Source organism: Scyliorhinus torazame, chromosome 15 (genome assembly GCF_047496885.1).
Source record: "Scyliorhinus torazame isolate Kashiwa2021f chromosome 15, sScyTor2.1, whole genome shotgun sequence".
In the NCBI taxonomy this organism is placed as follows: Eukaryota; Metazoa; Chordata; class Chondrichthyes; order Carcharhiniformes; family Scyliorhinidae; genus Scyliorhinus; species Scyliorhinus torazame.
The window spans coordinates 199,092,015-199,164,103 of NC_092721.1; the positions used below are offsets into that span (position 1 = coordinate 199,092,015).

Genomic DNA, 72,089 nt, shown 5'->3' on the forward strand with positions numbered 1-72,089 from the left:
GCTCCTTGACTTCAGTTTTCCTAGAACTTTCTTCTGTCCCATTCCCTGGTTTCTGGGACTTTTCTATTCTTCAGTTTGAGGCCTGCTCTCTGCAAGCTTTCTTCATCCCTGTTCCAGCAGTTTCTGTGGAAAAACTCCTTGATTCTGGATTACTTTGTTCCAACTCAACTCAAACTGCTTCCTGTCCCCTTGTAGCCTGTCTGTCGCTAGGTAACAGTCCAGTTTGCTTTAGGGCTGTAAAACCTCATTACAATGTAAGCTTTAAAGTGAAACTAAACTGCAGTTCTTAACACTTTATTAACAAACAAATACAGAACCACAAATTAAGCTTATTCAAAGCTATATTTTATTCCTAACACTCGCAAAAACAAATGAAAATTAACTGAAACTATATTTCCTAACAACTATTGGTTTCCACATTTAAGGAAGGATGTAACTGTGGTGGAAGCAGTTCAGAGAACTTTTACTAATCTCGGGAATGGAAGAGTTGTCTTATGAGGAAAGGGTGGACAGGCTAGGCTTGTATCCATTGGAGTTTAGAAGAGTAATAGGTGACTTGCTGAGAGGTATTGACAGGGTGGGTGTGGAGAGGATGTTTTCTTTTGTGGAAGAATTTAGAACTAGGGGGTCACTGTTTAAAAATAAAGTGCCACCCATTTAAGACAGAAATGAGGGGGATAAAATCTCTCAGAAGGTTGCGAGTCTTTGGAACTCTCTTCCGCAATAGGTGATGGAAGGTGAGTCTTTGAATATTTTTAAGGCAGAGCTACATAGATTCTAGATAAGTAAGGAGTTTATAGGTTATCGGGGTAGGCGAGAATGTGGAGTTGAGTCTGCAATCAGATCAGCCATGATTTTATTGAATGGTGGAGCATGCTCAAGGAGCCGAGTAGCCTACTCCTGCTCTTAATTTGTATGTTCGTACACATGTATATATGTAAGATACCAGGCTGAACTCCAGGCTACCTGATACTGCAGGACTGTATTGAGGGACCCCAGGTTAACATGTCATCTGAGACAGATAGTGCAGCACTCCCTCAATACTGCACTAGAATATTAGTTAGCCTGAATCATGGGGTCCAGCAGAATATCCAAAACTGTTTAGCTCAGTTGGCTGGACGGCTGGTTTGTGATGCAGGGCGAGGCCAACAAGGGGGGTTCAGGCTCCAGCAGAATACCCAAAAATGTTTAGCTCAGTTGGCTGGTTTGTGATGCAGGGCGAGGCCAGCATGGGGGTTCAATACTGGTGCTGGCTGAGGTCATGAAAGCCCTGCCCTCTCAACTTTGCCCGTTGCCTGAAGTGTGGTGATCCTCAGGTTAAATCACCACCAGTCAGTTCTTACCCTCAGATGGATAAAACAGCCTATGGTCATCTGGGACTATGGCGACTTACTTATACTCACCAGTAACAAAATGTCCCTTAAATTTTCCACCAGGTGTTGCTCACCCTCAAGTACGGCAGCACGGTAGCATAAATGGATAGCACCGTGGCTTCACAGCGCCGGGGTCCCAGGTTCGATTCTCAACTGGGTCACTGTCTGTGCGGAGTCTGCACGTTCTCCCAGTGTCTGCGTGGGTTTTCTCCGGGTGCTCTGGTTTCTTCCCACAGTCCAAAGACGTGCAGGTTAGGTGGATTGGCTATGCAAAATTGCCCTTAAGTGTCCAAAAAGGTTAGGAGGGGTTATTGGGATAGGGTGGAAGTGAGGGCTTAAGTGGGTTGGTGCAGACTCGATGGGCCGAATGGCCTCCTTCTGCACTGTATGTTCTATGAACTGTGGCTGAATTAGATGGCGGCCTTTTCCTCATTGCATCCCTGCATCGGCTGCCCCCAAGCTTTAGTGCATCCCTCAGCTGGATTGCCAACTCCTAATAAATGCATTCCTGGAGGTTACACCGCACGTCTTGCCCCCACTCCAGCCATTAGACGGCAACGCATTCATCCTTGTAACATGCCAACTGTAAAGCAGAAAGATTCACTACCCAATTGGATTATGCTCGACTGTCAGCCAAACAGCCTTCCTCTACCACCTCGCCCCCAATAATTTTCAATATATATCCTCATATACCGTGAGAGGAAATGGTCAAAGAAAATCTTTTTTTTAAAAACTATATTTTTTTATGTCCTGATTATTATTGTTTTTCTCCAGGATTGCAGAACAGTTGCGTCCTGGGGATTCCTGGCGGGTTGGCAATGCAAGTGTGGAGTTGGATGGGAATGATGTGGGAAAAGAAATGGGACAATGAACTGTGTGAGCCGCTTGGCACTGTGGGATAGAGGAGGACCGCTCTTCCGGTGTGCCCGCGTACGGCGTAACCCACCCATGGTGAGGACCGCGTGGCATTGTGGGACAGAGGAGGACCGCTCTTCCGGCGTATAGCGTAACGGCCGTGCCCAGCCACGCCCCCCAATCGCGTGGGAGGACCGGAGGGCCACTCCTCCTGCGTGCCCACGTACGACGTAACGTAGCGGCCGAGCCGCAGAGCTCTGGCCATTTGCAATCGTGCGGCGGCAGCGTGTCATTCTCGGCGAGCCTGGGAAAGAGCGTGCGTTTGCGCGCGCGAGTGGGTGGGAGGGCAGGAAAAACAACAACAGTTAAAAACAAAGGTCATCGAGGGACGATGCCGAACTTCTGCGCGGCGCCCAACTGCAGCAGGAAGAGCACCAGCTGCCCCGACATCCCTTTCTTCAGGTTCCCCAAAGACCCCGAGAGGTGAGGCGGGTTCGTGGCTGTTGCTGGAATGTTCTGCCGCCGGTAACACATTGGGGGAAGGGAGGGGAGACGGAGTTGGATCGTCCCCGCGCTTTGTGTTTAATCTGAAATCCGTGTTGGGTTTCCTTCATCCCGCCCAACCCCCTTCATCTGTACCCACAAACATGGCGGATGGCGCGAACCGCGCATGCGCGGTCCCCTCTCTTAAAGGGACACCCACATATTCCATTCTGCAACCACCACTCTTCTCCCCCCCCCCCCCCCCAAAGCCGGTTTAGCTCAGTTGGCTGGCTCGCGATGCAGAGCGAGGCCTGCAGTGTGGGTTCAATTCCTGTACCAGCTGAGGTACCACCTTGTCACTTGCCTGAGGTAAGGTGACCCTCTGGTTAAACCGCCACCAGTCAGCCCCCCCCCCTTCTCAAAGGGTCACCTGGGACTATGGCGACTTTATGTTTTGCTTTTCCACCCAAGCTTTTCCATTTTGTGACAATTTACTCTGCCCACCCCCTCGCCGATTCAGCTGTGTGGTGGTGATATGGGTGTGCGATATTTTCATTTTACTCAGCTGCCGATCATCTTTTTCCCCACCTCCCTCCTATATTTTTTCATTATTCTTTCATGGGATGTGCGTGTGTCTGGAAACTCCAGCAGCACCGCCTGCCCATCCAGTGAACGGAGTGGATAACTTGGGCATTTCAGAGGCAACCACTGTGGGTGGAATCATGGGCAGGCCATACTGACTAACGATGGCAGATTTGCTTCCCTCAAGGACATAATAAGACATATGAGCAGAATTAGGCCACTTGGCCCATCGAGTCTACTCTACCATTCAATCATGGCTGATGTTTTTCTCATCCCCATATCCCCTTATTAGTCAAGAACCTATCTATCACTATCTTAAAGACACTGAGTGATTTGGCCTCCACAGCCTTCTGCGGCAAAGAGTTCCACATCCTCATCACTTTTTTAAAGGATTCAGCCTGAGGCTGTGCCCTCTGGGTCTAGTTTTTCCCACGAGTGGAAATATCTTCTCCACTCTATCCAGGCCTTGCAGTATCCTGTAAGCTTCAATAAGACTTTAAACTAGCAAGTTGGGGGGGGGGGGGGGGAAGGGAAGTGTAAAGCTATGGACAGTATAATGGTCAATGGAGATCAAGGCAGCAGGTTACATGACAGGTTATTATGTAGAGATATGGGTTCAAAGATAAGGAAAATTAGGAGAAAGGGTAAGAGGAAAAATAAATTGCAGAAAGTTACTGATCAAGGTGTTAGGATTCATAACAAAGACATAAAAAACAGCATAAGTGTACTTTACCTGAATGCTCGTAGTATACAAAATAAGGTAAATGAGTTGATGGCGCAAATCATCGTGAATGACTATGATTCAGTGGCCATTACTGAAACATGGTTAAAAGATGGTCACTGGGAGTTAAATATCCAAGGGTATCAGACTATACAAAAGGATAGAAGGGACGGTAAGGGCGGTGGTGTAGCTTTGTTGTTTAAGCATGGCATCCGGGCAATAGTAAGGGATGATATTGGTGCTATGGAGGACAAGGTTGAATCAATTTGGGTGGAAATCAGGAATAGTAAGGCGAAAAGGTCACTGATAGGAGTAGTCTATAGGCCACCAAATAGTAACAGGATGGTAGGGCAGGCAATAAGCAAAGAAATAACGGATGCATGTAGAAATGGTACAGCGGTTATCATGGGAGATTTTAATCTGCATATCGATTGGTTTAACCAGGTTGGTAAAGGCAGCCTTGAGGAGGAGTTTATAGAATGTGCCCGGGATAATTTCCTGGAACAGTATGCAATGGAACCTACACGGGAACAAGCGGTCCTAGATCTGGTCCTGTGTAATGAGGCAGGATTGATTAATGATCTCATAGTTCGGGATCCTCTTGGAAGGAGCGACTACAATATGGTGGAATTTAAAATACAGTTGGAGGATGACAAGGTAAAATCAAACACTAGTGTTTTGTGCTTAAACAAAGGTGATTACAATGGGATGAGAGAAGAACTAGCTACGGTAGACTGGGAGCAAAGACTTCATGGTGAAGCAGTTGAGGAACAGTGGAGAACCTTCCGAGCGATCTTTTACAGTGTTCAGAAAAGGTTCATACCGACAAAAAAGAAAGACGGTAGAAAGGGGAAAAATCGACCGTGGATATCTAAGGAGGTGAGGGAGAGTATCAAATTGAAGGAAAAAACATACAAAGTGGCAAAAATTAGTGGGAGACTAGAGGACTGGGAAGTCTTTAGGGGACAACAGAAAGCTACTAAAAAAAAACATAAAGAAGAGTAAGGTAGACTATGAAAGTAAACTGGCTCAGAACATAAAAGCAGATAGTAAAAGCTTCTACAAATATAGAAGACAAAAAAGAGTGGCTACGGTAAATATTGGTCCTTTGGAAGATGAGAAGGGAGATTTAATAATGGGAGATGAGGAAATGGCTGAGGAGCTGAACAGGTTTTTTGGGTCAGTCTTCACAGTGGAGGACACAAATAACATGCCAGTGACTGATGGAAATAAGGATATGATAGGTGAGGACCTTGAGATGATTGTAATCACTAAGGAGGCAGTATTGGGCAAGCTAATGGGGCTAAAGGTAGACAGGTCCCCTGGCCCTGATGGGATGCATCTCAGAGTGTTAAAAGAGATGGCTAGGGAAATTGTAAACGCACTAGTGATAATTTATCAAAATTCACTAGACTCTGGGGTGGTCCCAGAGGATTGGAAAGTAGCAAACGTGACACCACTGTTTTAAAAAGGAGGTCGGCAGAAAGCGGGTAATTATAGGCCGGTAAGCTTAACTTCGGTTGTAGGGAAAATGCTGGAATCTATCATTAAGGAGGAAATAGTGGGGCACCTGGAGGGAAATTGTCCCATTGGGCAGACGCAGCATGGGTTCACAAAGGGTAGGTCGTGTCTGACTAATTTGGTAGAATCTTTTGAGGACGTTACCAGTGCAGTAGATAACGGGGAGCCGTATCAAATTAATGGATGTGGTATATCTGGATTTCAAGAAAGCTTTTGACAAGGTGCCACACAAAAGGTTGCTGCATAAACTAAAGATGCATGGCATTGAGGGTAAAGTGGTAGCATGGGTAGAGGATTGGTTAACTAACAGAAAGCAGAGAGTGGAGATAAATGGGTGTTTCTCTGGTTGGCAACCTGTAACTAGTGGGGTCCCTCAAGGATCAGTGTTGGGCCCGCAGTTGTTCACAATTTACATAGACGATTTGGAGTTTGGGACCAAGTGCAATGTGTCAAAATTTGCAGACGACACTAAGATGAGTGGTAAAGGGGCAGAGGATACCGGAAGTCTGCAGAAGGATTTGGATAGGTTAGGTGAATGGGCAGATGAAATTCAATGTTGCCAAGTGTGAGGCTATCCATTTTGGGAGGAATAACAGCAGAATGGATTATTATTTAAACGGTAAGATGTTAAAACATGCTGCTGTGCAGAGGGACCTGGGTGTGCTGGTGCACGAGTCGCGAAAAGTTGGTGTGCAGGTGCAACAGGTGATTAAGAAGGCTAATCATGTTTTGTCTTTCATTGCTAGAGGGATGGAGTTCAAGACTAGTGAGGTTATGCTGCAATTGTATAGGGTGTTGGTGAGGCTGCATCTGGAGTATTGTGTTCAGTTTTGGTCTCCTTACCTGAGAAAGGACATATTGGCACTAGAGGGAGTGCAGAGGAGATTCACTAGGTTGATCACAGAGTTGAGGGGATTAGATTATGACGAGAGGTTGAGTAGACTGGGACTGTACTCATTGGAGTTTAGAAGGATGCGGGGGGATCTTATTGAGACATATAAAATTATGAAGGGAATAGATAGGATAGATGCGGGCAGGTTGTTTCCACTGGTCGGGGAAAGCAGAACTAGGGGGCATAGCCTCAAAATAAGGGGAGGTAGATTTAGGACGGAGTGTAGGAGGAACTTCTTCACCCAAAGGGTTGTGAATCTCTGGAATTCCTTGCCCAGTGAAGCAGTTGAGGCTCCTTCTTTAAACGTTTTTAAGAAAAAGATAGATGCCTTTCTAAAGAATAAAGGGATTCGGTGTTTTGGTGTAAGGGCCAGAGAGTGGAGCTGAGTCCACAAAGATCAGCCATGATCTCATTAAATGGCGGAGCAGGCTCGAGGGGCCAGATGGCCTACTCCTGTTCCTAGTTCTTATGTTCTTAAGATCCCTCCCTCATCCTTCCAAACTCCAATGAGTAGAGTCTCAACCTCTCCTCATGACGAGCTCTTCATTCCAGGGATCATTCTTGTGAACATCCTCCGGACCCTTTCCAAGGCCAGCGCATCCTTCCTTAGATATGGGGCCCAAAGCTATACAAAATACTCCAAATGGGGTCTGACCAGTGCCTTATACTACCTCAGAAGTACATCCTTGCTCTTGTATTCTAGCCCTCTCGACATGCGGCACGGTAGCACAAGTGGATAGCACTGTGGCTTCACGGCGCCAGGGTTTGATTCCCCACTGGGACACTGTCTGCGGACAGTTCTCCCCGTGTCTGCGTGGGTTCCCTCCAGGTGCTCTGGTTTCCTCCCGCAGTCCAAAGACGTGCAGGTTAGGTGGACTGGCCATGAAAAATTGCGCTTTGTGGCCAAAAAGGTTAAGAGTGGTTACGGGGATAGGGTGGAAGTGAGGGCTTAAGTGGGTCAGTGCGGACTCGATGGGCCAAATGGCCTCCTTCTGCACTGTATGTTCAATGTCTATGAATGCTGTAATTGTATTTGCCTTCTTAGTGCCGACTGAACCTGCTCGTTAACCTTAAGAGAATCTTGAACTAGGACTCCCAAGTCCCTTTGTGCTTCAGATTTCCTAAGCATTTCCCCATTTAAAAAATAGTCTGTGCCTCCATTCTTCCTTCCAAAGTGCATAACTTTGATTTGATTTATTATTGTCACATGTATTAGTATACAGTGAAAAGTATTGTTTCTTGCATGCTGTACAAACAATGCATACCGTACATAGGGAAGGAAGGAGAGACTGCAGAATATAATGTGAAAGGTGCAGAAAAAAGATCAACTTAATACGAGGTAGGTCCATTCACACTTATTTAACCTCACGCTTATCCACATTGTATTCCATCTGCCACTTCTTTGCCCACTCTCCTAGCCTATCCAAGTCGTTCTGCAGTCCCCCTGCTTCCTCAATACTACCTGTCCCTCTACATTTTTTTGTATCATCTGCAAACTTAGCAACAGTGCCCTCAGTTCCTTCTTCCAGGTCGTTAATCAATATTGTGAAAAGTTGTGGTCCCAACATTGACCCCTGACGCACGCCACTAGTCACCGGCTGCCATCCTGAAAAAGACCCCGTTATTCCTACTTTCTGCCAATCAGCCAATCCTCTATCCATGCCAGCATCTTTCCGATAAGACCATGGGCTCTTAACCTATTTAACAGCCCCCTTTTCGGCACCTTGTAAAGGCCTTCTGGACATCTAAATAGATCACGGCCACAGGTTCTCCTTTGTCTAACTTCCTCGTTACCTCCCCAGATTTGCCAGACATGATCCCCCTTGACGAAGCCATGCTGACTCTGTCCTATTTTATCATGCACTTCCAAGTACTCCGCAATCTCATCTTTAATAATGGATTCTAAAATCTTACCATTGACCGAAGTCAGGCTAACCAGCCTATAATTTCCGGTCTTCTGCCTCCCTCCCTTCTTAAACAGGGGTGGCATCAGTGAACAAGATGGGTTTCTGCGACAGTCGATGAAAGTAGTCACGGCCACCATCACTGAGATTAGCTTTATGTTCCAGAGATGTCAATTGAGTTTAAATTGCACCAGCTGCCATGGTGGAATTTGATCTTGTATCCCCAGAGTATTAGCCTGGGACTCTGGATTACCAGTCCAGTGACATTATCCCCTTTGCCCCATAATGTTTTCACAGGGCTTGCTTATTGTAGAAGGGAATTGCGGCCACCAACTGTGCGTGCAACAAGGTCCCAAAGGGTTTTAGCATGGAAAGATTTGACGTGTGTTTGCTGTTTTGAATGGAATCTCAGCAAGGTTTGACAAATGGCAATGAGATAATGGCTAGATTGTCTGTTTCATTGAAAGCTATCTCCTCTGCTATTTGTAATAGCGGTGCAGGGACTGTTGCATCCATCTACGAGGGGGGCCTCAGCCTAACATCTCACTGAAAGGTGACATCTTTGACGGTGCCTCAGTCCTTAAGTGAAAGTTATAATTGACTGGCGCTGAGGTCTTTGGAGTGGGTCTAGATCCGCCAACCCTTAAACCTCAATTTGGTTGCAACCTAATCACTATTGAACTCATCTCCAATCTGACTGCTCTCAGGGTAAATTAACTGACCATCTGGGAGTGTTTTCCTACCCCCACCCATCTTGCATTCTGGGCCTTTATGGTTTCTTTACTTAAAAACAATTTCAGCAATATTAAGGGGCAGCACGGTGGCGCAGTGCGTTAGTCCTGTTGCCTCACGGCGCCGAGGTCCCAGGTTCGATCATGGCTCTGGGTCACTGTCCGTGTGGAGTTTGCACATTCTCCCCGTGTTAGAACATAGAACATTACAGCGCAGTACAGGCCCTTCAGCCCTCAATGTTGCGCTGACCTGTGAAACCACTCTAAAGCCCATCTACACTATTCCCTTATCGTCCATATGTCTATCCAATGACCATTTGAATGCCCTTAGTGTTGGCGAGTCCACTACTGTTGCAGGCAGGGCATTCCATGCCCTTACTACTCTCTTGAGTAAAGAACCTACCTCTGCCATCTGTCCTATATCTATCTCCCCTCAATTTAAAGCTATGTCCCCTCGTGCTCGACATCACCATCCGAGGAAAAAGGCTCTCACTGTCCACCCTATCCAATCCTTTGATCATCTTGTATGCCTCAATTAAGTCACCTCTTAACCTTCTTCTAATGAAAACAGCCTCAAGTCCCTCAGCCTTTCCTCATAAGATCTTCCCTCCATACCAGGCAACATTCTGGTAAGTCTCCTCTGCACCCTTTCCAATGCTTCCACATCCATCCTATAATGCGGCGACCAGAATTGCACGCAATACTCCAAATGCGGCTGCACCAGAGTTTTGTACAGCTGCAACATGACCTCATGGCTCCAAAACCCAATCCCTCTACCAATAAAAGCTAACACACCGTATGCCTTCTTAACAACCCTCTCAACCTGGGTAGCAACTTTCAGGGATCTATGCACATGGACACCAAGATCTCTCTGCTCATCCACACTGCCTGTTATTCCTTCCAAAATGAATCACCTCACACTTTTCTGCATTAAACTCCATTTGCCACCTCTCAGCCCAGCGCTGCAGCTTATCTATGTCCCTCTGTAACTTGTGCCATCCTTCCGCACTGTCCACAACTCCACCGACTTTAGTGTCATCTGCAAATTTACTCATCCATCCTTCTACGCCCTCCTCCAGGTCATTTATAAAAATGACAAACCGCAGTGGCCCCAAAACAGATCCTTGTGGTACACCACTAGTAACTGGACTCCAGTCTGAACATTTCCCATCAACCACCACCCTTTGTCTTCCAGCTAGCCAATTTCTGATCCAAACTGCTAATCACCCTGAATCCCATGCCTCCGTAATTTCTGCAGTAGCCTACCGTGGTTTCACCCTCACAACCCAAAGATGTGCAGGGTAGCTGGATTGCCCCTTAATTGGAAGAAAAAAATTAATTGGATACACTAGAAATTTTTTTTTTTTAATGTCAGCAATATTATGGTGAATTTTAACTGGCAGAGTTGGTACTGATGTTGGGAACATTGTTCTCAAGGATTCGTTTCTCACCATTTCTGACTTGGAACAGTTGGCAAGAAAAAATATTTGTCTTTCCTGAATTGGTGAAGTGAAATGCAGATTTTTCTACCACGAGTTATGAACTTTTTAAGGTAATTAAAATGTGGAGCAAAAGAAGTGAAATTCATGGTATACCCCTGCATACTAAACAAGCCAAAATGCACATACAGTTCCAGCAATTTCTATGCAATGAGGTAAGATCTTGAATGCACTGACTGAAAAGATGTTGGAAGCAGATTGAATCATAACTTTCAAATGGAAATTGAATATATATGTAAAAAGGTGAAATTTGCAGGGCTATGAAGAAAGGGTAGGAGAGTAGTCAAATTGGATAGCTCTTTCAATGAGCTGGCATAGACATGATGGGCCAATTGGTGGCCTCCTGTCCTGTATGATTCTCAACTTGCTGGCATTTTACTCTCTATGCTAGCAAGTAGTTAAAATCATAGGGAGGCCCAGGGGGCTGAGTAGTTGAGTAAACAATGGTTTATTCAAGTCAAAGGAAACAGCCACTACTGGGGCATACACACCGTAAGACATAGGAGCAGAATTAGGCCAGTCGGCCCATCGAGTCTGCTCCACCATTCAATCATGGCTGATATTTTTCTCATCCCCATTCTCCTGCCTTCTCCCACACACACACACACACTAATAGTCCCAATTGGGACTACCAGGATGCTGGTCCCTGTCCCGGCTGGCTTTTATACAGTCAAATTACGAGCCCCAGCTGGGCAGGCCTCTGCCCACTAGCAGGGAAGCTTGTGTTCAGCGTGTCCCACGGGGAGATAATTAGGGTATGCCCATGGGCATTGTGAGGGTTATTACCCCCTCCACTTCCCAGTCCAAAAGTTCTCCTCCAGTCGCCAGCTGAGGGGGCCTTCTTTGCCACTTTGCTTCTGCCAGCAGTGGGGCTGGATTGGAGGGCGTGTGGCGACTCATTGATCGCCTTTTTCGTGAAAAACCCCGGCGGGACAATGTCAGGGGTTTGGCTCCGATCGCAACAGCGTCCGTAAAGGCGGATGCTTCCGTGTCCATACCCGAGTTGTCATCGTCCTGACGGCCAGACGTTGGCCCACGATGGGTTGTGCCTCTTGGCTACGTAGTGGTGCCAGATGTAGTGGAGGTACCGATGTGCCTGGCACGGCTTCCTCCGAGGCGGGCTTTCTGCACTTGAGGTTTCCACATGGTCTTCTCTCAGGTTCTGACCTTGTAAGGCACGGGGCCCTGTTTTCTCCAACATGACACCAGGGAACCAATAGGCGTCGTCACCAAAATTCTGGTTATATATGGCATCTTCCGGAATAAAGCTTCTCTCAAGCGCCTTGTGGTTGTCGTCTTTCTTTTGAACATCCTGTTCTGACTCTACCTTCTTGCCAGGACTTGGAAACATCAGTTTCAGAGGCGCCTTAATAGCTCTGCTGATGCTACTGCTGTTGTGACATGAGGCATGGTCTGATAATGGAACAAAAACCATGCCAGCCTCGTATCAAGTGAGTCGGCAGTCTGTTTCCACAAGCCTTGTTTGAACCACACGCTCCACAAAACCATTTGAAGGTGGATGGTACAGGGCAGTCCGGTTGTGCCGTACCCTGTTGACATGCATAAATAATTGGAACACCTCGCTAGTGAATGGCGTCCGTTTTCCTTGACTTCAGGAAGGCCCTGCCTTCTCAACCTTGCCCTTTGCCTGAGATGTGGTGATCCTCAGGTTAAATCACCACCAGTCAGCTCTCCCCTTGAGGAGAAAGCAGCCTATAGTCAGAAAAGGGGGACTTTACTTACTGGTGAGCTTTAAAATACCCAAGAAACAGCAACTATCACTGCTTGATTGCTAGTTTGATAAAATACAGTCTGACTTTTAAAGTTAAAGTAACATTTTTTGAGATTTGATTGCTTGTCTTTTTTTAAAATTTGTTCTTGGGATGTGGGTGTCGCTGGTTGAGCCCATCCCTAATTGCCCTTGACCCTAGTGGTGTGCTGGGCCATTTCTTATTTTTATATATTTGGAGTACCCAATTAGTTTTTTCCAATTAAGCAGCAATTTAGTGTGGCCAATCCACCTAACCTGCACATTTTTGGGTTGTGGGGTTAAACCCCACGCAGACACGGGGAGAATTTGCAAACTCCACACAGACAGTTGCTAGGCCATTTTGGTAGGGTGGGGTGGCAGTTAAGAGTCAACTGGGTCTGGAGTCACATGTAGGCCAGCCCAGGTACGACAGCAGATTTTCTTCCCTGAAGGACATTAGTGAACCAGTTGGGTTTTTACAACAATCAACAAAGGTTTCATGGTCATCAATAGACTTTTGATTCCAGATTTTTATTTAATTTCACCATCTGCCATGGTGGGGTTCGAACCTGGGACCCCAGAGCATTACCCTGAGTATCTGGATTACAAATCATGTGAAAATACCGCTGCGCCAACGTCTCCCCAAACGTCTCCGCTGAGTTGACTGAATGTAGCTGGCTTGGGAGCAACACTACAATTTACTTCCGCACTATTGGTCTAGGGAAGGGAATTTGTTAATGGTTCATGTTCCTGATAGTTATCCAGTTAATTGTTGGAAAGTTCGTGTGTGGGTACCTGGTGAAAATTGGATTAGACTTGGCAGCAGTATTTTCATGGCGAGTAGATACTCAGGCTCTTTCATTCAGGTGAGTTGATGGAGGGAACCCAGTGCCAATGTAGCTACGTTCCAGCAAGAGAAGAACAATTGGCAAAAAAGGGTATATTTTTGGATACAGGTTTGTGCTCATAAATTTAAATGTCAAGATAATGCCTGCTACTTATAATCATGTGAGGTATCATGTTGACAGCCTTTTAACACATTGTCAGAGTAGCTAGTCTTTATTTTTCAGTCTCGAGAGCAAATTATCAGAGAGTAGGTATTTTTAAAGGAAAGGATTACAGCAAAACCCAACACTATCTCGACTAACATATATACAGACAGCTTCCAGTCATAAAACCAGACAGTAGTGGGAACAATGATTGTATTTGGAATTTGGCTAAGGGAAGAGTTGGAGAATATACCCCACTGGCATATATACCCCACTGGCATATTAGCTGAGATCAGTTGACTTGGCCCGGACCTGTGAAGCTGAAGAGCACATCCTGCGATCCTTTATCCATTGAGCCATTTTGAGGACCATCATGTCAGTTTTATTTTGAATACCATTTACTAATCTGGATGTTGCATGGGTTCAGTTGCATCCCTCCTCTTTCTGCCACTGTTTTTGGTAAGAGAAAGAGACAGACTTAAAAAGTAACAATCTGATATTCAACAAGATTTCCACCATGTTTTCTTTCCTCTACCACTATGCTATCTCTTATTTCTTAACATGTTAATTTTGGCCTGTTATTCTCTGCTTATCCCAAATGTGTATTATTCCCAAAAAATCTGCTACCCCTTACAAAAAACATCAGTCCTATCCATGCTATTATTGAAAAGCTATACTTTATCTGAGTTTGCTTTCATTAACTTGTGCATTTTCCATTCATCTTTTTACCTTGTGAAAATCTTTATTGCCAACTGCTATGTTTGTTCTACCCAAACTCTTAAATCTAGGTCTAACCGTTAAAACTTGAGAATAAATAGAGATAAATAAATAAGACAACTCCCTTTGTCTCGAAGATATTAAATTGGGTGCTTAGTTTCCATCCCCTGCAAATATTCTTATAGCATTTTAAAAAATTTCTGTTTGTGAGGTTCTAGAGGGGCACAATATCAACGATGAGCGATTTGAGTGAAATTTCAATTTCCTGACCACTATTCCAGTGTGCCTTTAAGCCACCCATGACTTGGTTTGGCTAAACCACCTGGTACAATTTTTCTGGGCCTTTCTCTGCTGTAACCAAATTGATTACCCTCAGAGAAAAGTTTGGCTGGATGGCAGCTCTTGGATCTCATTTGTCATTTTTTAAATGTAAAGATTAGAATGCATAGAATCCAATAAGCAGGAAGAATTTGTTACGGCTGTCATAAGTCAAGTTGTGGACTGAGCTATCTGGAAATTTGTGAAATGCATGGAAGATAAGCAAAAGTCTTCTCAAAATCTACAACAGAAGTCCACTTTGCCATCATGGAGGGAATGTCCTTATAGTAAAGTGGAAATTCACAGATATTTAAAAGTCCAGTTTGGACTGTTATGTTTTTAGCTTCTGATTCTTCTAATCAGATTACAGTACCTAATCAAGTTCCTACGCATTTCCCATTGTAAAAATGGAATTTGCTAACACACCAACTCTTGAACTTCATTCAACTCTTGATCCTCGTTTCTTTTTTGTTTATTAAGGGCCAATTTTAGCATGGCCAATCTACCTACCCTGCACATCTTTGGGTTGGGGGGTGAGACCCACGCAGACACGGGGAGAATGTGCAAACTCCACACAGATAGTGACCCGGGGCTGGGATTTAACCCGGGTCCTCGGCGCCGTGAGACAGCAGTACTAACCCACTGCACCACTGTGCCGCCCCTGATCTTTGTTTCAAGAACTACACAGATACTAAGTTCTACCAGGTCCTTGACAGGTAACTACTCTGTCTGGCTTGATGAAGAATCAATGGTCTTGCAAAACATGATTCAAAATGCTGACTTCTATTTTACCTGTATTTTGCAATGCTAAGATCTGATGCCAAGATATTTGTTAATAAACAATTTTAATGAGGTATTTTTGGCATTACAAATAGCAACAGTATAAAAACAATGTACAAAAAACATAGTGCAATCACCGACTCAAGGCCCGCCTAATTAACCCCCTATTCTACACTACCCTAACACCCCCCTGCTGATGATTAATTCTCCGCGAAGAAGTCAATGAATGGTTGCCACCTCCGGGCGAACCCTAACAGTGACCCTCTCAAGGCGAACTTAATCTTCGCTACGCCGAGAAAGTTTGCCATGTCAGTCAGCCAGGCCTCCGACTTCGGGGGCTTTGAGTCCCTCCAAACTAGCAGTATCTGTCTCCGGGCTACCAGGGAAGCAAAGGCCAGAACGTCTGCCTCTTTCTCCTCCTGGATTCCCGGATCTTCCGACACCCCGAAAAGCGCCACCTCTAGACTCTTTGCCACCCTTTTTTCAATACTCTGTACATAACGTCCGCAAACCCGTGCCAATATCCCCTAAGTTTTGGACATGCCCAGAACATGTGAACATGGTTCGCTGGTCCTCCTGCACATTTTACACACCTGTCCTCCACCCAAAGAATCTACTCATCCGGGCCACTGTCATGTGGGCCCGATGGACCACCTTGAATTGGATCAAGGATATTTGTATTTTTAATGCAAATCCATCAAGAGCAAAGCTATTACCTGAACTGAAACTGATCTTCGACATTTCTATGACATTAAAAAAAAAAATTATGTGGCCACTTTGTAGGAACGGGATTAGGCCATTTAGCCTCTTGAGTTCTATTCTACTATTCAATTAGATTATGCCAGATATGTGCCTAATTCCATCGCCATTGTCCCATAATCAAAGAATCATGGAATCCCTACAGTGGTGAAGGAGGCCATTCACCACTGAGTCTGTATTGACCCTCTGAAAAAACACCCTCCCTACGTCCACTTCCCTGCCCTATCCCTGTTACCTCACCAAACATTTGGACACTTAAGGGGCAGTTTAGCATGGCCAATCCACCTTTGGACTGTGAGGAAACTGGAGCACCCGGAAGGGACTCAGACACGGGGAGAACGTGCAAACTGACGCAATCATGCCTGGGTTCCTGGCGCTGTAAGGCAGTGGTGCTAACCACTGTGTCACCATAATCCTTGATACCTTTTTTTAAAAAAAATATATTTTATTGAAAATGTTTTCCAAACAACAATTTTTCCCTCTTACAAAGCAAACGAAACAATAACAAAACAGAAATTTTTAACAATACACAGGTAACAAAACCCCATTGTCTATTGACCTAAACTAAACTAAACCCCCCCCCCCCCCCCCCGGGTTGCTGCCCCTGGGTTGCTGCTGCTGGTCATCTGTCTTCCCTCTAACGTTCCCCATGGTAGTCGAGAAATGGCTGCCACCGCCTGGTGAACCCTTGAGCCGATCCTCTCAGGGCAAACTTTATCTGCTCCAGTTTAATGAACCCCGCCATATCATTTACCCAGGCCTCCAGTCCGGGGGGTTTCACCTCCTTCCACATGAGTAGGATCCTGCGCCGGGCTACTAGGGACGCAAAGGCCACAACATCGGCCTCTTTCGCCTCCTGCACTCCCGGCTCTTCCGCAACTCCAAATAGAGCTAACCCCCAGCCTGGTTTGACCCGGGCCTTCACCACCTGCGAAATCACTCCCGTCACTCCCTTCCAATACCCTTCCCGTGCCGGGCACGCCCAAAACATGTGCGCGGTTTGCCGGGCTCCCGCCACACCTCCCACATTTGTCCTCCACTCCAAAGAACCTGCTCAATCTTGCCCCCGTTATGTGTGCTCTATGTAGCACCTTAAATTGAATCAGGCTAAGCCTGGCGCATGAGGAAGAGGAATTTACCCTGCTTAGGGCATCAGCACACATACCCTCCTCTATCTCCTCCCCTAATTCTTCTTCCCACTTTCCTTTTAGTTCGCCCACTGACTCCTCCCCCTCTTCCCTCATCTCTCTATAAATCTCTGACACCTTGCCCTCTCCGACCCACATCCCTGAAAGCACCCTGTCCTGTATCCCCTGTGTCGGGAGCAACGGAAATTCCCTCACCTGTTGTCTAGTAAACGCCCTCACCTGCAAATATCGCAGGAAATTTCCCCGGGGCAACTTATACTTTTCCTCCAATGCTCCCAAGCTCGCAAAAGTCCCATCTATAAATAAGTCTCCCACCTTCCTAATTCCCAACTGGTACCAGCTCTGAAATCCTCCATCCATTCTTCCTGGGGCGAACCTATGGTTGTTCCTGATAGGGGACCCCACCAGGGCTCCCCGCACCCCTCTCTGTCGCCTCCACTGTCCCCAGATATTCAGTGTTGCCGCCACCACCGGGTTCGTGGTAAACCTTTTAGGTGAGAACGGTAGCGGCGCCGTCACCGGCGCCTCTAAACTCGTCCCTTTACAGGACTTTCTCTCCAGTCTTTTCCACGCCGCTCCCTCACCCTCCATCATCCATCTACATATCATTGCCACATTGGCGGCCCAATAGTAATCACCCAAGTTCGGTAGTGCCAGTCCTCCTCTGTCCCTACTACGCTGAAGGAACCCCCTCCTTACTCTCGGAACTTTCCCTGCCCACACGAAACTCGTGATGCTCCTACCTATTTTATTAAAAAAGGTCTTGGTGATTAGTATAGGGAGACATTGAAATACAAATAAGAACCTCGGGAGGACCATCATCTTAATTGCTTGCACCCTGCCCACCAGCGATAGAGGCTGCATGTCCCACCTCTTGAAGTCCTCCTCCATTTGTTCTACCAGCCGTGTCAGATTAAGTCTGTGCAAGGTTCCCCAGCTCCTAGCGATCTGAATCCCCAGGTATCGGAAGTTTCTTTCCACTATCCTTAGCGGTAAGCCTTCTATCTCTCTACTCTGGTCCCCTGGATGTATCACAAATAATTCACTCTTCCCCATGTTTAGCCTATACCCCGAGAATTCCCCGAACCCCCTCAAAATTCGCATAACCTCTATCATCCCCCCGCTGGATCCGACACGTATAACAATAGGTCATCTGCATATAATGAGACTCGGTGTTCTTCTCCCCCTCTAATCACCCCTCTCCATTTCCTGGAGTCTCTCAATGCCATGGCCAGAAGTTCAATTGCCAACGCGAACAACAATGGAGACAGCGGGCATCCCTGTCTTGTTCCCCTATATAATCGGAAATACTCCGATCTATGTCGACCTGTAACTACGCTTGCCGTTGGAGCCCCATAAAGAAGTCTAACCCAGCTAATAAACCCGTTCCCAAACCCAAACCTCCTTAACACTTCCCATAAATACTCCCACTCCACCCTATCAAATGCCTTCTCTGCGTCCATTGCCGCCACTATCTCTGCCTCCCCCTCCACTGGGGGCATCATTATCACCCCTAATAGTCGTCGCACGTTAACATTCAGTTGTCTCCCTTTTACGAACCCTGTCTGGTCTTCGTGCACCACCCCCGGGACACAGTCCTCTATCCTCGATGCCAGTACCTTTGCCAGCAATTTGGCGTCCACGTTCAATAGTGAAATAGGTCTATAGGACCCGCACTGCAACGGATCTTTGTCCCTCTTCAAAATTGGCGATATCGTCGCCTCCGACATCGTCGGGGGTAGAGTCCCCCCTTCCCTGGCCTCATTGAACGTCCTCGCCATCAACGGGGCCAACAAGTCCACATAGTTTCTGTAATATTCCACCGGGAACCCGTCTGGCCCCGGGGCCTTCCCTGCTTGCATGCTTCCCAGTCCCTTAATAACCTCGTCCACCTCAATCGGCGCCCCCAGGCCTGCCACCTCCTGCTCCTCCACTTTAGGGAACCTCAATTGGTCCAGGAACTGCCGCATCCCCTCCTCTCCCTCTGGGGGTTGAGACCTATACAGTTCCTCATAGAAGGTATTGAACACCTCATTTATCTTTCCTGCCCTTCGCACCGTGTCTCCCCTTTCATCTCTAATTTCTCCTATCTCCCTCGCTGCTGCCCTCTTTCGCAATTGATGCGCCAACAGGCGACTAGCCTTTTCCCCATATTCATACCTCCTCCCCTGTGCCTTCCTCCACAGTACCTCCGCCTTTCTGGTGGTCAGAAGGTCAAACTCCGTCTGGAGTCGTCTCCTCTCCCTGTACAATTCCTCCTCCGGGGTCTCTGCAAATTCCCTGTCCACCCTTAAAATCTCCCCCAGTAATCTTTCCCTTTCCTTGGCCTCTGTTTTCCTTTTGTGGGCCCCAATAGAGATCAGCTCTCCTCTGACCACCGCTTTTAATGCTTCCCAGACCACTCCCACAGGGACCTCGCCGTCGTCATTGACCTCCAGGTATCTCTCAATACACCCCCGCACTCTTGCACACACTCCCTCATCCGCCATCAGTCCCACATCTAATCACCAGAGTGTTCTCTGCTCCCTTTCCTCTCCTGCTTCCAGGTCCACCCAATGTGGGGCATGATCCGAAACCGCTATGGCTGAGTACTCAGCTTCTTCCACCCTAGAGATCAACGACCTTCCCAACACAAAAAAATCTATCCGGGAGTACACTTTATGGACATGGGAGAAGAAGGAAAACTCCCTAGTCCTAGGTCTAAGAAATTGCCATGGATCCACTCCCCCCATTTGGTCCATAAATCCCTTAAGTACCTTGGCCGCTGCCGGCCTTCTTCCGGTCCTTGAGCTGGATCTATCTAGCCCCGGGTCCAGCACCGTATTGAAGTCCCCTCCTAAAATCAAATTTCCTGCCTCCAGGTCCGGTATACGCCCCAGCATCCGTCTCATGAATCCCGCATCGTCCCAATTTGGGGCATACACATTAACCAACACGACCTCCATTCCCTCCAGCCTACCACTCACCATTACATATCTACCTCCGCTATCAGCTACGATGTTCTTTGCTTCAAATGCTACCCGTTTCCCCACCAAAATGGCCACCCCTCTGTTCTTTGTGTCCAGTCCTGAGTGGAACACCTGTCCCACCCATCCTTTCCTTAGCCTAACTTGGTCCGCCACCTTTAGGTGCGTCTCTTGGAGCATAACCACGTCTGCCCTTAGTCCTTTCAAATGCGCGAGCACTCGGGCCCTTTTTATCGGTCCGTTCAGGCCTCTCACGTTCCACGTGATCAGCCTCACTAGGGGGCTATCTGCCCCCCTCCCGTGTCGACTAGCCATTACCTTCTCTAGGCCAGTCCCATATCCCGCCTCCGCGCTCCCGCTCGCTCCCCCAGCGTCGCACACCATCCCTGCCCACCCACTCTTTAGCCATTTATTTCCGCAGCAGCAACCCAGTTGTCCCCCTCCCCCCCTCCCCACTAGATCCCTCTCTAGCATGATTGCTCCCCCCATATCACTTCCGTAAGTCAGCTGACTTCAACTGACCCCGGCTACTCCTGCTCACTCCTCGACCCCCCCGTGTGGGGAACTCCCTTGCGCCTGTCTTCCCGCCTTATTCTTTCTGGCACGGGAACATCCCTTTACCTGACCCGCCTCTTATGGCGCAGCTCCCTTCCCCCCCCCCCCCCCCCCCCCTTTCCCCATTCTCCGACTATGTCCCATCTTTCCCCCCTCACCGGCGCCCACATTTCCCCAATGTCTCCCCCCTTCCCTGTTTACTTCTCAATTAACTTCCACTGTAACATTAACAATAACAATAACATTTCCTGCAGCATCAGTCCTTCAGTTCCGGTCCAATTTCTCTTCTTTGATGAAGGACCATGCTTCCTCCGCCGTCTCGAAATAATAGTGTCTCTCCTGATACGTGACCCATAGTCTTGCCGGCTGCAGCATCCCAAACTTTACCTTCCTTTTATGCAACACCTCTTTGGCTCGGTTGAAGCTCGCCCTCCTTCTCGCCACCTCCGCACTCCAATCCTGGTATATCCGTACCACAGCATTCTCCCATCTGCTACTCCGCACCTTTTTAGCCCATCTCAGGACCTCTTCTCTGACCTTAAGGCAGTAAAATCGCACGATTATCGCCCTCGGTGGTTCTCCCGCTTTTGGTCTTCTCGCCGGAATCCGATTTGCCCACTCCACCTCCATGGCGCCCGCAGGGGCCTCAGCACCCATCAGTGAGCTCAGCATCTTACTTGCATACTCTCCACAGTCCACTCCTTCCACACCCTCAGGGGGGCCTAGTATCCGAAGGTTCTTCCTTCGCGCTTCGTTTTCTAGGGCCTCGATCCTTTCAGTACATTTTTTATGAAGTGCCTCGTGCGTCTGAGTCTTAACCGCCAGGCCCAGGATCTCGTCCTCAATATCTGTCACCTTCTGCTCCACCACGCGGAGCTCAGTCTCCTGGGTCTTTAATGTCTCCTTGAGCCCCTCAATTGCCTGTAGCATCGGGGTCAGCACCTCCCTCTTCAGCAGCTCCACGCACGGTCTCACGATTTCATCCTGCTCAGGCCCCCATGTCGCCTGCGCTTTCTCCGCCGCCATCTTGTACTTCTCTCTTTCTGACCCTTTGGTCGATGATTCCTCGCGCTGCAGCCGCCGCCGCCGATTTTTTCCTCCTTCGTTTGGGGGGGACTCCCTTCTCACACACCCCACACCGGGTTGCGTCGTTGAAAAATTCCCCGTTGGGGCTCTTAAAAGAGCCCGAAGGTCCGTCGGAGCTGGAGCCGCCGAAGCGTGCGGCTAGCTAGGCATCACCGCAACCGGAAGTCCCTTCAGTGGCCTTGATGAGATCTTTTCACAGTTGTTCCCTCTGCTGCTCAAATTCACCTTTGATACAGGCCCTCAGGTCAGCTTGCAGCTTTAAGCTTGCCCCTCCCCCGCCTGCATGCTGGAAGAGGCCCTGTTTATCCTGCAGTTGCAGCCAAATCTTTTACTGTTTCTGCCGTGTCTCGCAACCAAGAGACATACCCTTCCTGGGGGACACTGTCGGGGGAATGCTGCAGCCTTCTTCCCACACCGGGAAATGGCAAACAAATGCCGTGGGGGCCCTGTAACGAGCCCAAAAGTCCGTTCCAAGCAGGAGCTACCGAATATGCGACCTAGCTCTGCATAGCCGCACCCGGTAGTCATCCTTGATACCTTTTGATAACAAAAATATATTGATTTCAGATTTAAAATTTACTATTGATCTAACATCAGTTGCCATTTACAGAAGAGAAATCCACACTTTGCATCAGGTTGCTGTTTGTTTGTGTGCAAACTGGTGGCCATTTCCCTACATTGCAACAGTGACTACACTTCAAATGTACTTAATTGACTATAAAGCACTTTGGGATGTTCTGTTTCAAAAAGCTCTATAAAAGCAAGTTCTTTTTTAAATATTGATACCTTTTTCATAGATCAAACCTTTTCACCATAGCCCTCCAATCCTCTTCTATCCATAAGTGCCAACAGTTTTCTTATGAACCCATTTATATTGTTTACTTCATTGCTCCTACTAATTAATTCCACAATCAATTTGCTCTTGGATGCTCCCATGATTATCCTTTTATGCTCCTAACCCTTAGCCATATTGAACAATTTATTTGGATTGTTTTTTTAGTTTACTGGTTAGACATGAATACTTCAATTACATCATCATATTTCTCCTTCTCCCCAAAACACCTAGCTGATATGTTATGTACTCTGGGATAACACGGGCTGCAACTGGATGCAGCTTTGACCAAAAGATATTCCAGACCTTGAAGTTAGTTCAATCTGATTTATTGAACCAGTAGCACAGTTCTCTATGAGTTTGATTCTCTGCTAACCTAAATGTGGTTACTCTGTCTGACTGAACCAGACTAGCTCTTAGCCACGTGCTGGAGGTGTGATACTATAAATACACCCTGACTCACTCTGTAGCTGTTCATCAATGGAAAGAGGCGGAGTGTGAGTGCTTCATGCCTTTTATAGTGAGATACCACCCCTGAGTGTCCTGCCTGCTCATTGGTCATCTCCTGTTCTCTGTGTTCATTAGCTGCCTGTCTGTATATCATTATCTGCATGTTTGCATATCATGACACTAGCTTCATTAACTTTTCCTTGTAATTTCACAATCTTCTTTTTCAATCACCTTACTCAAGATAACCTTCTAATGGCAGTACTGTTGCACCATTATTTGAATGAGATATTATGATTTTTTTAAAGTACAGCCCCCTCAGGCAAACTGGCATGACCTGCTATTATGACTGAGGAGAATGTGCTACTTTCAGAGGACTTTTAGTATTGCACTAAAGTCATGTGCCGGGTAATCTTTGAACAACATTAATGAACCAGCTGACAAGTATTTAGATTTTCATGATATGGAGTTGCCGGCATTAACTGGGGTGGGCACAGTAAGACGTCTCACAACACCAGGTTAAAGTCCAACAGGTTTGTTTCGAATCACTAGCTTTCGGAGCACAGCTCCATTCTCAGGTGAATGCAGGGGATTCACCTGAGGAAGGAGCTGCGTTCTGATTCGAAACTAACCTGTTGGACTTTAACCTGGTGTTGTAAGACTTTACTAAGATTTTCATGGGTTTGATCTATCAGGGAATTTAAAACACTGGGCACAGTCTCGGGATAAGGAGCTGATCGTTTAAAACTATGAGGAAAAATTACCTCGCTCAAAAGGGTTGTGAATCTTTGGAATTCTCTTTCCCACAGAGCTGTGAATGCTGCATCCATAATACATTGAAGGCTGGGGTAGACAGATTTTTGATCTTTTGGAATCATGGAGTATTGGTGATCGGGCAGTAGATGAGCCGTGATATAGGACTGAATGATGGAGCACCCTCAGTGGGCGACATGGTCTGATCCTGTCTTGATTTCCGTAACAGCCTCCCCGAAAAGGTGCCAGAATGTGGCGACTAGGGGCTTTTCACAGTAACTTCACTTGAAGCCTACTTGTGACAATAAGCGATTTTCCTTTCATTTCATTTTGTGTAAAAAAACAACTTGAATTTATATAGTGCTTTTCACAACCTCTGAACATCAGCACGGTAGCATTGTGGATAACACAATTGCTTCACAGCTCCAGGGTCCCAGGTTCGATTCCGGCTTGGATCGCTGTCTGTGCGGAGTCTGCACATCCTCCCCGTATGTGCGTGGGTTTCCTCCGGGTGCTCCGGTTTCCTCCCATAGTCCAAAGATGTGCAGATTAGGTGGATTGGCCATAATAAATTGCCCTTAGTGTTGGGTCTGGTTACTGGGTTATGGGGATCGGGTGGAGGTGTTGACCTTGGGTAGCGTGCTCTTTCCAAAAGCGGTGCAGTCTGCACTGTAAATTATATGCTAATCCCAAAGTAGTTTAAGTGCCTGCACTGTTGACAGCAAGGGAAAGATGCCAGGTCTGATAGCTTTCTAAAGTGTAATTGTGTAATTAAACTAACATGCTTCCCAATTAATACACTTTAAGAGTCCAATTGAAAATTTCTTGTCCACGGCAAATTCCAGTTGAGTGATGCAGAAGCTGGTGGCCTCACAGCTGCCATTAGCTGCAGGAGTGTGTGAAGCACTGACAGCTTCTGTATGCAGTTTGGCGCGTTGGCGCGGCGCATTGTGGTATAGCGGAGGAGCAGCTTGACCTCCCAAGCCGCAGCAGAGCAACCCTGGACGAAGGGAAAAGGCGTCGTTGCTTCAGCGACCGGAGGGCAAAATTCCGTCTTCTCCCATAAAAAAGGGAAAGGAATAATAAATAAAACTTGAACAGAAAAATGCCGAATTTTTGCGCGGCTCCGAACTGTAGCCGGGGGAGCACCAACTACCCGGACCTACCTTTCTTCAGGTTCCCCAGAGACCCCAAGAGGTGAGGACTGCAAATTTATAAATGCCCAGTTTTTAAATAAAAGCATCCTCCTGTCGGGGTAAAGATAGCACGCACATTCGTTAATTCAGGGATGGCCGTGGCGCCCTGTTCTGGGTGTTTAGTTGAGCGAGCATGTTGCTCCAAAATCTTTCCTCGGGCTTGTGTTCCCACTTTCCGTCGCTAGGCCTCGCCATCCAGGGTGGGCGGGAGGAGGGGCGCATGCGCATAACCGACCTCCCCCCAGCATCTCACACCATGTTTATCAAACAGGTTCCTCTGGTTTATTCTCCAGACTGTTATGATCATAGATTCTCTGCAGTGCAGAAGGAGGCCATTCGGCCCATCGAGTCTGCACTGGCCCTTGGAAAGAGCACCCTACTGAAGCCCACGCCTCCACCCAATCCCCATAACCCTACCTAACCTTTTGGACACTATGGGGCAATTAAGCATGGCCAATCCACCAAACCTGCACATCTTTGGATTGTGGAAGGAAACCGGAGCACCCGGAGGAAACCCACGCAGACACGGGGAGAAAGTGCAAACTCCACACAGTCATCTGAGGTCGGAATTGAACCCGGGTCCCTGGTGCTGTGAGGCAGCGGTGCTAACCACTGTGCTATGCACACCCCCATTTGCTTGACGGCCCATTGGATAGGAAATGGGGCGGCTAGTCAAGGGAGAACGAGTGTGAAGCACGTTGGGCACAATTTCTTCTACAATTAACCGAGTTTGTGATACCCAATCCACGTTCCGCAGCATGGCAACAGCACACGGAGCTCAACATGGAGGCACTGTAATCCCACCCATAAGTAATGTGGGATACTGCTGTGTATTCGGGCTCCTTGTCAAGAGATATCTTTGACCAAAATCAACAAGGAAATGGAATATTGGTCATTCGCACGTCATCAAACTGTAACAATTGTTGAATCTTGTTTGGATATCTTTCTTTCCCCAGCCATCCTTTTTCTGAGGGGTGAGTAAGCATTGAGTATAGGTGAGAAACTGCAACTGGAATCTTATTTAAAAAGCGATCAGAGTGGAACCCCTTTGTTTGATTAACAGGTTTCCCTTCATCCAGGTTCCTGTCTGTGCAAGCTCGTGTCGACGGAGACTGAAATTTCACTGCATTGCCAAGGGAGCACTGCACACTGCCACAGGTCCCATCTTTGGATGGGATTTTAACCTGAGCACCATCTACCCACTCACAAGCATACGCAGGAGGAGGCCACTCGGCCCCTCGAGCCTGCTCCATTCAATAAGATCGTGGCCACGATTGTAACCTCAACCCCATCCCACATTCCTGCCCCCCTCCCCGATAACCTTTCACTCCCTGGTTAAACCAGAATCGACCTCGTTCAGCCATAAAAATATTCAAAGACTCTGCTTCCATCGTCTTTTGAGGAAGAAAGATCCAGAGAATCATGACCCTCTGAGAGCATATGTTTCTCATCACCTCTGTCTTAAATGAGCAGCCGCTTATTTTTAAATGGTGACCCCCCCCCCCCCCTCGTTCTAAATTCTCCGACAAGAGGAAACATCCTCTCCACATCCACCCTCTCAATGCCCCTCAGTTGGACTGAAAAGATCATGGGTGAGATTCCCTGGCCTCCCCGTGAGGTGTTTCTCAGCGGGCGGGAGGTGGCCTATTGGCTGGCAGCAGGATCTCCTGATTCCACCGCTGCCAATGGGATTTCCTGTTGAATCCACCCAATGCCGCAGGGAAACCCGCTGAGGGGGTACGTTGCCGGGCGGACACTTCTCTCTTTCTCTTCCCCCCCCGTGAAGCGCTAGATAAGCTTGAGGAACCGCACCTCACTTTACAGCCTTCTGAACTCAACATTTAACTCAATTTCAGATTCTAACCTTTGTCTCAATGTTTTTATTTTGGTTATCGGCTGTAATGATTCTGCTTTTTCCATTTTCACCTCCTCTAAATGGATCTTTCTGTTTACTTGTCCCTTTATGACCTTCTTTTGCCTTGACAACAACATTGTCTCTTTTGTCATTTAATCTTTCCATCCTATCACATACTTTTCCTTTTGGTCTCTTTCTCCCTCTTTCCCTGTCTGCACTTAACCTGTTATATCTTGTAATGTTTTCCTCTTTTCATGAACAAAAGGTTGATCCCCGTGAGATGTTAATTTGCATTTCTCTCTCTCTCTAGATGCTGCCAAACCTCTTGAGTTTTTTCAGCGTTTTCTGTTTGATTCCTCTTAAGTGCTATGTGCCCCAATTACTCCATACACATTCCAACTACTTTCTGGTAGTGCAGAGCTGCCCCCTGTCCGAACAACCACTGCCCTGCTGTTTCCCTATAGACCATGCTTTCTGCACAGAATAATTTTATTGCTATGAAAAGAGACATACTATTATTGTCTTTCACTTATCAGGACAGCTCACAAGACAAACCAACAATAAAGGGAATGACATTTATACTGTATGAGAAGAGAGTGCTGATTGTTTGGCAAGTGGACACTGGCAGAAGTGTTGGCATGGAGAATGCAGCAGAGAACAGTTAACTGCCAAGCAATTGTTTCAAATTCAAACCAGGCAGATCGACTCTGGTTAATGAAACTGGGAATGAGGGTGGCATGTGGCGCAGTGGTTAGCACTGGGACTGCGGCGCTGAGGACCCGGGTTCGAATCCCGACCCTGGGTCACAGTCCGTGTGGAATTTGCACATTCTCCCCATGTCTGCGTGGGTTTCACCCCCACAACCTAAAGATGTGCAGGTTAGGTGGATTGGCCACGCTAAATTGCTCCTTAATTGGGAAAAAAAATAATTGGGTACTCTAAATTTATAAAAAGAAAAAAGTGAAACTGGGAATGGCTGCCTCCCAAGTTTGTTTACTTGGAAAAGGCATATTGCATGGAAATACTCCTTTTGTTTGTAAAGGTCAAGACCCTGTTTGTGATGTATATGGTTGCTACCATGCAAATGTGAGCCTCACTACAAGCCTGACTGATCTTGAATTGCTTTTCAGTTAATTCTTAGCACAACCAGGAATGTCTAGCACATGTGCAATTGTGGAATCACATCTAATGTTGGACACTATGGTCAGAATGTTCCGGCCGTTCCCACCGATGGGATATTCAGACCTGCCAATGGTAATCGCCCGTGGCGGGGATGCATACAATGGGAAACCCCATTGACAGCAGCAGGACCAGAAGATCCCACCACCAGCCAATGGCAGGCTGCCTCTGCCGCCGTAAAGCATGATGCGGGGGCATGCAGAAAATCCCTCCCTTTGTTTTGAGCTTTGCAAACATGGGCTGGTTCAGTACAGTCAGTGCATGCCTGTTGCAAAAAGCTGAAGAGATGTGCTGTTTCATATGACCCACAAGCCGTTGGGACGTAAGGCCTACATACTTCATCTGCCACATTGCTCCTTTGTGTGATAGGCATGTGGCTTCATGGCTTGACAGCTGCTTCCTGTAAATGGAGAATACCACTTGTGTTGCTACAGCAGAATAACCATAAGATATAGCAGCAGAATTAGGCCATTCAGCTCATTGCGACTGCTCGCCATTCAATCATGGCCAATATGTTTCTCATCCCCATCCTCTTGCCTTCTCCCTGTAATCCTCATCCCCTTATCAATCAAGAACCTATCTATCTCTGTCTTAAAGACACGCAGTGATTTGGCCTCCACAGCCTTCTGCGAGAATAAGTTCCACAGATTCACCACCTTCTGGCTGAAGAAATTCCTCATCATCTCAGTTTTAAAGGATCGTCCCTTCAGTCTGAGGCTGTGTCCTTGGGTTCTAGTCTCCTATTAGTGGAAACATCTCCACATTCACTCTATCTAGGCCTCTCAGTATTCTATAAGTTTCAACGGACCCCCCCCCCCCCCCCCCCCCCCCCCCCCCCCTCCTTCTAAATGGCTAGCTTCACCTGTTGCTCTCTTCCGGGGTAATCTGCGGTACAATCGGAACTTTTCAGGACTGGAATTGACAGCCATAGGCCTGTTCATGAGTTTAACAATAACAGCAAGATCTGATCTGATCAGGGTAGCCATTGTCCCGCAGGATACCTTTGATGCGCTCCGATTTCAGCATTGAGTTGGTGAACACATCCTTGTAATGACCAGTCCTGTGGCTGGATGACTGATGAGCTGATTATCTGTTTACTAAGATCATCCCAGCAACTCAATTAGAAGAGGCTTGTTTACACTGTCAAGTGCAGTCAAGCAAGGGGGACCAGATCTTCCTCCATTTGCTCTATTACATAAAAGCATCTTTATGAACAAAATTAATTCTGGGCATCGCTGGCAAGTCTGTCGTTTATTGCCCCATCCTTAATTTCCCTTGTAATAAGTGGTTTGCCTGACATTGCTGTGGCTCTGGAGTCACATATGCAGGCCAGACTAGATATGGTTGGAAGATATTCCTCCCTAGAGATATCAGTGAACCGGGTGGGTTTTTGCAACAATTGATGATAGCTGTCACTGATGACTAGAATCATAGAATCCCTACTGTGCAGAAGGAGGCCATTCGGCCCATCGAGTGGCCCCAAATCCCAGCTCCTATCCCCGTAACCCACCTAACCCTTGGGCAATATTCAGAATGTCCACTTCACCTAGCCTGCACATCTTTGGCTTGAGAGAGGAAACCTGAGCACCCGGAGGAAACCCACGCAGACACGGGAAGGAAGTGCAAACTCCACACAGTCACCCTAGCTCAGAATTGAACCCGGGTCCCTGGTGCGGTGATGCAGCAGTGCTTGCCACCGTGCCGCCCTAAGCTTTCAATTATAGTTTTTTTTTTAAATAGTATTTAAATTCCACCCGCTGCCACGTCCCTAGAGCATTATTGGGTCTCTGGATTACTCATCCTGTGACATTACCACTGAATGATTACAAGCTCTTACTATGCTTATTGTGAGGTCACAATTGGAGAGCCTGGATTCAGTTAGGCCAGAGGAATCACAATCCTGTTGGCAGTAAATGTGCTTTGCCTGCCGGGGTTGTTGACGTTGCCTCTCAAGGCGAATCATACTTTGTAGCTTGTTTCCCCTCCTGTGTTCCACTGTTAACTCTTCAGAAGTCGTCCATACTGGAGGATGTGGAGGAGAGCAGAAGGGAAAGATTATCAAGTCTCTTCATGGCGAAGGTGGCCATGGATTGCTTGATATTCTCAGTTCAGGTAGAAGCCAACAACAAAAGCTTAAATTGATGAAGTACCTCTTGTGTAGTTTTTGGATTGTATGTATCCTAAGGTAACTTAAGCATATATTTCTTATGGGAAGTGTTGCTGTCTCCCACAATGGGAAGGGAATTGAACGGTGGAGCAGGCTCAAGAGGCTAAATTGCCGCCTCCTATTTCTTATATTCTAAGAAATAACTATTCTGGTCTGTAGCCCTGTGGGTAACAGCACCTCAAGCACAAATCTGGTGTTCTTGCTTAAGGGCATTTTGCGATTGATATGGGGATCTGGGGTTATGGGAAGAAAGCAGGAGAATGGGGATGAAGATATCAGCATGATCGAATGGCAGAGAAGACCTGATGGATGGAATGGCCTAATTCTATAATAATCTTTATTTCACAGGTACGCTTACATTAACACTGCAATGAAGTTACTGTGAAAAGCTCCTAATCTCCACATTCCAGCGCCTGTTCGGATACACACAGAGAGAATTCAGAATGTCCAAATTACCTAACAGCACCTCTTTCGGAACTTGTGGGGGAAAACCGGAGCACCCGGAGGAAACCCACGCAGACACTTGGAGAACATGCAGGCTCCACTCAGAGAGTGACCCAAGCCGGGAATCGAACCTGGGACAATGGTGCTGTGAAGCCACAGTGCTAACCACTGTTATTTCTTTTCATTTCATATCTTATGGAAAGAGAGTGAAGGAAAAATGTGACAATGTTACAACCAACAGCAAATCAGTCTTTAAAAGTCAGACCTAGGTTAAATTCACACAGTGCTGAAGTCATGCCCTCTGGTTTTGTTTGGAACACTCCTTTGGAAAAAATGACATTTACATTTATCTTCTGTTAATAAAAAAAAAATGAAATGCAAAGTTGTTTATCAAATTCTGGGTCACAAAAGTCATTAGATTTTTTTGTGTCAATTAATGCAGGTGTCAGAAGTGGGTGGAGAACTGTCGGAGAGCAGACCTGGAAAACCGGACTGCCGAACAGCTTCACAAACAATACAGACTATGTGCAAGACACTTCGAACAATCCCTGATATGCACAAACGTAAGTTATAATTCTCCAAGCTTATACTCTGACAAGTTGTTCAAAATAATAATCTTCATTAGTGTCACAAGTCAGCTTACATTTACACTGCAATGAAGTTACTGTGAAAATCCCCTAGTCGTCACACTCCGGCACCTGTTCGGGTACACCGAGGGATAATTCAGAATATCCAATTTACTTAAGCGCGTCTTTCGGGACTTGCGGGAGGAAACCGGAGCACCCGGAGGATACCCACGCAGACACGGGGAGAATTTACAAACTCCACACAGACAGAATTGAACCAGGGTCCCTGACACCGAGGCAGCAGTGCTAACCACTGTGCCCCCCTGAATGCTGGATGATAAAAGACTGAGGCCAGTCTTATTTGCCTTCCGCCATCCTGGATCATGCCAGTTGAGTTACTGATTCAATCAGGGGCAATCAAACTCTACCACTTAGTTTATGACAGGTCGTGACGTGAATCGGGGAGGATTTCCAGTGATGGGGAGCTTTGGATATTGTAGGAGCAAAGTCATCGGTTACTCCTGAGCCTGAGAATATAATGTCTCAAATTATTCATGTACAGTATCCGGAAATATTCCGAAAGCTATCAATCCAGTTTATATTTTAATGAATCAACATTTTCTGCTTCACTTGTCTTCTGGGGCTGATTAGCACACTGGGCTAAATAGCTGGCTTTTAAAGCAGACCAAGGCAGGCCAGCAGCACGGTTCAATTCCCGTACCAGCTTCCCCGAATAGGCGCCGGAATGCGGCGACTAGGGGCTTTTCACAGTAACTTCATTTGAAGCCTACTTGTGACAATAAGCAATTTTCATTTTTCTACACGAGCTAGTTCAGTAGATTGACCACTGACTGAAATACTGTATCTATGGATGCGTTTTACATGCTCTGCTTTCTGCTTTTATTGCCCTGGACAAAATAAAGCAGCCTGGCTGGACTCCATTGTCTATTTCTTATAAAATCTTCAAAACATCAATCGTAATACCTCTTAGGCTTCCTTTTTCCAGTGAGAACATGATCAGTTTGCATGATCACTTCACAGTCTGATTCCTCAACCCCTTAGGTAATCTCATTGCTCTCTGTGTTACCTGGAGAGGTGCACTATTCTTACTAAACTGGCTAGATTCGCACAGCATATCCTAGGTGAGATTGTCATTCTTGTGAACCTCCTCCGGACCCTTTCCAAGGCCAGCACATCCTTTGATATGGGGCCCAAAACTACACACAATACGCCAAATGGGGTCTAGCCCTCTCGACATGCAGCACGGTAGCACAAGTGGATAGCACTGTGGCTTCACAGCGCCAGGGTTCGATTCCCCGCTGGGTCACTGTCTGCGGATCTGCATGTTCTCCCCGTGTCTGCGTGGGTTCCCTCCGGGTGTTCCGGTTTCCTCCCAAAGACGTGCAGGTTGGGTGGATTGGCCATGATAAATTGCCCTTAGTGGCCAAAAAGGTTAGGATGGATTATCGGGTTACGGGGATGGGGTGGAAGTGAGGGCTTAAGTGGGTTGGTGCAAACTCGATGGGCCAAATGGCCTCCTTCTGCACTGTATGTTCTATGTCTGGCTCAAAATTTTATGAAGTAGTAGGATTAGTTCTCTCTTGTCTGAATGTTTTAGTACATCCCCATACCCTAATCACTTAATTCATTATTGGACTGTGATGCCTGTAACTGTTGAATACTTTGTAGTGCTCGTTAACTGGTTCCGACATGAAGCATTAGAGGGCTGCCAGAACTTATGAGAGAGCACTGGCGAAACTGTAGATGGGAAAATTAAGCAACAAAAAGCATCTTGCATTATTTAAATTCATGAACTTGTTTCCAGAGCCCTTACAGAACAGTCCTCAAGGAAGATGCCGTGCCCACCTTGTTTGACTTAACAAGTCATCTCAATAAACCTGAAGGCAAACGCAAAAAGCACAAGAGGATAAAAGAGCTGGTAAGATATTGCCTCTGTACAATTCACAACAATGATCATAACTTGAGTGGTATAACATTTTGTGAAGCATTGGATATGTTAATCTTCTTTTCCTCCCTTCTTGTTATAGACTGAGGAAGATTTATTGACCGTGAAAGCACCAAGAAGTAAGTAGATTCATCACACAATGAAAGCATGTGACTCAGCAAATTGTGTGTATAGATGTTTTCAAACATATTGTTCTGGGGCTTGTATTTTTGTGGCAAATTAATTAACCAGATATACCGTTTGATTTGAAATGAAGTTAGTTTAACATTGGAAACATTGGTGAAGTTTTCCAAAATACTTTTTCAAAAAAAGCACCATATGATGGTGAGTAACTGAAACCATTATTGATTGTTGTAAAAGCCCATCTGGTTCACTGAAGTCCTTTAGGAAAGGAAATCTGCTCTCTGACCTACATATATATGCCTCGAGATCCACAGAAGTGGTTGACTCTTAAATGGGCAATGGAATGGGAAATAAATGCTGGCCCAGCCAGCGATGCCCAAATCCTGTGAATGACTTAAAAAGTGGAATTCTGTGTACATTTAATTTTTTTTAAAAATGTATTTCCTGACCAGGGACAATTACGTCAATTGTCTGGCTCTTGTGTTGATCTAATGCTAAGGGTTTGTAGAATCAACAGCTTTACTTGTACATCTGTATTTACGTATGATAAATTTTCACAATAACCTCAAACTTTTTTCTTAATGTTTTAAGCCGATTGTGATGTCTTGAGAGGTCTGCAGTGTAAACAGGAGGCGATCGATGAACTAGACAAAACAGACCTGGAAGAAGCCACAGAAAGCCTCGAGGAGTCTGTTCTCCTGGACGAATCTTTGAACTTGACACCTGAAGAAAAAGGGAACAAAGAGTTTCTCAAAGTTTTATTTGAAACTATATTGCTGTTGGGAAGGCAAAATGTTCCATTGGGAGGATCTGGCGCTGAAAACCTGAGCGACTTGTGCAATACTCCTGACAACATTCAAGCACTGCTGGAATTCAGAATGAATGCAGGTGATGAAATTCTTCGAAAAAGGTTTGAGACTACTGCCGTGAATGCAGTGTACTGTCCAAAGAGCTTGCAAAAAGACCTGTTAGCCATCTGTGAAATGTGCATACGGGAGGAGGTACTCCGAGAAGTACGTGACAGCAACTTTTTTTCAATTATAACTGATGAAGTGATTAATGTTGCAGGGCTTGACCATGTGTCCATGTTAATTAGATTTGTGGATGAGTCTGACTGTCTGAGACAAGAGTTTGTCGGCTTCATACCCTGTGAGCTTGATGGAGAGTTCTTGGCAAGTCGGATCCACGAGACACTTACGGAAAAGTGGGGACTGAACATGTATTACTGTCGTGGGCAAGCATATAATGGCACGGGCGCAATGTCCTACAAAAAGCGAGTTATTGTGGCTAGTATTTTGCAGCAGTGCCCAAAGGCATTGTGCACTCTTAGTTCCTCCTACCCCTTAAACATATGGATAGCCAAGTCCAGCCTGATTTTTGGTATTAACATGCTGTTGAGCTTGATGGAGAGCATTGTATCATTTTTTAGTTTGTCCCCTCACCTCCAGAAGGTTTTTGAGGTTGGCATTGATGGCATCTATCAAACAAATGAGGCAAAGGCAAAGGAGCTGAAAAAGCTTTTTCAAATCAATTGGTATGAAAGACATGACACTTTTGAGATCATGGCAGACCTTTATGAAGTGCTGGTGACCTGCTTGGATGAGATCAGTTACGACACGTGTGGTAGGTGGAATGCCGAGATAGCAACCCAGGCCAGCATGCTGTCCTCGACCATGAGAGATTTTGATATAGTTGTCTCCCTCATGGTCCTGAAGAATGTCCTCTCGTTTACAAGAGCCTTTGGCAAAAATCTCCAAGGTCAAGCATCGGACACCTATTTTGCCTCGAGCACCTTGACCGCGGTCCTGCACTCGTTAAATGAAATGAGGGACAACATTGACGTCTATCACGAGTTCTGGTTGGAAGAAGCCTCCAATTTGTCAGTCAAAATGAGGATTGAACTAAAGTTGCCATGGAGGTGCCGCAGGCCACCTCACAGTGAAGAGATGTCTGAGGAGACTCCTGAAAACTACTACAAAGAATCAATTAGTGCACCATTCCTGGACCACATTATTTTAGAAATTGAGGACATGTTCTCTGAGCAGCAGTTAAAGGCACTCAAGTGCCTGTCGTTGGTGCCTTCTGTCATGGCCCAGCTGAAATATAACACTGGAGAGGAAAACATGGCTGATTTATACAAAGATGATCTCCCAAATCCAGATACACTTTCAGCAGAACTCCACTGTTGGAAGATAAAATGGAAACATCGAAGCCGGGATGTTGAACTTCCTAGTACTATTTTTGACACTTTGCGCCATCCTGACATCAAGTTCTTTCCAAATGTATATACTTTGCTCAAAATCGTCTCCAATCTGCCTATTATTCAACTTGAAACTGACAAGTTTGAAATTGGACGGAAACGACTCAAAGCGTATGTGAAAGTCACTCCAGTCGAGGAGCGAACAAGCAGTCTGGCACTGATCCATATTAATTATGATGCAAAACATGACTATGACATGATGGTTGATACCTATGCTAAACTGTACCCAGAGAAAATGCAGCTGGCACATGTGACCGATTCAGATAATGTGGATGTAAACAATCATGATGCAGGCAGTATGGAAATAAATAATTTGGATGCAAGTGCACGGACGGTGTATGAAGTAGACGGTGAGTGCTTGCAGGTGGCGAGCCACACAGTGGAGAGTGGGATTGTGCTACATCACCAACCGGCGGGATGTCTCATGGAGGTCTGTCAGAATTCGGATAAGACTGTCATAGAAGTGACCCAGCATGCAGATGGGACCACTGTAGAACTGCAGCAGTTTCCAGTAAGCAGCACCATGATTGTGACCCAGCATTCAGCTGAGCCCAGTGTGGAATTGCAACACCACCCGGAGGGGGCTGAGGTCAGCCAGCAGACAATAGAAGACAGCATGGAACTGCAGCACCACATCGAGGGTAGGGTGGTGGAGGTGATTCACCATCCAGAGGTGAATGGTGTGGAGTTGCAACATCACCCAGGGGTGAATGGCGTGGAATTGCAGCAACATCAAGCAGTAGAAGTTATTGAGGTGAGAGCAGTAGAGGTCCAACCAGAGTTGGAGAACACCACTGTGGAGTTGCAGCACCAGGTGCAGGAGAGTACAGTGGCTCTGCAACACCATCTGGAAGGGAATACTGTGGTACTACAGCACCATCCAGCGGGCAACACTGCAGAATTGCACCATCCGGAGTCGAGTGATGTGGAGTTGAGCCAACGTATAGAGGAGAGCACCATGGAGGTGGATCCTTGTCCAGAGCCTAGTACCACCGAATTACAGCAACATCCACAACCCGGTGCCATAGAAATGCAACACGAGCGCCACCTGAAACCTGGTGAGGCAGAGATACAGCACCATCAGCAGTCTGTTGCTACAGAGGGACAGCACCATCCAGTGCCTGGTGAAGTAGAGATCCAACACCCTCTGGCATCTGTTGCTCCAGAGATGCAACAGCCTTCAGAGCTGGAGACCGTGGAAATCCAGCACCACCCAGAACCTGCCGCTACAGAGGTACAGCAACAACCGCAGACTACAGCTGTGGACTTGCAACATCACCCAGGAGCTAACACACTGGACTCTCAGAGCCAACTGGAGTCTCGTACTGCAATAGAGAGCCATCCAGAGATGGACACCGTAGAGATAGAGCACCATTCGGGTGCAAGTGCTGTGGAATCGCAAGCTACAGAGCTGGAACAATGTCCTGAGGGAAACGTGGTGGAACTGGAGAACCGTCCAGAAGCAATGGAACTGCAGAGCCCTCCTCCAGAAACAGGCACAGTGGGAGTAGACAATGTAAGTGTGTGCAGTCAGGATGTGAATGGTGACACAATAAAGATTGTGGAAATTAAAAATTCAGAAGAAAGCAATTCTGAAACGAACATTTCTAGTGTGAGCAATGCAAATAGTTCTGAAGTAGCCATACAATAAAATGATTCGTTACGCTACTTCAGTTATATTTGTAGCAGTCTACAGCTAAATCTGTGACAGTCAGGTTGGGCATGTTTAAATTTGAAGACTGCTGCATGGGGGAAGGGAGGGGGGAGTGCTCCAAGCTGTTTAAGGGTGAAATAAATTACAGTTTTTTAAGTATTTTCATTCCTTGTTTTATTACCCCTCCCCTATGAGTACCATTATGTCTTCCCGCCCTTCTGTGATTAATTACCTCTGAGTTGAGCATTCTTTGCTTCTTATTTTGGCCCAGGAAGATAAACTTGCCAAAGAAACATCCACACGTGAAACCTGCCTGCCCATCATGCTTATTTAACAGAGAGCTGTGCTTTTTTCTTTCTGTCAAAAGTTAAGTTTAGAAAAAGTGATGTGTAGGTAGATACATACATGAACATTACACGTGAGCAACAGCGTTTAAGCACACCAACATTTCCCAAGTATAACTGGAGGTTGAACTGTTGAACTTGTTTATCCTTAAACCATAGACATGTTGGAATTTGGTTGTGTGACATTCCTTGGTACTTTGTATGAGCTCATATCATGACTTGTCCAGAATCTATACACATGTATTAGGTGCTGGACAGGCGTGCAAACACTGGCTATTTATTTTGGTGTTCTCTTCTCCTTTCCCTTCTCTCCTCCCCCCCCCCCCCCCGCCCCCAAATAAAAAAACTAGTATGGGGATACTGAAATCAGGGGTTGATCCTGATCTCTGGCTCTGTACTGCAACAGTCATGAGACCGTCAAGCTTGTTTAATGAAAGATTTTAACAAAATGTTTCCATCTATCCATGGTCCAACTGAGGTTTTAAAGATATAATAATTAGTTTCACAGTAGTATACCCTTGGTAGCTACGGCCCAGTCAGCATTCCCCCTTACTGAATTCTGTCCCTTCATCAGATGCAATGGTGGTTATAGTAGCCAATGAGACTGTCATGTCTTTTCTTCTCCCCATTGCCAGGAAAATGGGGATTGGATGCTACCGACTTGCTGTTTGATAATTGGATATGACAAGCTGTTGGAGATTCATGAATGGTTTCAGAAACTATCTTCTAGAAATGTAATTGTTTCTTTCTCACTCCGCTCCTGAAGGTATTGGCTCCTGCTGGTGTATGAGTGACACCTTTCATTGCCTGGCCAAGTAGCTCTCCTCCAGTCTGAGGAGCATTGACCAGCTCAGCTGACCCTGGCCTTGACATCATCTACTTCTACACATACCCTCACAGCCGGCTGAGAGCACTGGATACAAACTAGTTTGGGAACATTGGCGAACTATCCTGCAAACACAGGATAAAGAAACTGGATGTTACGGTGATTGTTCCAACATGTTTTTTTTGTCTCCCAAGACACTTGTTTTAATTTTCTTCAGTCCACCCTAGTCCGTGTGTGCTGAAAGCTGGCTGTAGCTGCCAGCCTGTTGAAGATGAGGAATGTTTTACATTTATTTTAGGGCTAGAAGAAGTAACGGCTAATGGTGAGCGATGTCTGTACTACATGCAAAACATAATTTCCTACTTTTGAAAGTCTGTTTTGAACAGCCTGTAAAGCCATGATAGGTTTTGATAGATTCAGAATAAAGCTTTATCATTGCTTCTGCAGCAATCTGCCTTAATCCGAATCTTAAAGGAGCACTTTTTAGCATCGTGGTCTTAATTTTTTTTCCTTGCCATGCCAACTGAGATGACCAAGTTATGCCATATTTTGGTCATATTTGTGCAGTAGCCCTCCATTTACCCAGGAACTGGGTTGAAACAGCAGATTATTCCATATCGGGTACTTGTAACCACCTGACAAAGACCTGCGGTTAAGCAGTGAAGTGCTGAAACATACAGATGGTAAAAGTTTCTGGTCTGACCTCTGCTGAGTTAGTTAATTTCACATCTGATAGCTGGGGAGGAATTATAATTGGCCCTGTCTCTGCTGGGTGAGGGGGGGGGGTGCTCATGGATTAAATCTGGCTGCTCTTAAACCTGTGCTGCTTTCTGAGATATGGAGGCGTGAGTGCAGTGTTCACCAGGTTATTAATAGAGGTCAGCAGGGTGAGAGTGTTAGTGCTGCTCATGTCTGTGACCCTGTACCCCTGGATTAATCACTGGTTATAAAAGAGGAAGGAAGACAGAAAAAAAAACATTTCTTCATTACTGTTTCCTGAGACGAAATAAAATTGTGTCTAGGAGACGAGAACATGTTTGAATAACCGCTGTAACACCCCAGTTTTGTTACTCATCTGGTCTTTTATACTTGCAGGATAGCAATTCCAAAAGCACATTTGACATTCCACCAAACGATCAAGGATGAGAAAAAACCACATGTCTGACTTGAGACTTATCCTGATCATCATGGCATTAATTATTTTAGATATTAATTTACCTGATGTAGCTCGGCATCATCTTTATAGCAAGTGTCTCGGTAACCGAAATCGACAATATCGAACAACAAGATGCATCGCGGCAGTCCGGAAAACCCAAGAACGACGTTTGACTCCATTTGATTTGAAGGAACAAAACACTAAAACCTTGCATTAAAACCATGCCAACTCACATCTCAGGATACGAAGGAGCGCTGTTTTCCACGTAGCCAGGGTCCCATGTTACCGAGAAAATATGAGGATTGCTTTACAGTTTGGGTTTAATACTCCGTTTAATGTGTTGGTTGTTCAGCAATTTGCGGTTGCTGCCTTGTTCAGGGAAGAGAGGAATCCACATGCTGAAGTTTTTGCATTTTTCTTGAATCCATACCATCGAGGAAAATAGAAAATGGCCACCGCTGCGCAACGGTTGATTAAAATAATCCCTGCGAGAAGTGCTCGTTGATCGATCTGGGTTAAATACATCTCGGCAAAAATTAAGGTGGGATATGTTTTCAAGACTTGTAGGACTAACTTCAGGCTGCTCGAGTATAAAGCAGCTGCATTGTTTGTGTGCCCAACATACTTATGTTGCTGGTTCAAAAGTTGGAGCTGAAGTGAATGCACTTGTTTACCAGGACATTATGTCGTTTTTACAATTTTGTTCCTGTTTTATCCAGGAGCAAATTTCACATCTGATGATTCTGTTATTTCGATAGCGCATTTAGTTGAAGCATTTAAGTTTCTTCCCAGTGTCTTGAGTGGTAAAGGCACTGTGCAACTGACCAAACATCATGGCCCCATGTTTCATCCTAGTCTGTGCCAGGTTAAGACTACAGTTGGTTTCAGTGCCTGTGGGCAATGGAGGGGGGGTATCAGTTAATGTTTTATATCCGGTAGCTGCTGTCTTATGTGTCAACGTAGTATGAGGACTTGGCTGTGGTTCCTCCCTCTCTAGTCTTGTCGCCTGCCTGTGCTCAGTTGCTGGCTGCACTGCACACAAGTCAAAATGATCACTGCGGTGAGGGTTGGTCTTCAGCCGCCTGAGGAACTGCATCCCAGCGCGTGTCAGCATCTTGGGAAAGGAAAGATAACGTTTGTTACGCTAAAGTGGGCATTGGCCGTTTAGGGCTGTGAGGCGGTGCAATTATCCATAACTGCAGACAAACCCTTACTGAAACTAGCAAAATAGAGAGTTTGGGGAGTAGTTTCCTATTGTACTATTAAGCAAATTCCTTGAGATGGAGTTAGGTGGAGGGGTAACAGGTATTAGCTTCAGATAAAAACTACAAATACGATCGGACAGTTTGTAAAGATTGATGCTTTGGGCTTTGACTGTTCCTCAGAGCTTGACAAAAGAAGAATTGCCCAAAGCAATGGGAGAACAGTGGAGGACATGAATATGGACGCATTGATTCAATTCACAAATACATTTCCAGAGGCCCCGTGTAGCTATTTTCCACACATGAACCTCTGGGGCAAATGTCAGCAGCCCATGCAACTGTCTTGGTTGAAGTAGGCTTCAATGAAGTTACTGTGAAAAGCCCCTAGTCTCCACATTCCGGCGCCTGTTCGGGGAGGCTGTTACGGGAATCGAACTGTGCTGCTGGCCTGCCTTGGTCTGCTTTAAAAGCCAGCGATTTAGCCCAGTGTGCTAAACCAGCCCCACACTCTGAATTGACATCCCCAATGGTGCATGACTAGCTTGAATGGCAGTTAGCTGCAGAAACCCAGATTGATTCCCTTCTCCGCCCAAGCTTCGATTGTTGCACAGTTGAAAATCAACAAGCTCAGCGTGGAACAGATCTTAAACCGAGGACCGGATACTGCAGTGGATGGTGCAATTCTATATTAGGCCATTGGAGGGAGCTTTTTCCATGTGCCATGTAGGTTGTCTGGAGAATTTAATGATAATGCGATACAGCAACCTCTGAATCTCGTTTTAAAAGGTGTTGCGTGGATTCTTCCAGCCCCGATCAGATTTACTGGGTCGAGTAATTGACCTCTCTCATTTTGTATAAAACTCCTCTTGCATTAGTGCGGTGTGTGTAACACACTGGCGCAGAAGGAACAGTATTTTGATGTTTAAAGGCATGTCAGTATACCAGATTAATTAACCATTAACTTGTTACGAGTTGGTAATTGTTTTATAATGCAACAAAATTTTCACATACCTGCTTTCCCATTAAGCTGATAATTGTGTTAGAAATTCATTTATGTGAAACACTTTGAAATTAATGTTGGAACTTTTAAATTACAGTTAAAAGGCTTGTAGGCTTGCTATTTGTACTATCTTAATTTATATATTTTTTAAAGACTCATCAATTTGTGAGTTCCTTAAGCCTGACTGCTAATTTGGAAAGTTATTTTTGTAATGCTCTGTATCGTGTACTTATCAAAGGTGTTTCAGATAAAATGGTATAGGGTCCTGCAAGCCCTCCCCCACCCCCCAAGACCATGACTTGGAGTTGAAGGCACCATCGCTGATTTTAAGTGTCTGCTGAAGCCCACTACAGTCGCTGCAGCTACCCCCAGCTTGTGTGAAGGAAAATGGTTTGGTCGAGGCACCCGATTCCAGTTGCTCCCCAGCTTGCTGGGCACAGGGTGAGGACAGCATCAAAGGTGGGTATTGTTGTGCATTCAGATAGTTCTCTCAGCACATTGTCACAGCTCACACTCAAATGGAAGCCATTTGGGCGAGTTACTGGGGGGTGGAAAATGTTGAATTGAATCTTGTACAATTTCAGTTTCTGGACGAGACATTTCTAACCTTGTTTGTGTAAATATTGGTTGGGGGGATTCTTAGAATAAACTCGCGCTGATCTTCACCAGTTAGTAGCGCAGTTCAGTGAGTAGGTGCAGCAAAGTTAATGCTCATTCCAATAAGTGGCAAGGCTGTTATGAGTTTTAGTCTCCATAGAAAAGCGTTAAAAAATGTTGATGGCGGGGGGGGAAAGAGCACACTAAAATTATTCAACACTACCATCCAGGTGGTAGACATATTAATGCACACAACAAAACTAACTTTTTCTCCAGCTGTCATTTCCATCCCGAAAGCAGTCATTTGCATTCGGCATCTAATTAAGTTTTATGCTGGCATCACCGAATTGCGAATCTGCATTCTCCCACCCTGCTACTTCAGAGAATGTTTATTGTGTCTCTTTCCCACTTCTGTCACCTGCCCTTACCCCCACCCCAACTAGAAATAGAATGAGCAGCCTCTATTTTCAACTTGTAAAGCTTTTCGAAAATGTCTTGTGGCTTTTTTTAAAAAGTCCTCACTACAATAAGCAGTGCATATTAACAGGTCCCGGTGTGAATGGATTTGAAAATCAGTACTTCTGTTACTGATGTTTCCCTTTTTTCAGGCCACTGCCTCTTGCATTTGCTGCACCTGCAAGGTTTGTACTTTAGCGCACCACCAGGCCCAGTAAAACGTTCAGAGAAAAACCTCCTGCACTTGTTTAATATTGTAACTTTTTTCATTAATTATGAAAGAACCTTGTCAAAATTGTTACCTTTTGTAGTATGTGGATGCAATGGAATAAGTCACGTTTCTTGTGATCTTGTTTTACATTCAGTGTTGCAAAACTTCCTAATTTGGCTTATTTCTGCCGTCTAGACGTTGCATACATTTTGTGTGTATCTGTATTTTACAATAAATTGAAATCTTAGATGAATGACTCCTCCTGTTTTTCTTTTCAGAAATCCTTCTTGCCACTTCCCTTTTTCCACCCCCACCTTTTCTCCCCTGTCTCCGAATGACTTTGTGTCTGGTAGAATTCCACGATTTCTAGTACCTTATAAAAGGCCTTCATATGTGAACCGGGTGGACACTGGCAACAGGTCGCTGGACCCTTGGTGTAGGAAGACTGACTTGACTACTAAAGCTCACAACAAGCACTACGTACACTACCTCTCTCAATTCTCTCCACTGTCCCTGATTTATCACACTGGGTCAGATTTGGAAAGCCTAAAGCTCTTCTTTGATCCCCACCACAGACTCCATACCCTAGCCGCCAACTTCAACCCTGTGTGACTCCCAAGTCCTGGCCACTGAGACTGCCTTTGCAACCCCGCCAACCTGATTGATCCTTCGATGAGCTTCCAAACCCATATTAACACCTCTGTAACATCACTTGTCTCTGCCCTTACATCAACCCATCTACTGCTGAACCCTTCATGGATATCTTGGGGATAGATTGAGACTGGAGTTGCTCTTGCAGTGCTTCCACCTACTACCCACTAATTCTGAGCTTAGCTTGACTCTTCTGCCCCCAGGTCCTTCTCACCCATACATATTATCTCACCCATAATCCCACATATTGGCTCTTGGAACAGCAGTGCCTTGACTTTAAAAATTCTCATCTTTGTTATCAAATCCCCTGATAGCCTTGCCTCTCCTCATCACTGACCTCCAGCCTGAGAACCTTCTGAGATCTACCGGCACGGTAGCACAGTGGTTAACACGGTTGCTTCACAGCTCCAGGGTCCCAGGTTCGATTCCCAGCTTGGGTCACTGTCTGCACGTTCTCCCCGTGTCTGTGTGGGTTTGCTCCCACAGTCCAAAGATGTTCAGGTTAGGTGGATTGCCATGCTAAATTGCCCTTGGTGTTCAAAAAGGTTACGGGGATAGGGAGTTGTAGGCTTAGGAAGGGTGCTCTTTCCAAGGGCTGGTGCAGACTTGATGGGCCGAATGGCCTCCTCCTGCACTGTACATTCTATGCTCCCCTTCATTGCAGTCTTATGTCCTTATCGCTAGAATTCACTCCCTAAATCTCTCCATCTTTAACTTTGTTCTTCTAAATTGTTCCTTAATCGTTTGATCACCTGCCCTGATATCTAATGTAGCTATCCTTGTGTCGGATGGGCTCCTGTCCAGTATCTTGGGATGATTTACTGTGTTAAAGGCGCTGCATTAATGCAAATTGTTGCTGTACACATGTTCCTCTGACAGCAATCCGTCACCTCCGCAGGCCAGGAATTAAACCTGGGAACCTGGTTGATTTCTATGGAACTGTAACCCAACCAGTGTCAATACCTTCAGTAAGGGAGAGGGTAAAAAGCAATGCAAGATTGTTGGATGTGGCATAACGTTTTTTGTATTAAATGTTGATTTGTCCTGTATTCCTAGGACACAGGACTGGCAATATCCCTGTCGCTTGTCAAATTGAGATTGGTTAATGGCGCAAGTTGGGGAGTGAGCCTGATACCATTTTAATCTGTGTGGTTTGACTACCCATTGATTTTTTTTTTAAAAATAAAAAAATTTAGAGTACCCAATTATTATTTTTTTCTAGTTGAGGGGTAATTTAGTGTGGCTAATCCAACTAAACTGCACATCTTTGGGTTGTGGGGGTGAAACCCCGCAGACAGGGGGGAATGTGCAAACTCCCACCCAGACAGTGACCCGTGGCCGGGATCGAACCCGGGTCCTCAGCACCATAGGCAGCAGTGCTAACCACCGTGCTGCCCCTGACTACTCGTTGATAACATTTTTGAGCCACCAGGGGAGCTCGTCTGTGCGCATTCAAAGTTAATTGCAAAGTGTAATCTGCAAATCAAATCTATCCTTCCACTGATTATTACAAATATTTAGGTGTTAAGTAAAATAAAGTCAAGAATGCATTTAGGCAGAGGATCTCTGGTGATGGATGACGGGTTTAATCTCTGGTCCTCATGATTTCTGAGGGTCGTGCCCCATCAATTTTTTTTTTAAAATTTAGAGTACCCAATTCATTTTTTCCCATTAAGGGGCAATGTAGCGTGCCCAATCCACCTAGCTTCTACATTTTTGGTTTGTGAGAGCCAAACCCAGGCAAACACAGGGAGAATGGGCAAACTCCACGGACAGTGACCCAGAGCCGGGATTGAACCTGGGTCCTCGGCGCTGTGAGGCCACAGTGCTAACCCACTGCGCCACCGTGCTGCCCCATGCCCCAACAATTCTTGATGGTTGTGTGACCGGAATTGTAAAATGTTCACGGTAGCGGATCATTCAGCTCATCACACTGGTGCCAGTTTTTTTTCAAAGGGCTGTCCAGTTAGATCTACTGCCTTGATCTTTCTGTCATGCAAAATCATATTGGTCAGACTCTGCCCGGTAGAGAGCAAGACACCACAATGACCCAAATGTGTCACCAAATTGCCTCCTTGAGGCCACCACATCTTCTTTGCTGACTTGGGCAATTCTTGTGTCTTGTCCATCTTAATCCCAGAATCAGCATCGAGGTGACAGCCAACTAGCAGCAGGACTTGGGGACGTAGAGGCAGACCAATCTGGCATATTATGGCCTTGTATATATCATCTCCATAATGGAAGAAAAATGAAGCATTTCTTAACATGCTGGATCGAGCTATTAAGTGTCGGCTGACAATTCCATCGCATTTGACGGAAAACTAGGTAAGCCCGTGAGGGCTAAGGAAGAAGGGTATGGTCGGGTTAGACAATAGTTCTCAAAGTCCTGAGTTTGAAGGACGCCTGGATGTATATAAATTAGTATTCCAGGACCATCCATTTAAATTAATATAGAACCTGAAAGTACTGCTCGTGAAGAGTGTTTAAGTGAACATAGAATGGGGCAGCACTGTGGTGCAGTGGTTAGCACTGCTGCCTACAGCGCTGAGGACCTTGGTTTGATGCCGGCTCTGGGTCACTGTCCGCATGGAGTTTGCACATTCTCCCCGTGTCTGCGTGGGTTTCACCCCCACAACCTAGAGATGTGCAGGGTAGATGGATTGGCCGCACTAAATTTCCCCTTAATTGGAAATAAAATAATTGGGTACTCTATATAAAACATTTTTTTTTAAGTGAACGTAGAATGATTAAAATGTTAATCAGGAGAACTAAGAATCTAAGAGGAAGCTGGATAGAAATTTTAAAATTGATAGGAGTTCCTACAGGTTTCTAAAAAAGGAAAAGACTAAGTCAAGTGTTCGTCCACTGGAGAGTGAGAATGGGGAGTTCATGAAAGATGACGAGGAAATAGCAGATGAAATCAACACGTATTTTGTCTTCACTATAGAGGATACAGAAGAATTTCCAGTAATAGCTGTAAATCAGGAGGTGGATGGGTGAGAGGTGAAATAGCAATCGCTAGGAAAGCGGATACTGAGCAAAATGACTGACCAGTCTCCAGGTCCTGATGGACTTAATCCTCGGGGCTTAAAGAGGCAGCTAATGAGGTAGTAGATGCGTTGGTGTTAATTTTCCAAAATACCCTACTTTCTGGAAAGGTTCCATCACAGTGGAAAGTAGCAAAATTAGCTCCTCTATTCAAGAACGGAAGGAGGCAAATAACAGGAAATTGTAGGCCAGTTAGCTTGATGTCTGTCATGGGGAAGGTGTTAGAATCAATCATTAAAGAGGTTATAGCTGGGCACTTTTTAAAAAAAAAACTCAAGGTAATTGGGAAGGGCATGATTTTGTGAAAGAGAAGTCATATTTAACCAATTCTATGAAGGGGAGTCTGTAGAGGTACTGTACTTGGATTTCCAGAAGGCACTTAATAGATTATTGTGGAAAATAAAAGCTCAAGGCGTAACGGGTAACATATTAACCTGGATAGGAGATTGGTGAGCGGCGTGGTACCACAGTGGTTAGCACTCTTGCTTCACAGCACCAGGGTCCCAAGTTTGATTCCCGCTTGGGTCACTGTCTGTGCGGAATCTGCATGTTCTCCCCTTTTCTTTGTGGGTTTCCTCTGGATGCTCCGGTTTCCTCTCTCAAAAATCCCGAAAGATGTGCTTGTTGGGTGGATCGGTGAATTGGACATTGTCTACCTGAACTGGCGCCGGGATGTGGTGACTAGGTGATTTTCACTAACTTCATTGCAGTGTTAATGTAAGCCTACTTGTGACAATAATTAAGATTAGTATTATAAAAACAGAGTATGCATAAATGGGTCTTTGTCTGACTGACGGATGTGATGAGTGGAGTTCCGCAGATGTCTGCTGGGGCCTCAACCTTTTATAATTTACATCAATGACTTGGATGATAGGAATGAAGGCATGGAGCTAAATTTGCAGATGACACAAAAATAGTTAGGAAAGTATGTTGTGAAGGAGACGCAAGGAGGCTGCAGATGGATATAGATAGGTTGAATGAACAGGCAAAAATCTGGCAGATGCAGTATAATGTGGGACAATGTGAAGTTCACTTTGGCAGGAAGAATAAAAAAGGAGAGCATTACTTAAATGGAGAACGATTGCAGAATTCTGAGGTGCCGATGAATCTAGGTGTTCTAGTGCACGAGTCACAAAAGGTTAGTATGCAGGTGCAGCATGTAATTAAGAAGACCAATGGAATATTATCCTATATTCTGAGAGGAATTGAGCGTAAAAGTAAGGATGATATGCTTCAGTTTTTCAGGGCATTGGTGAGACCACATCTTGAACACTGCAATTTTCATCTCCTTATTTAAGGAAGGCAGTCCCAAGGAGGTTTACTAGATTGATACCTGGATTGAATGGGTTTTCTTATGAGGATTGGTTGGACTGACTGGGTTTGTTTTCACTGGAGTTTAGAGGAGTGAGGGATTGGATTGGATTTGTTTATTGTCACGTGTACCGAGGTACAGTGAAAAGTATTTTTCTGCGAGCAGCTCAACAGATCATTAAGTGCGTGAGAAGAAAAGGGAATAAAAGAAAATACAGGGGTGACTTAATTGAAGTATACAAGATCCTTAACAATCTTGACAAGGTGGATGTGGAAAGGATGTTTTGTGGGTGAGTAGAACTAGGGGACACTTTTAAAATTAGGGGTCACTCTTTTGGGACAGAAATGAGGAGAAATGCTTTTGGTCAGAGGGTTGTGCGACTCTGCATGGCGGTGGAGGAGGGGGGGGGTCATTGGATATTTTTGAGGTAGGTTCTTGTTAGGCAAGCGAATCAACGGTTATCAGAGGGTTCGGGGGAGGGGAGGGAATGGAACTTGGAAGCATAGAATCCTGACGGTGCAGAATGAGGCCCATCGAGCGCACCAATCCACTGCCCTGTAACTTAACCTGCTCATGCCTGGACACTTAAGGGGTAATTTATCATGGCCAATCCACCTAAACTGCACATTTTTGGACGATCGGAGGAAACCCACACGGACGGGGAAAACGTGCAGACTCCATGCAGTCACCCAAGGCCAGAATTGAACCCAGGTTCCTGGCACTATTGAGAGAGCAGTGCCAACCACGTGAAACACAAACATGTTCTTATTGAATGGTGGAGCAGGCTCAGTGGTCCACTTCTCCTATTTTGTATATTGGTATTTACTTAAGGATATTCACTTCCAGGTTCCACAAAAATATAAGTTTTTAATGCAACTCCCAGTGCTCCTCCAGGCATACTCCCCACCTTGGTGAGACAGGTTGCCCACACTGCTGTAAATGTGGTTGTGCCACTCAACTCCTGTCTCTGGCTACCCATGTAAGCACTTTCATGTTATTTCATCACACACACACACCCAGAATGTCAGTACAGAACCACAGGGTTCCAATACCCCACTTCGAGAACTACTGGCTTAGATGATAAGGCTGGTGTGGAGTCTAAATGACCCAGTTAGGCTGAATGACCTGTTTTTTGCACTGTAGACTATTGCGTTGTGGACAACATTAAATGCTTGATTTTCATCTCAGGCCCACGCGCACAGGGTTTTTGTTTTTGGATAGCAGTTGGGAAAGCCGTAATTCCCAGTGCACGCACTATGACAAATGGTAACACTCAAGTCGCTGCACCACATGATGTCGATGTCGACAGCTTTGACCAAGGGCTGTCTGCTCTCTGCAGCAAAGTCCGACAGCAGGCAGTGTCTTCAGAAGATTGAGCTTGTGGAATTTTTCATGCTTGAATGTGCCTTCAGGATCCAGCTGCTCTCTCATGTTCGTTCACAAGATAGAGCTACACACGGATTAACAGCCTAAGACTACTGTATACCACTAGGTCTAAAGGTCAATGTAAACAGCCGTGCGGTTAACGATCTACTCAGCAGTCTATCTTTTCAATTGAAGTTTCCAGGACCATCTCTCTCTTGCAAAGCCTCGTGCGTAGCAGATCAAAGGCGGACCCGACATCAAAGTTGACAGGTAAATGGAAAGAATTCATTCATGAAAGAACCTAAGCTTACTCGGACAAACGTGGAAGTTTTTCAGCAAACGCATTGCTGGAACAAAATCCGAGTGGCCTTTGAATGGCTTTAAGGTGAGGCTGATACACGTCGTGTTCTATCTATGCTGTGAAGACTAATTCCTTGGTCATGGATGCCCAAAGTATACCTTTACTCCCCCTCCATTTTTAAAAAACATTTATTTTGTCAAAAGCATTATGTTATAGGATGGCAAAGGAAAAACTTTAATTTCACACCCTCAGGGCTTCCGAACATACTCTTGGACTAGAACAAAGAAATGTACAGTTCAGGAACAGGCCCTTCGGCCCTCCAAGCCCGTGCCGACCATGCTGCCCGACTAAACTACAATCTTCTACACTTCCTGGGTCCGTATCCCTCTATTCCCATCCTATTCATGTATTTGTCGAGATGCCCCTTAAATGTCACTATCGTGGCACTTTTGAAGTATTATCATGGAGACCAAAATGGCACAGTAAGATCCCACAAACAGCGATACAGTAAATGAACAATTGAATTGTTTTAATGTCATTTTTCCATAGATTGGACAGGATAAAGGGAGACTTACCTCCTTATTCGAATAGTGCCATGGAATATTTCACATTCACCTGAGATGTTAGATGGGCCCCAATTTTAATATAGAATCATAGAATTTACAGTGCAGAAGGAGGCCATTCGGCCTATCGAGTCTGCACCAGCCCATGGAAAGAGCACCCTACTCAAGCACACACCTCCACCCTATCCCCATAACCCACTAACCCCACCCAACACTAAGGGCAATTCTGGACACCAAGGGCAATTTAGCACGGCCAATCCACCTAACCTGCACATCTTTGGACTGTGGGAGGAAACCGGAGGAAACCCACGCACACACGGGGAGAACGTGCAGACTCCACACAGACAGTGACCCAAGCTGGGAATCTAACCTGGGACCTTGGAGCTGTGAAGCAATTGTGGAAACCACTATGCTACCGTGCTACCCGATCATCTCATTTCATTTCATTTTTAAAATTCATTTACGGGATGTGGGCTTCGCTGGTTAGGCCAGCATTTATTTCCCATCCCTAGTTGCTCTTCAGAAGATAGTGGTGAGCTGCCTTCTTGAACCGCTGCAATGCCTGAGGTGTAGGCACACCTATTGTGCTGTTAGGAAGTTCCAGGATTTTGCCCCAGCGACAGGGAAGGAGCAGCAATATATTTCCAAGTCAGGAGGGTGTGTGGCTTTGATGGGACCTTGCAGGTGGTGGGGTTCCCATGTATCTGCTGCTCTTGTCCTAGATGTCATGGGGTTGGAAGGTGCTGCCAAAGTAACCTTGGTGAGTTCTTGCAATGCATCTTGTAGATGGCTGCTACTGTTCGTCGGTGGTGGAGGGATTGAATGTTTGTGGAAGGGGGAGCAATCAAGCGGGCTGCTTTGTCCTGCATGGTTAAAGCTTCTTAAGTGTTGTTGGAGCTGCACTCATCCAGGCAAGTGGAGAGTATTCCATTACAGTCCTGACTTGTGCCTTGTCGATGGTGGACAGGCTTTGGGGGGGGTCAGGAAATGAGTTATCCGCCATTGGATTCCTAGCCTTTGACCTGCTCTGGTAGCCACAGTATTTATATGATTAGCCCAGTTCAGTTTCCGTTCAATGGTTACCCCCAGGATGTTGATTGTGGGGAATTCAGTGATGGTAATGCCATTGAATGTCAAGGGGTGATGGTTAGATCCACTCTTGTAGGAGATGGTCATTGTCTGGCACGTTGTGACGCGAATGTAACTTGCCACTTGTCAGCCCAAGCCTGGATATTGTCCAGGACTTGCTGCATTTGGATATGGACTACTTCATTATCTGAGTCATGAATGGTTTGAACATTATGCAGTCACCCTTAAACATCCCCATTTCTGACCATATGATTGAAGGGAGGTCATTGATGAAGCAGCTGAAGATGGTTGGGCCGAGGACACTACCCTGAGGAACTACTGCAGTGATGTCCTGGAGCTGAGATGATTGATATCGAACCACCACAACCATCTTCCTTCATGTCAGATATGACTCCAACCAGCGGAGAGATTTCCCCCTGATTCCTATTGACACCAGTTTAGCTTGGGCTCCTTGATGCCGCACTCGTTCAAATGCTGCCTTGATGTCAAGGGCAGTCACCCTTACCTCACGTCTGGTATTCAGCCCTTTTCTATCTGAAAGATAGCACCCCTGACAGTGTAGCACCCTCTCAGATCCACTTCCTGTTCCAAACAATATGCATTTCCTCACGACACCCCTCGAAACCCAATCTATAGAATTTTAAAAGTTGTAAATATTTCCCAACTAATACTTACCTGCACTTCAATTTTGGTGGAGCTATTCAGCTAAGTTTGTTAATAAAAAACATATTGACTGATAATTGTTTTATAGAGTTGGCAGTAGTGGCGGAAATAGTTTGATTTTTGAAAAACAATTTGAAATAGATTACTGGAGGATATCGGGGTTTGTTAGGAAGCAGTACAAGACCATATGGGGTGGGATTTCCCAAAGGAGACTCACTATTGCCCGCCGGCAGGATCTTCCGGTTCCGCCGATGTCTCTGGCGTTTTGCATGGTTTTGCCGTTCCGCCGCTGGGGAACCTGTTTCGGGGGACCGGGACCAGAAGATTCCCACAGCAGAATGGACCGGAAAATCCTGCCCCACGTCTAGATGTCTGCCATGGTTTAGCAGAGAGTCTTTTTCCCAGGGTAGAGGGATCAATTACTAGGGGGCATAGGTTTAAGGTGCCCTATGGTTTAAGGTTTAGAGGAGATGTATGAGGCAAGTCTTTTTACACAGAGGGTATGGGTGCCTGGAACTCGCTGCCGAAGGATGTGGTGGAAGCAGGGACGATAGTGACATTTAAGGGGCATCTTGACAAATACATGAATAGGATGGGAATAGAGGGATACGGACCCCGGAAGTGTAGAAGATTTTAGTTTAGACGGGCAGCATGGTCGGTGCAGGCTTGGAGGGCCGAAGGGCCTGTTCCTGCGCTGTACTTTTCTTTGTTCTTTTGAGTCATAGAAAAGAAAAGTACAGCACAGGAACAGGCCCTTCGGCCCTCCAAGCCTGTGGAGGTTGTGGGTTCAAGTCTAAAGCGCAGATTTTCATCTGACACTCTAGGCGCAGCCCTGAGGAAGTGCTGAACCCCTTCCCGGGACCGTCCTACCAGAGGAGATGTTGAAGTCAGGCTCTGTCTGCCCTCTCAGGACAACATGAGGGAACGCACCACATAGTTTCCAGCAGCAGTGAAGTTCTCCCTGCTATCTTGATCAATATTTGTCCCTCCACTACCAAAACATAAACTCACTGCTGTTTGAGGGATGTGACTCTGGCTGCTGTGTTTCTTAGATTAAATAAATAAAGGCCTATATTTATTTATTTTTAATTTAAAAAAAATAAATTTAGAGTACCCAGTTCATTTTTTCCAATTAAGGGGCAATTTAGCGTGGCCAATCCAGCTACCCTGCACATCCTTGGATTATGAGGGGCGAAACCCACGGAGACACGGGGAGAATGTGCAAACTCCACACGGACAGTGACCCAGAGCCGGTTTTGAACCTGGGACCTCGGTGCCGTGAGGCAGCAGTGCTAACCACTGTGCCACCATGCTGCCCTAAGGCCTACATTTATAACTTGTTTTTCTGGACACCCCGAAGAGCTTTACAGCCAATTAAGTATTTTTTGAAGTGTAAGCCCTGTCGCAATGTAGGAAATGCAGCAGCCAATTTGCACACAGCAGGCTCTCACATAGAGCAATGTGAGAATGGCCAGATAGTTGATTTTAGACTTATATTGATTGGGGGTTATTGGACAAGACACCAGGAAGAAGTCTGCTACTCTTCTTCAAAATGGGGATCTTTTATGTTGGCCTGAAAGACAGACAAGGCTTCACTTTAACAAAAAAGAGGATGTAAAGTTGCCATAGTCCCAGATGACCATAGGCTGTTTTCCCCTTTTGAGGGGGGAGAGATGACTGATAGTGATTTAACCTGAGGGTCGCCACACCTTTGACGAGGGGCAAGGTTGAGAAGTGACCCAAGCCGGGAATCGAACCTGGGACCCTGGTGCTGGGAAGCAGCAGTGCTAACCACTGTCCTACCAATAACCCTCAGCTGTTGCGCTGCATTTCAAAATACTTCATGAATAATAATAATCTTTATTATTGTCACAAGTTGGCTTACATTAACACTGCAATGAAGTTGTTGTGAAAAGCCCCTAGTCGCCACTTTCCGACACCCGTTTGGGTACACTGAGGGAGAATTCAGAATGTCCAATTCACCGAACAGTCTTTCGGGACTTGTGGGAGGAAACTCCGGAACACCCGGAGGAAACCCATGCAGACTCCGCACAGACAGTGACCCAAGCCGGGAATCGAACCTGGGACCCTGGTGTTGGGAAGCAGCAGTGCTAACCTCTGTGCTACCAATAACCTCAGCCGGTTGCGCTGCATTTCAAAATATTTCATTGGCTGTAAAGTGCTTTGAGAAGCTCTGAGGCGAAAGACACTATAAATGCAAGTGTTGTATCGGTGAACAATATCCTTTCAGCTCTGCTCATTGGTGCTACTGAGGATGCTAAAGTTGCAAATTTTCTCCCGATATATAGGGGGAGGGGGTCTTTTTGTTCAGGTAGTTTGCAAAACACATTTTCACCCCCAAGATTATATCATTCTGCCATTGATTCTTGATCTTGTAGTTCCACAACTGTGAGGCGCTCTCCTCTGTCTAGCTCAATGCCAATTATATATGATGTATGAGGACAGAGCAGCTGAAACCACACAGGAGACCAACGAACTCAGCATGGAGTTGGAACTCAACTTGTCCTTATTGCTGTAGGGTTTCACGTGGTATTGCACAGAGACTTTATCCGCCCGGCCTTGGGAAGGAGGTGGAGATTCTTTGTTTGTTTCATTGTTTATCAACAAACGATATTTGTTTGTCAGAAGGCCTGCTATTTACACAAGGCAGGTTGAAAAATAACTAGTTGCATTTATATAGCAATTCTTTAACACTGAGGAAACACCCCAAGGCACGTCATCGAACAAAATTTGACATTGAGCCACATATGGAGAGATATGAAGTGGAGAGGAGTTTTGGGGTGAGGACAACGTTTCCAGAATTTAAGCCCAGGCAACTGAAGGAACAGTCACTAATGGAGTGATGACAATCGGAGAGTTACAAAGATCCAGAATCTGAGGAGTGCACACATCTCGGAGGGCTGTGGCGCCGGAGGAGTGAGGCCGGGGAGAGATTTCAAAGCAAGATAGAATTTCAAGTCGAAACGTTACAAACCAAGAATCAATCTGGGTCTACAAGCATTGATCAGGGTGATGGTTGAATGGAACTTGGTGCAAGTTAAGAAAGAAACAAGCAGAATTTCTTTGAGGTCAAGTTTGTGGTTAGCACTGTTGCTTCTCAGCGCCAGGGTCCCAGGTTCGAATCCCGGCATGGGTCACTGTCTGTGCAGAGTCTGTATGTTCTCCCCGCGTCTGCGGGGGTTTCCTCTGGGTGCTCCGGTTTCCTCCCACAAGTCCCGAAAGACGTGCTATCAGGTGAATTGGACATTCTGAATTCTCCCTCTGTGTACCCGAACAGGCACTGGAGTGTGGCGATTAGGGGATTTTCACAGTAACTTCATTGCAGTGTTAATGTAAGCCTACTTGTAACAATAGACTAAGTTTGCAGATGATACAAAGTTCTGTAGAGGGACAGGTAGTATTGAGGAAGCAAGGGGGCTACAGAAGGATTTGGACAAGCAAGGAGAGTGGGAGTGAAGTGCAAATGAAATACAATGTGGAAAAGTGTGAGGTTATGCACTTTGGAAGGAGGAATTTAGGCATAGACTATTTTCAAAATGGGGAAATGCTTTGGAAAGCAGAAGCACAAAGGGACTTGGGAGTCCTTGATCACGATTCTCTTAAGGTTAACGTGCAGATTCAGTCGGCAGTTAAGAAGGCAAATGCAATGTTAGCATTCATGTCGAAGAGGACTAAATACAGGACCAGGGATGTATTTCTGAGGCTGTGTAAGGTTCTGACCAGACCCCATTTGGAGTATTGTGTGCAGTTTTGGGCCCCGTATCTAAGACAGGATGTGCTGGCCTTGGAAAGGGTCCAGAGGAGGTTCACAAGAATGATCCCTGGAATGAAGAACTTGTTGAATGAGGAACTGCTGAGGACTCTGGATCTGTACTTGTTGCGAGTTTAGAAGAATGAGGGGGGGGTCTTATTGAAGCTTACAGGATACTGTGAGGCCTGGATAGAGTGGACATGGAGAGGATGTTTTACTTGTAGGGGAAACTAGAACCAGAGGACACCATCTCAGACTAAAGGGACGATCCTTTAGAACAGAGGGTGGTGAATCTGTGGAACTCTTTGCCGCAGAAGATTGTGGAGGCTAAATCACTGAGTGTCTTTAAGACAGAGATTGATAGGTTCTTGATTAATAAGGGGATCAGGGGTTATGGGGAGAAGGCAGGAGAATGGGGATGAGAAAAATATCAACCATGATTGAATGGCGGAGCAGACTCGATGGGCCGAGTGGCCTAATTCTGCTCCTATGTCTTATGGTCTGATGATAAAGATTATTATTATCATGGACCGAGATGTGGAGAAACCTTTTCACTTAGAGGGATGTGAATCTTTAGGATTCTCTACCCCAGAGGACTGTGGAAGCTTAGTCCTCGAGTCTGTTTAAAGTAGAGATTGATAGATTTCTAAATACGAATGGTATAAAGGGAAATGTGGGGAAACAGTGGGGAAAAAGACATTGAAGTGGATGATCAGAAGTGATCATATTGAATGGCGGATGGGCCGAATGGCCTACTTCTGCTCCTGTGTCTTACGGCCTGATAAGTAACAAAGCCATGGATGAGGGTTTCAGCAGCAGATGAGCTTAACAGGGTTGGAGGCGGCAATGGTACGGAGCTGGGAAAAGATGTTTTGCTGATGATTTTTTGCTGTTCATTTCAGGGTCAGAAAGAACACTAAGATGGAGAAAGGTTTGATTCAGCCACTGACAGTGGGCAGGGAGAGGAATGGAGAGCAACAAACTGCCATCATTTCTTAGGCAGCTCAATGTTATCACTGGGTGAAAATCCTAAAACTTTCTACCTGGTACTGTGGGAGCACCACAGCACTCATTCCACAAGGAGACCCTCCACCACCTCCTCAAGGGCATCTAGGGATGAGCAATAAATGCCAGCCTTGCCAGTGATACACCTGCCCCAGAGAATTAATTATTTTGAAAGACACAGAAGCTAATTTTGCCACATACCAAGTTATCAAGAGGTAGCAAGAGATCAGTTCTTTCCAATATGGAAACATTGAAGCAGCCTCGTACAGTGTGGCGCCTGTTATTGACAAAGGATCGGGAAGAGGATGTTAAAACTGCCCACTGTGCTCAGGGCTCAGTCAGTTTTATGGTTCAAATTCATCTGATTCCTCCATTATAATCATAGAATCCCTACAGTACAGAAGGAGGCCATTTGGCCCATCACGTCTGCACCGCCCTCTGGAAGGCCCACTGCCCCACCCTATCCCCGTAACCCACCTAACCTGCACATTTTGGACACTAAGGGGCAGTTTATCATGGTCAAATCAACCTAACCTGCACATCTTTGGACTGTGAGAGGGAACCGGAGTACCCGGAGGAAACCCACGTAGACACGGGGGAGAAAGTGCAAACTCCACACAGACAGTCACCCGAGGTCAGAATTGAACCCGGGTCCCTGGCGCTGTGAGGCAGCAGTGCTAACCACTGCGCCACCATGCCACCCCCGAAAGTCCAGCGAAAACTCCCCTGCTTTTCCTCAAGATTGTGCCTACTAATCACCTAATGGAGACTACATTTCCGAAACATTTCATTGACTGTGAAGCACTCGGATATCCTGAGGTCACGAGAAACTTATATTTACATAGTGCAATAGTGCCTTTAATGTAATGAAATATCCCAAGGATATTTAGCTCATATATTACGAGCTAAAATATGACATCGAGCCACAAAGGAGGTCAAATGAGCAAAAGTTTGGTCAAGTTGAAAAAGTGTCTTAAAGGAGGATAATGAGGTAGAGAGGTGCAGGGAGGGAATTCCAGAGTATTGGGCCGAGACAACCGAAGGTACAGCCGCCAATACTGGAGCAACTAGATTGGAAATACACAAAAGGCCAGAGTTAAGGGAGCGTGGATAACTCAGAGTGTAGGGTTGGAGGAAATGACGGAGATAGGGAGGGGCAAGGCCACAAAGGGATTTGAAACAAGGACAAAAATGTTAAAATCAAGACATTACTTGATCGGGAGCCAGTGTGGTTCTGTGAGCACGGAGGAGGTAAGGCAATGGGACTTTCTGCGAGTTTAGACACGGACTGCAGAGATTTGGATCATCTCAAGTTTACAGGGGATAGAATGTGGGAGAGCTGCCAGGAGTGCATTGGAGTAGTCAAGTCCAGAGGTACAAAGGCATAGATGAGGGTTTGACCAACTGAGCACTTGAGATGGGGACACTAGTCTTCCCTTCCTGACCACTGGGCATCTCAATGAATGATCTTTTGACTGCAGTCACTGGAGGAATATAGCAGCCAATTTACACACAGCAAGCTCCCTCAAACAGCAGTCATGATAAAGAACAATACAGCACAGGAACAGGCCCTTCGGCCCTCCAAGCCTGTACCGGCCATGACACCAACCTTTGCCAAAACCCTCAGCACTTCCTTGTGCCGTATCCCTCTATACCCATGTGTTGTCAAGATGTCTTTTGAACACTGGTAATGGATCTGCTTCCACAACCTCCCCTGGCAACGCATTCCAGGCACTCACTACCCTCTGCACAAAAAGCCTGCCTCGCACACCTCCTCTAAACTTTGTCCCATGGGCCTTAAACCTATGCCCCCTGGTGACTGACCCCTCCACCCTGGGAAAGAGTGCCTGCCCATCCACTCTATCCATGCCCCTCATAATCTTGTAGACCTCTATCAGGTCATCCCTCAACCTCTGTCGTTCTAATGAAAAGAGTCCGAGTCTATTCAGCCTCTCTGCATAGCTAACACCCTCCAGACCAGGCAACATCCTGGTAAACCTCCTCTGCACCCTCTCTAAAGCCTTCACATCCTTATGGTACTGTGGCGACCAGAATTGTGCGCAATATTCCAAGTGCGGCCTTACCAAGTTTCTATACAACTGTAGCGTGACTTGCCAGCTTTTATCTTGACGTCCCGTCCAGTGAAGGCAAGCATTCCCTATGCTTTCTTGACAACCTTGTCCACTTGTGTTGCCACGTTCAAAGACCTGTGGACCTGCACCCCCAGATCTCTCTGACTTTCTATATTCCTAAGAGTTTTGCCATTTACGGTATATTTCCCCTCTATGTTAGACCTACCAAAATGCATTACCACACATTTTAGCATTGATATTTGCATTGAAGGGGTGAAAATACATGAAATACTAATGGCTAGCACAAGAGGGTGCAATTCCTTTTAATTTTGACACAAAATACCAGTGACAACATTGAACGGCCTAAGAAATGATGCCAGTTTATTGCTCTGCATTCCTCTCCCTGCTCCCAGTTGATGTCTGAATCTTGCCTTTCTCGATCTTTGTGTTCTTTTTGACCCCAGGAAGAACACCACAAAAAAATCAGCAACACATCTTTTTCCACCTCCGTACAATTGCAGCCTCCAATCCTGTTAAGCTCATCCGCTGCTGAAACCCTCATCCATGGCTTTGTTACTTCTCAGACCATTAGACATAGGAGCAGAAATAGGCCATTCGGCCCATTGGGTCTACTCCACCATTCAATGAGGTCATGGCTGATCTGATGTGATCATCCTTGTTATGTACCAGAGAAGGAGCGGAGAAGGAAGAGAGGTGACTTGATAGAGGTGTACAAGGTGATGAGAGACATGGATAGAGTGGATAGCCAGTGACGTTTCCCCAGGAAATGGCTGTCACGAGGGACATAATTTTAAGGTGATTGGAGGAAAGGGAGATCATAGAATGTACAGTGCAGAAGGAGGCCATTTGGCCCATCGAGTCTGCACCGGCTCTTGGAAAGAGCACCCTACCCAAGATTAGCACCTCCACCCTATCCCCATGCAAATTTGGGCAATTTTGGACACTAAGGGCAATTTATCATGGCCAATCCACCTAACCTGCACATCTTTGGACTGTGGGAGGAAATCAGAGCACCCGGAGGAAACCCACGCACACACGGGGAGGATGTGCAGACTCCTATAATCACTTATTGTCACAAGTAGGCTTCAATTAAGTTACTGTGAAAAGCCCCGAGCCGCCACATTCGGGCGCCTGTTCGGGGAGGCTGGAACGGGAATTGAACCCGCGCTGCTGGTCTTGTTCTGCATTACAAGCCAGCTGTCTTAGCCCACTGTGCTAAACCAGTTCTGAAAATGTCAGGGAGGTTCTTTACACAGGGAGTAGTGGGTGCGTGGAATGCACTGCCAGCGGAGGTGGTGGAGTCAGAGTCATTAGGGACATTTAAGTGACTCTTGGACAGCAGTAAATTGAAGGGGTGTAGGTTAGGTTGATCTTAGATTAGGATAAGTGGTCGGCACAACATCGTGGGCCGAAGGGCCTGTACTGTGCTGTACTGTTCTATGTTCTAATACATCCCTGCTGGTGCAGTGTCCCGTGATCTATAGTGATGTCAGCCGAGAGTGTTTTGTACAGGCTTCAATTCATCATCTTAGATTGTATGAGGACCTAATGATTGCAACCTTTCTCAGTTCGGTCAGTTGTAAAACATTTATGCTGCTATAAAACTTAGTTCACCCAGCGAAACTGGGAGATACGTCCTACAGCAAACCGATCAAGATTTTAGAAGGGCATTTCTCATCTAGACTGTTGTTAACTGCAGAAAGGTTTTGGTTCCACCGCCGTAGTCAGAAAGAAGGGGCGGGATTCTACGACCACCCGCCGGATCGGAGAATCGGCGGGAGCTGGCATGAATCCCGCACCCGCCGGCTGCCGAATTCTCCGGCGCCGAATATTCGGCGGGGGCGGGAATCACGCCGGTCTGCGGGTCTCCCCCGGCGAATCTCCGGCCTGTGATGGGCCAAAGTCCCGCTGCTGGAATGCCTGTCCCACCAGCGAGAATCAAACCACCTCTCTTACCGGCGGGACTAGGCGGCGCGGGCGGGCTCCGGGGTCCTGGGGCGATCTGGCCCCAGGTGGTGCACCTACGGTGGCCTGGCCCGCGCTTGGGGTCCACCGATCCGTGGGCGAGCCTGTGCCGTGGGGGCACTCTTTTCCCCCCACCTCGGCCACAGCCTCTGCGATGGCCGACGCGTAAGAGACACCCCCCCCCCCCTGCGCATGCGTCATCAGGGGATGACGTCAGCGGCCGCTGACACTCCCGCGCATGCACGGACTTCCGCCGCCTGGTGAAGTCCTTTTGGCCCCAGCTGGCGTGGCGCCAAAGGCCTTCCACGCCAGCTGGTGGAGTGGGAACCACTCCGGCGCGGGCCTAGCCCCTCACGGTGAGTGCTTGGCCCCTAAAGGTGCGGAGAAATGGTTCACGCCACTCCATCCCGCCGGGAACCCCCGCCCCGCCGGGAAACAAGACTTCACGGGTACAACCATGTTACCGATGTACACAGGTTCGACGCTCAGTTGGGGAATGCTGGATTAGAGAAAGTAAGTGCAAAAACTGTGGCAAAATGGGCCATATTGCCGAGGCACGTTGGGTTCAGAAAACCCCACCAACACCAAGGATGTGTAAGAGGACAAACATCTGAACTGACTAGTCATGTCTATAAATTAGTAGACGAGGTTCAAGACCACTCAGAAGATGACGTACCTGAGCAACTGCAGGGGCTGGATCTAGGCATCTCGTCGGTGTGGGGTGAGCACCATAGTTTTTGGGCATATCCAAAACTTGACGGGCATCAAATTAAGATGGAAGTGGATACAGGCACAGCGGTATCATTAATACCTGAGACAATTTACAATCAAAATCTGAAGCATCTGCGTTTAAAACCGTCAAATGTGATCCTAACTATGTACACAGACGAGGTTGTACCATTAAAAGAATACTTTATTGGTGAAAGTAGAAGTAAATGGACAGATGGCGAGTTGCCTCTTCATGTTGTCTGTGGAAATGTTCCTACTTTATTTGGTAGACCATGGCTGACAGTGTGGCATAGTGGTTAGCACAGCACCAGGGATGCGGGTTAAATTCTGGTCTTGGGTGACTGCATGGAGTTTGCAATTTTTCTACCTGTCTCTGTGTGGCTTTCCTCCGGTTTCCTCCCACGGTCCAAAGATGTGCAGGTTAGGTGGATTGGCCGCGCTAAATTGCCCTTAATGTCCGGGGATGTTCAGGTTAGGTGGGGTTACGGGAGAAGGTGGTGGGGGGGGGGGGGGAGTGGACCTAGGTAGGGTGCTCTTTCAGAGGGTGTAGATTGACAGGCCCAATGGCCTCCTTCTGTACTGTAGGGATTCTATGATTCAACCCAGGAGCGGTAAGTCAACTGGTGGAGTCCAAGGACAACCTGTAACAAATTCTGGAGAAGTATGAGACGGTAGGGTAGCACGGTGGTGCAGTGGGTTAGCCCTGCAGCCTCACGACGCCGAGGTCCCAGGTTCGATCCCGGCTCTGGGACACTGTCCGTGTGGAGTTTGGACATTCTCCCCGTGTCTGCGTGGGTTTCGCCCCCATAACCCAAAGATGTGCCGGATAGGTGGATTGGCCACGCTTAATTGCCCCTTAATTGGAAAAATGAATTGGGTACTCTAAAATGTATTTGAAAAATAATTTTTTAAAAAGAAGTATAAGAAGGTGTTTGAAGATTCACTAGGCTCAATGACTGGAGTTGAAATGCAATTAAACATCAAGCCAAACAGTATACCAAAATGTCTAAAAGCTAGAACTGTACCACACACGTACACTATCAGGCCAAATCCAAAGAAGAATTAGAAAGTCTATCATAATAATCTTTATTGTCACAAACACTGCAATGAAGTTACTGTGAAAAAAACCCTAGTTGCCACATTCTGGCGCCTGTTCGAGTACACAGAGGGAGAATTCAGAATGTCCAAATTACCTAACAGCACGTCTTTCGGGACTTGGAGGAAACCGGAGCATCCGGAGGAAACCCACGCAGACACAGGACGAGCGTGAAGACTCCACACAGTCCTGTTTGTAGGGAGTATAGTAGGGGGCTAAGTACACAGCCTTGCAGGACCCCGGTATTGAGGACTATCGTGGAGGAGGTGGGGTTGTTGTTTATTCTTACTGATTGTGGTTTATGGGTCAGAAAGTCGACGATCCAGTTGCAGAGTGAGGAGCCAAATCTTGGGTTTTGGAGCTTTGATATGAGCTTGGCTGGGATTATGGTGTTGAAAGCGGAGCTGTAGTCAATAAGTCAATAAATAGGAGTCTAGGGCAGCATGGTGCCGCAGTGGTTAACATGCTGTCTCACAGCGCCAAGGTCCCAGATTCGATCCCGGCTCAGGGTCGCTGTCCGTGGGGAGTTTGCACAGTCTCCCCGTGTCTGCATGAGTCTCACCCCCACAACCCTAAGATGTGCAGGGTAGGTGGATTGGCCATGCTAAATTTCCCCTTAATTGGATAAAATGAATTGGGCACTCAAATTTTTTTAAAAATAGGAGTCTGATGTAGGAGTCCTTGTTGTCCAGATGCTCCAGGGATGACTGTAGGGCCACGGCGATGGTGTCGGCTGTGGACCAGTTGTGGCAGTATGCGAATTGCAGTCGATCTAGGCATTCTGGGAGTATGGAGTTGATGTGCCTCATGTCCAACCTCTCAAAGCACTTCATTGCGCGATCAATGTCAGGGCCACCGGACGATGGTCGTAGAGTCACGTTGCCTGGTTCTTCTTTGGCACCGGTATGATGGTGGTCTTCTTGAAGCAGGTGGGGACCTCAGAGCGGAGTAGGGAGAGGTTGCAAAAGTCCGTGAACACATCTGGCCCGCGCAGGCTCTGAGTGCACGACCAGAGTCCCCGTCAGGATTCGTCACCTTCCAAGGGTTCACTTTCAAGAAGGCTGATCTGACATCGGAAGCTCTGATTGTGGGTATGGGTGTGTCCGAGGCTGCTGGGGCAGTTGACAACGATTTGTTGGTTCCTGCTCGAACCGAGCATAGAATGCATTGAGTTCATTGGGGAGGGGCGCGCTGCTGCTGGAAATTCTGCTCGGCTTCGCTTTGTCACCTGTTATGTTTAAGCCTTGCCACAACCGACGAGAGTCTGTAACGCTAGTCTGTGACTCTGGCCGGAAAGGTAGGACAGTGGTTAGCACTGTTGCTTTACAGCGCCAGGGACCCAGGTTTGATTCTCAGCTTGGGTCACTGTGCGGACTCTGCACATTCTCCCCATGTTTGCGTTGGTTTCCTCCAGGTGCTCAAGTTTCCTTCCACAATGCCCAAAAGACGTGCTTGTTAGGTGAATTGGGCATTCTGAGTTCTCTGTGTACCCGAACAGGCGCCTGAATGTGGCGACTAGAGAATTTTCGCAGTATCTTCATTGCAGTGTTAATGTAAGCCTGCTTTTGACACTAATAAAAGTATTATTATAGCTTGATCTGATATTGTCTCTTGGCATCCCGGATGACTTTGTGGAGGTCGAACCTGGATTTCTTGGATAGGTCAGGGTTGCCTGCCTTGTGCGCCTCAGACCTGTCCTTCAGTAGGGAGTCAATCTCGCGATTGAGCCATGGTTTCCGGTTGGGGAACGCACGTACTGCTTACTTTGGCACGCAGTCGTCCACACATTTGCTGATAAAGTCTGTGACAGTGGTGGCATACTCGTTTAGGTTGGTCCCTGAATTCTTAAATATGGACCAGTCCACTGACTCCAGGAAGTCAAGTAGGAGCTCCTGTTGCCTTGGACCAGCACTGCACAACCTTCTTAACCGGATCCTCCCGCTTAAGTTTCTGCTTGTATGCTGGGAGAAGGAGCACCACCTTAGGGTCCGATTTTCCAAAGTGCGGTCGGGGGATGGATCGGTAGGCGCCCTTGATTTTTGTGTAGCAGTGATCAAGGATGTTGTCGCCCCTGGTGGGTCAGGAGATGTGTTGGTGGAATTTTGGCAGTACACTCGAGGTTGGCCTTGTTGACGTCCCCGGCCACGATGAACAAGGCCTCCAGGTGTTCAGTTTCATTGTTATTTATAACTATGTACAATTCGTCCAGCGCCTTCCTCACTTCTGCCTCGGGTGGGATGTAGACCGTTATGATGGCTGAAGTGAACTCACGTGGAAGATAGTATGGGCGGCACTTCACAGTCAGGTATTCCAGCTCTGGGGAGCAGTAGGTCGCCAGGGTCGCCACATCCAAGCACCAGGAGGAGTTGATGAGTCCGGTGAGGCAGGGGTGAGCCATGTCTCTGTGAAGCAGAGCACGCAGCAGTCCCTTACTTCCCTCTGAAAGGTAAGTTTAACGTTAAGTTCGTCCAGCTTGGTTTTGATCATTTGGACGTTTGGCAGGAGTATGCTGGGGAGAGGAGACTTGAAACCGCGTTGCTTTAGGCTCTCCTGTAGACCGCCACATTTCCCTCGCTTCCTCAGTCAGCGGCTGCGTCTGGATGATTTATTAATACCATCTGATACTTCAGAGATTGTCAAACAACAACAAGCACAGATTGCTCGGAGGAAACAAAACTCTAAAAAGAGAGTATTCAATCAAGGAGAGTGAGTGATAGCCAGAATCTACACCACTAATGAGAAACGGCTACCTGCTGAGATCCTGGTAAAGACAGCTCCAATATCATACACCGTTCGGAAGGATGATGAAAGAGTTTGGCGACGTCATACTGACTAGCTCTATTTCCCCCCCTCACGTCGCTGAGGACCCGGGTTTGACCCCGGCCCCGGGTCACTGTCCGTGTGGAGTTTGCTCATTCTCCCAATGTCTGCGTGGGTCTCACCCCCACAACCCAAAGATGTGCAGGCTAGGTGGATTGATCATACTGAGTTTCCCCTTAATTGGAAAAAAAATAAATGGGTAATCTCAATTTATTTAAAAAGAAATAAGCATTTCCTGTGGAAAATTTAGACCGCGATACTTTGGATCAGAGCCTGAACCCAAGGGGAGGGGTGTAATGTATCAGAAAATACATCCCTACTGGTGAACCGTCCTGTGATTTGTAGTGACGTCAACAGAGAGCGAATCCAGAATGTGGGCACCCTCACACATTTTCTCTTTGCAGCAAACTCAAGGATATAACAGTCCTCAACTGCATTTTCCCCACCTTGTCCCCAGAACACTTGATAACCCTTAACCTCTAGACTTAACTATTCCAGTGCTCTCCTGGTCAGTCTGCTATATTCCACCCTCAAGGATTCCTTTACTCTGGCGCTCCACCAGTGAAGCTGTTGATCATTTGGTGAGGTGCGGTTCCGCAATTGGTTGTGCTATGACCTGGCAATGATTGTTGACAATGAGTCAACACTAGCAGGCACCACAGCTGAATGCGGTACTGTATGCAATAACCGATCATGTGACCATGTTGCCTGGGAGCCAAATAATAGAAAAAGAATCAACAAGAAGTTAATTATTGGGGTGAGTCGATTATGAGTGTGATTCTGTGTTCAAATAGTTTCAGAGTTTTTTGCTTCAGACCAAGCTGGATGAAAGGAACATCTCCTTCAAGTCGAGTTCAATTGAAATTCTGCAGGCTGGCTAAAAGAGCTTAAAACTCTTGTTAACTGAAGGACTCCACTAACAGTAACTTGGACCTCTAAGGATAGCCAAGGTGACTTGAGAAGAGAGAGTTTTAGATGCAAGACCCCAGAGATGAAGGATATTAGAACCCAGAGTGTTTTGACCCAAGGTGGCAAGGTTCAAGATGCTAGTGACGGGCAGCACGGTGGCGCAGTGGGTTAGCCCTGCTGCCTCAAGGCGCCGAGGTCCCAGGTTCGATCCCGGCTCTGGGTCACTGTCCGTGTGGAGTTTACACATTCTCCCTGTGTTTGCGTGGGTTTCACCCCCACAGACCCAAAAGATGTGCAGGTTAGGTGGATTGGCCACGCTAAATTGCCCCTTAATTGGAAAAAATGAGTTGGGTACTCTAAATTTAAAAGAAAAAGATGCTAGTGACTTCCATGTTGAACGGGAAGTCTACAAACATGGGACATTGGAGGAGATTTGATGGGACCACCTTAACAGGCAGTACGGTAGCATAGTGGTTAGCACAATTGCTTCACAGCTCCAGGGTCCCAGGTTCGATTCCTGGCTTGGGTCACTGTCTGTGCGGAGTCTGCACGTTCTCCCCGTATGTGCGTGGGTTTCCTCCGGGTGCTCCGGTTTCCTCCCACAGTCCAAAGATGTGCAGGTTAGGTGGATTGGCCATGCTAAACTGCCCTTAGTGTCCTAAATTGCCCTTAGTGTCCAAAATTGCCCTTTGTATTGGGTGGGGTTACTGGATTATGGGGATAGGTTGGAGGTATGGGCTTGGGCAGGTTTCTTTCCAAGAGCCGGTGCAGACTCGATCGGCCAAATGGCCTCCTTCTGCACTGTAAATTCTATGAAATGAAACCGAAACAAAGGGAAGGCCCAAGAAACCTCAGCCCACATATGAATCTTTGAAACAGCATTCAAGCTAAGTGGTTTGATTCCTGGCTTGGGTCACTGCCTGTGAGGAGTCTGCACGTTCTCCCCGTGTCTGCGTCGGTTTCCTCCGGGTGCTCCGGTTTCCTTACACAAGTCCCAAAAGATGTGCTTGTTAGGTGAATTGGACATTCTGAATTCTCCCTCCGTGTAACCGAACAGACGCCGGAATGTGGCGACTAGGGGCTTTTCACAGTAACTTCATTGCAGCGTTAATGTAAGCCTACTTGTGACACTAATAAAGACTATTATTCTTATTAATTAGCATGACCAATCCACCTACCCTGCACATATTTGGGTTGTGGGGGTGAGACCCATGCAGACACGGGGAGAATGTGCAAACTCCACACGGACGGTGACCCGGGGCCGGGATTGAACCTGGTCCTCAGCACCTTAGGCAGCAATGATAACCACTGCGCCACCGTGCTGCCCTATACTTCTTAAATGCTATCAGCGTCTCTGTCTCCACCCCCCTTACAGGCAACGAGTTCCAGATTCCCACCACCCTCTGGGTGAAAACACATTGCCTCACATCCCCTCTAAACCTCCTGCCCCTTACCTTAAATCTATGCCCCTGTGGTTATTGATCCCTCCGCCAAGGGCAAAAATTTCTTCCTGCCTCCTCTATCTATGCCCCTCATAATTTTATACATCTCATTCTATTATTGCTGACGCTGTTTTCTACTTGTAGCTTAGTGTCAAATGTGGTTTGATAATGTTCCTGTGAAGCTCCTTAGGGCGTCTGTCCCGTGCAAGGTAGGAATGTCACAAAAAGCACGTGATTGTCATGACCCCCCCCCTCCCCCTCTTCCCCTTTAAAGTTGCAACTTTCTATCTTGTTACATTGGCAAAGAACTTAAATCATTCAACGACCATTCCATGCTGAGCAGAACTGTTCTGCCTTCTTCTGAGCTTTGGGTTTGATGATACGTATCAAGTAAAACGCATCCATCAGACGGCATGTTCAAAACCCGCTTCCCCCACCCAAAGACATTCACAGTGCTTAATATCTGGATTCTGGGTTGCGGGGGCAGTGGGGGGGGGGGACATTAACCTCTGACCTCCCAGCTGATGTCAACTGTCATTGGGCACCAAGAGGGAAGCATGTATCATTCTGGAAGAGTTTGCACTGCGGGAGAGAAAGATGACACCGGGAAGATGTGGGACCAGCACTCGAGCTGTGTTCCAGACCACACAACACTAGGACAGGATTGGAGCCATTGCGCTGCCCTCTGCTCGGGTCTGGTGGCGGGTGGTTTCCCGCTGTGATCGAAAACACAAACTAAACTCTTTAGAACTTAAAAGGTGGTCGAAAGGTTAAAGAGGTAGGACCATGAGGTGCAGTGCTTCACAAGCTGCATTACCTTACTCACAAACAGGAGAGGCCAAGCCATGACATCACCGCCAGCTGTCACTGTTAATCAACTTCTTTCTCAGCAATATGGGAAGCGTCAGACAAACAAAGACGCAAGGCCCATCTAATTTCTCTCTGGCCCCCCTGGCAATCGCACAATACAGTCACAGTGAAGTTGTTGACTAACCACAGCGATCACTCGCTATCAATGAGCCTAAGTGAGGAACAGCTCCAGCGATGGAGAGCTTTGTGCAGCACAGGTCCAAAGTCACCCGCTCCACTCACCACTCATCATGTCCAATATTACCCAAATGCTGAATCCCAAAATCCTCAGAAATTTGGCCCACTTGTATTCGAATGAATGAATGCAATCTGCCTTGGGAGCCTGTTTCCTCGATTGTCCCTCTGTCACTGAAATATTGGCTGGAGTTTTCCTGCTGACGGGATCGTCCAATCCCTGTAAAGTAAACAGCCCTTTAAACTGCTCTGTGTTTTCCAGTACCGCCACAATGCGACGGGAAAATCCTGCCCATTGTTTCTGAAGGTTGGTTTCTTTCCCATTTTCATCTCTTATCTAGATCTGACTGGGATGTGGATCCAACCAGAGCCTTCCCTGCATTACAACATCTAAAGAACGTCATTCTAATGATCTAAGAGCGCCCAGGTTCTTGATATGATCCAGTTAGGGACCAGTAACATTTTGTTTAAAGGAGACAAAGTTTGTGATCCCAGGCACTTACTCAGAATAAAGCTACAATATTCCGGGGTGGCACGGTGGCGGAGTGGTTAGCACTGTTGCGTCAAGGTGCCGAGGATCCGAGTTTGATCTCGGCTCTGGGTCACTGTCCGTGTGGAGTTTGCACATTCTCCCCGTGTCTGTGTGGGTCTCACCCCCACAACCCAAAAAGATGTGCAGGGTAGGTGGATTGGCTACGCTAAATGGGGCTGGTTTAGCACACTGGGCTGAATAGCTGGCTTGTACTGCAGAACAAGGCCAGCAGCGCGGGTTCAATTCCCGTACCGGCCTCCCCGAACAGGCGCCGGAATGTGACGACTAGGGGCTTTTCACAGAAACTTCATTGAAACCTACTTGTGACAATAAGCAATTATTATTATTATTATTAAATTGCCCCTTAATTGGAAAAAATGAATTGGGTACTCTAAAATCGAAAAAAAACACAATATTCCATGATTTTTAAACACATAGGAAGCACCAGGATAACAGAAAGCAGACAGAAACGAGAAGGGGGATAGGGGCAGCACGGTGGCGCAGTGATTAGCACTGCTGCATCAGGGAGCCGAGGTCCCAGGTTTGATCCCGGCTCTGGGACACGGTCCGTGTGGAGTTTGCACATTCTCCCCGTGTTTGCGTGGGTTTCACCCCCACAACCCAAAGATGTGCAGGTTAGGTGGATTGGCCACAATAAATTGCCCCTTGGAAAAAATTAATTGGGTACTCTAAATTTATTTTTAAAATGGAACCGTCAGGAAGGAACTCAGGGAGAGATAGACACAGGGGCCAAAGGGCCCCTCACAAAGCTATAAGAGCAAAACAAAGAACAAAACGAACGGAAGGGCCTAAGATAGGACCCTGAGTCAGTAGAAAAGGGGAGGAGGAGAGCGGGGGAGGGAATAAAGTAAGGTGGAGAGGAGGTGCTGAAGAGGAACAACGTGTAAATTGTAAATAATAACCGTTTCAGCCTTCTCTTGTACAATGTAAAAATGTAAACTTAAATTTTTTTTTTTAACTGTTTCCCTCACGAGGATTCCAAAATATTCCCTTTCGAAGTTAAGTCTCTGAATTCCCTCAAAGCCGCCCCAACACCGACTGCCCCAAAGAATGCTCATCTCCCGGGGCTTCAATCTCATCTCCTGAGACTACGATCCCCAAGTCCGGGCTTTGCTGCCGTTTTGCCACGCGGTTACCCTGAGAGCTTGTCCCTGACCCATGGAACTCTGGCCTGGGCATGCACAGCCTGCCCACGATCCACGTGTGGCATGGAAACCCCCACAGATGCCGGGACTTGTAGTTCTTGGCCTCAACCCAGGAGTCCGGTGGGTGGGGGCTCTTAACAGAGAGTGAAGCTCTTGGGGACTTCCCGAATTGTAATTACATGGAACCAGGGGGAGGAACATCAGTTGTGAGATCTCCAGAAGTTGGTGTTGTTCTCCTTACAGCCGGAAAGATGAGAGAGTTAGTTGCAGGTGTTCAAAATCATGGCTAGTTTTTGCTGTAGTGACTATGTTTCCACTGGCAGACTGGTGACCAGACTGCACAGACTTAAGGTGATTGGCAAAAGAACCACAGGTGCCGTGAAAAAGATATTGGAAGGGAGTTTGCGGGCTGTTCCTGCCAGCGGGATGGTCTGGTCCCGGCAAAGGTGGCCCCCTGACACGGGTTCCCCCGCGACGGAATGAGTGAACAATGAGACCCCCATTGACAGCGGTGTTACCAGATGATCCTGCCGGTGGGCGGCCTCCATCACCACGGAGAGAGAGAGGGGGGGGGGGGGGGAGGGAGTGGCAAATCCCGCCCATTGTTTTACCCAGTGACCTGTAGTGATTTGGATAGCACTGCCTGAAAGGGAGGTGGGAGGAGATTTCTAATTTTAAAACGGGAACTGGATAAATACTTGAAGGGAAATAATTTACTGAGGTATGGGGGAAGAGCGAAGTTTGGGGGGGGGGGGTCTAAATGTACAGCTCTAACAAAGAGACGGACCAGGCATAAAGGGCCAATTGACCTCCAGTCCTGTACCATTCTGAGATTCTTTAAATGCACAGCTAAGAAATAAATAGGCCATTCACTCTAACTGGTCCACACAAATCTCCCCTCCCTCACCCTCTCAGACTACCCCTCCATTCCTTTCTCCCACACGTGCTTAGCAGACATTCCCTTAAGCCCATCGAGTTGCGACCCCGTGTGGTAGAGAGTTCCACAGGCGCACCAACACTCTGAATAAAAAGGTTTCTTTTGCATTCCCGACTGGTTTTATTGACAATTATCTGACATTTAAGGCCCCTACATCTGGTCTCCCCTGCAACTGGATACATCTTCTCTACAATCACCTTGGGCGTGACTCAGCGGACTTGAGTTCAAGAAAGCTGTACAGCGCGTTAAGCGGGATGTTTCTCGGCACCTGTAGCACAGGGGAAGACCCCGCTGTTCAACGCTACTTTGCCATTTTTTTTGGCCTTGGCGAGGAACTCCGCGTGGAGGCCACTCTTTAAGTCATTTCCTGCACTGACGAGCTCAGCTCACCATGCAGGACGCCATTTTTAAAGGCAGCCCTGATCTTTCAACCCCCCCCCCCCCCAAGCATCCTCAGTCCACTGCGGTCTCCGGATCCCCCCCACTTCACCCAACTTACCTCTTCTGGGGTCCTCGTGCCGTCCATTCTCCGCACCTCTTATGGACAAGGACACCCCCGACCCTGGCCTCTGGCACAGGCAAGCTGGCACGTGGACATCTTGGCACTGCCAACCTAGAACCCTGGCAGTGGCCCTGCTGGCCTGACAGTGTCACCCAGGCACAATTGGCAATGCCAGGGTGACACTGCCAGGGTGCTAGGCTGGCCATGCCAAGGTGCCAGGGG

The 72,089-nt window shown here is 46.8% G+C and overlaps 1 protein-coding gene across 5 annotated transcripts; it reads left to right on the forward strand.

The window, feature by feature from the left end:
* The first annotated feature begins 2,475 nt into the window (after positions 1–2,475).
* LOC140392110 (52 kDa repressor of the inhibitor of the protein kinase-like) lies at positions 2,476–43,116 on the forward strand. 5 transcript variants are annotated; one of them, XM_072477411.1, is made up of 7 exons: positions 2,485–2,711; positions 30,407–30,644; positions 30,945–31,065; positions 32,894–33,007; positions 33,117–33,153; positions 33,749–36,933; positions 38,182–43,116. In XM_072477411.1, exons 2-7 carry the CDS (start codon positions 30,502–30,504, stop codon positions 38,203–38,205), a joined length of 3,624 nt encoding a protein of 1,207 aa, XP_072333512.1. In that variant the 5' UTR covers positions 2,485–2,711; positions 30,407–30,501; the 3' UTR covers positions 38,206–43,116. The 5 variants fall into 5 exon arrangements, with proteins under 5 accessions (XP_072333509.1, XP_072333512.1, XP_072333511.1 ...); XM_072477410.1 differs by having other exon boundaries at positions 39,337–43,116; XM_072477407.1 differs by having other exon boundaries at positions 33,749–43,116.
* Positions 43,117–72,089: the final 28,973 nt, after the last annotated feature.

Excerpts from the sequence above, each read along its gene's own strand:
- LOC140392110 (XM_072477407.1), top strand. The coding sequence starts at position 30,502 with ATGTCCAAATTACCTAACAGCACCTCTTTCGGAACTTGTGGGGGAAAA. Across the intron at positions 30,645-30,944 it reads GAATCGAACCTGGGACAATG|GTGTCAGAAGTGGGTGGAGA; the intron begins GTGCTGTGAAGC and ends CAATTAATGCAG. Across the intron at positions 33,154-33,748 it reads GACCGTGAAAGCACCAAGAA|CCGATTGTGATGTCTTGAGA; the intron begins GTAAGTAGATTC and ends TAATGTTTTAAG.